The 72089-nt window shown below is 42.6% G+C and overlaps 1 protein-coding gene across 1 annotated transcript; it reads right to left on the minus strand.

Moving 5' to 3' along the window:
* Positions 1 to 31727: 31727 nt before the first annotated feature.
* Positions 31728 to 38401, minus strand: FAM110C (family with sequence similarity 110 member C). Its single transcript, XM_072143475.1, has one exon. The coding sequence runs from the start codon at positions 38288 to 38290 to the stop codon at positions 37433 to 37435; it is 858 nt and encodes a 285-aa protein (XP_071999576.1). The 5' UTR covers positions 38291 to 38401; the 3' UTR covers positions 31728 to 37432.
* Positions 38402 to 72089: the final 33688 nt, after the last annotated feature.

The raw sequence follows: 72089 nt of genomic DNA on the forward strand, positions 1-72089 counted from the left end.
ATTCCCGCCATTGTATATTGTGTTTGAGTATGTGGGAAAAATGGTCATTATTAGTTGTATCCAGTTTTTAGTGCATTGTCTGACCTGAATGTACTCTGCTGCGATTGACTAAGATCGCTCAAGTCCGACAGAGTTCACCTTCTTTTCCTGATGTAAGTAAGTTCTTGATCTTGTGACACAATTTGAAAGTTAAATCCCTTGCTCAGTCCGACGGCACGCTCCCCGATTTCTGTCACATGAAAGCCAGCGAGGCCGCGACACAATCCCCAGTTAAATACCTGTCCGAGCGGCACAAATCCCGAAAACTTCGGAAAAAACGACGAAAGTGCGGCCGCGGGCCCTTAGTAAATAAGCCCCATTGAATAAGCTCAGGAGTCATACATGTGTGCCTATAAATCCCAGCCCCTCATATTACAGTGATAGTTGTACAAGACGTCTATAAACGCATTACTGCATCTCTGGCTCTATATTTTCTTCTTCATTTATCCTTATTACTAAAAACAGGAACCAATCCCAGCAAGTACAAGGAAAAAAAATAAGGATTTCCTCCTCTCCCCTGCTGGAGTCCCATCCTGTAAAAAAAATAGTTATAATAATACAGATCTGTCACAGCTGAGAACGAAGAGGAAAGTAATGGTTAAAACCCATGGAAGAAAGGCTTTTATGTTTAGCGCGTTCCGTTTTTTACAAGCTTCCGATAGACACCTATTTAGACTGTAGGAAAATGCTAATAATTTCTCAGTAACCGACCGGACAACACTTCAAGGGGCAGGTTAAAGGTTAATGACCGAATTCTGGTAAAATTCTGGTGTAGTGAGTAACATTTGTGTCTGAGCGCTGTAAATACTCACTTTACAGGAAACACTTATTGTATCTTCCAAGCCATTGGAAATATAGCAACGTGGAGTTGTGAAGTTTTATTGTTAAAAGGCTGGAGGAAGCGTTACTGGCAGAGAGACAGGGGACGTCACTAAGCTAAACATAGGAGGGAGGAAAAACACAAGAGCAAGTCTAAGCCACTCTGGTGGAAAAATTACATTTCCATTGTCGTTATTCTAAGTCTTCAAAAGGTTCTTCTATTTAAAACTTAAATCTGTGCAGAACTTGTGTATGCCTTTCCATTGGAAACATAGCTATCTGTGCTGCAAACCAGTGTCGGACTGGCCCACCAGAGAATCGGAGAATCCTCCGGTGGGTCCAGGTTATAAACCAACAGTGAACTCCAGAGTTTCTAATGAAGACAACCCACATTGAAGGCTAATGGGTTCCACTCCCTAGAGGTTGATGGAGCATGCAATCCAAGAATAATTTTCATCTGATAGGCCCAAGGAACCATAGAACATCACTGATCCAGACTGTCTTCAGTTTCTAGGGTAGGAAATAACTTCTCTTGGGTGGCAATTGCAGCCATTTTTTGTCACCTGGTCACCCAAAACTCCTCCTTATATTTGGCCATACAAATTAGACTTTGGCTGCCCTAGAAAATTATATAATTAGCTTGAGAGCCTAGGGTCTCTACCCGGTAGAAACATGGGGGAGATAAGTTTTATGTCAACATGTCTAATTTAACATGTAAAGTCTGTTGCACGCCCATGTTAAAGGTTCACCACAAAAAAGTTGGTGAACTCTATCGGGGCAGTGCAGGGGGCGCCAGAATCAATTAATCTGGCGCACGCTGCACTATACACAGACAGACCTCATTTACTGCAGTTTGCATGACTCTTGGTAAATGTGCCCCAATGTGTATGGCAACCCTCACTTCCATATTCGTCTCATTGCTTGATGAACAAGGGACGGGTCATCCTAATTTGTTCCAAAATTGAAGTTTTTGGTAGGAGACAGAAAAAATGACTTCACATGTTAACATTTCTGATACCTATCACAACCCAAAGTAACAGAGCATGGGTAGAAATGGCTACATAGATAAATCTATTGATATTGCTCTCAGTATGGGGTGTTGAACCTTATGAGTTGTTGAAGGTGGAAGTGGGACTCATTTTAGTCTGAAGTATGAAGCTCACACTACTCCTTCTAAGAGAAGGTGCAATGACATGCAGATAAGACCACTCGCCTTAGTTATCTACTATTGTGTGTATGAAGGCAGAACAGACTATATCTCATGTTGTCAGACATATCACAATATAGAACCACATTGTATAGGCCTGACATTAATTGTAAAATGGCCAGAACAGGTTTCCAGGCTCTGCCTGCAGAAATCTATGTCACTGGTGACTTACGCTCCAGGCAGGATCTCATAAATAGTAGATGATTTCAGTCATTTATTGCCAATAAGATTTATATATAATGGATGTGAATACAAGCCACACAGTTTATGAAGGGGTTGTATCAGGACAGGCATCAGTGTTATACCTTAGCATGTCTTCTGTGTGGTAGTCCAGTTTTGTGACATCCTCACCTCAACATCTGCTAGAAATTTTCCATAGGTCATTCTGTCTTCTCATTCCGGAAAAAGCCAAGTGCATCTGCTGCCATTAAGATCCAGGCAATCTGCAGGGGTCACAGTGGACAGGCATCCATCAATCAGACATGGATGCTATATCTTCTATAGTATACCGTCTGACATATATATAAATCCATGGCGTAGCCCCAAAGTAGTGTGAGAAAGCATGGCCATGTGGGGTCTGCTCATCTATACTCCCAACCTGTCCTGGTATCTGCTCTTTCCACCCAACCTCTTTTATTACAAGCTGTAAACTATTATATTAAAAATGCTAACAATAAACACTAACATGCAAATAGGGGCAATACAAATATCAGTAAGAAGAAGTTAAAGAGGACCTGTCAGCCTAAATTATGTTCCCACGGCACAGAGTGGGTAGCACTTCTGCCTTGCAGCACTGGTGTCCTGGGTTCAAATCCCACCCAGGTCAACATCTGCAAAGAGTTTGTATGTTCTCTCCGTGTCTGTGTGGGTTTCCTCTGGGTCCTCCGGTTTCCTCCCACACTCCAAAACATACTGATAAGGTTGTTTAGATTGTGAGCCCCATGGGGACACGGACTGATCTGACATGCTTTGTGCAGCGCTGCGTAATCTGTGTGCGCTATATATATAAATAAAGAAGAAGAACATAATCACCTAATCCACTCCCTACCCCTTTCTATTGATGTTAAATTTACCCTCCTGTCTTCATGAAAAGATTAGGAAAATGTACCTTGATTTTCTGACCTTTTACTAAATAAGTGGTTGGATCCACAGACCTGTGTGCCTGTGGTCGGGTATATTCATAAAGGGGGGCTCCTCTATGTATTGCAGCCATACCCCTCGGGTTCCAGGTCTTGCGCTTTTGCACTGGATGCAGTCTGCGCACTCCCTCATCTGCCTGGCTGCGCTCACGGGGGAACTACTGCACATGCGCCACACAGAAGACACAGGCATACAGTGCGCAGGCGCAAGAACTGGAACCCAGGGGGTGGTAGCTGCAATATATAGAGGAGTGCCAGCACGCCCCCTTATGAATATACCAAACCACATTTGGTGAGAGGTCAGAAAATCAAGGTACATTTTCCTAATCTTTTCCAGAAGACAGGAGGATAAATTTAGCATCAATAGAAATGGGCTGGGAGTGGATTAGGTGACTATGTTTGAATGGGGGCATAATTTGGGCTGACAGGTCCTCTTTAATTGCTTAAGGTGATGCAGCGTTTTACCTCATGGATTCCTTTCTTAGAGGGATTTCTCTTTTTCCATTTTTAGATTTTCTTCTCTGCAAATAAGACAACAACAATAGTATAGACATTGTGAAACATGACTGGCGGAGCGATCAGATACGTCCTGCACGCCGATATAAAAAACACAGGAGAAATATGTGGTCTACCAACGAGTCAGGTCTTGTAAGACTCCTTATCTGTCCTCATCTCCGATGAACATGTCATACCTTTCTCCTACAAAGAGACTTGTTATTTTATTACTGGCTGTTCCCACTTGTCCTCAGTCTATGAATAACCATAATAATATATACAAATGCATGAAACATCTGCAACAAATTCTTCTGTGCACCCTAGTATAAATCCTACAGAAAATATGTGGTCTCCTATATAGAACTGCCCTTGTACTACAGGACTCTAAAATGCTGCATTAAAGGAAACCTACCATTAAATACCATCATGATAAGCCATGGACACTTACTCATAGATCCAACAACGTGACTGTGGTAATCTTCTTATATTTGTTATACATTCCCTCCTTCCTTCTAAAATCAACTTGTAAAATTATGCTAAGGAGCCAAATAGGTTCGTGGGGGTGTTACAAGTGCCCCACCATGCTGCAGCTTCAAAGGCTGTTACACTGTATAGGAGCACTTCCCCCTTCACACTTGTTGAGATTACAGCAGGCAGAGGGGGGAGGAGGAGTGCTGAGGGAGGAGAGGAAGACATTGTAATAGCCTTTGAATCTAAACCACAGAGGAACATTGCTAATACACCCAGGAGCTCTTCAGGCTCATTAGCATAATATTACAATTAGATTTTAGAAGGACAGAGGCCATGGATAACAAATATAAGAAGATAACCACAGTCAAGGTGTCTGGATCTATGAGTAAGTGTCCCCAGGTTATCATGATGGATTTGATGGATGATGAGCCCGGGTGGCCCGGGGATGTGATGGCATCAGCATCACTTATAAAATGGGTTTTCTACTGCTACATTATAATTGTGACTATAAACTTTAATGATACTGAGAGTCTATTAACTCTTACATCTGCCATATGAGGAAATCAACCATCAAAACCCCTCCTGATAAACCAGGGGCACTTACCCATAGACCAAGATGCCCGCAAGGTACAAAATCGGATGAGAGAATAGTTGTGAATCGAGTAAAAGTCATGGTAGTCAGAAGCATCAAACAAAGAAGCAACATGAGCCAGAAGAATTCAACTGAGCCCCAAGAATGGATTGAGAGAGTTCTGACAATGGTAGGGTAAGAGTTATTATGAATTGAGATTTAAATGGGTTGTCCCATGTTAAAAAGATGACTACTGTGGAACCCACCGACCATGAAAACTGGGTCAATGCTCAATGGCACCCCCTGGGATAGTTGAGTACAGGCAGTCCCCGGGTTACATACAAGATAGGGTCTGTAGGTTTGTTCTTAAGTTGAGTTTGTAAGTAAGTCGGAACTGTATACTTTATTATTGTAACCCCGGTCCAAATTTTTTTGGTCTCTGTGACAATTGGATTTTAAAAATGTTGGGTTGTCATAAGGATTAAGAATAAATCTTAATTGCAGACACCTCTGATAACTGTTACAGGTGTTTATTGTAGCCTAAGGCTAAAGTACAGTAAATTACTAAAATCCAGAGGTCCGTTTGTAACTAGGGGTCGTAAGTCAGGTGTTCTTAAGTAGGGGACCGCCTGTACTGTGCTTGGTTGTCCTATAAACAGTAAATGGGCCAGTGCAACCAGTCATTCAATAGGCCTAATGTGGCATCCAACTAGATAGCGCATAGGCGATAACTCTTAAACATGGGCAAACTCCATTTAATTTGGAGGTAAGTTGGTTGTACACATCAGACAGTACAGCTGACAACTACTCCAACCCCCACAATACACAGTAAGGTTTTGAAGGAAGAATTGAGAAAAGATCACTGGCTTATACCTCTGGCGGCACATGTCTCCACGAAACAACAAAATCAGGCATGATGAAGAGTTGATCAGCAGAATTGGTAATTGCTCAAAGTCAACATTAATAATAATTCCTATATTTATATAACGCGCACAGATTACGCAGTGCTACACAGAGCTTGAAAGAGTCCCTGTCCCAAATGGGGCTCACAATCTAATCAACCTATCAGTATGTTTTTCAGAGGGTGGGAGGCAAACACGGAGAGAACATACAAACTCTTTGTAGATGTTGACATGGGACTTGAACCCAGAAACCCAGCGTTACAAGGCTAAAATGCTAACCACTGTGTCGCCCTATTGAATGCATTAGGGCTCATTTACTAAGGGTCCGAATCGGGCACTTTCGTCGGGTTTCCAGGCGTTTTCTGATTTGCGGCGAGTTGCCCCAGGATTTTGGCGCACACAATCGGATTTTGGCGCATCGGCGCCGGCTTTCACGCGACAGAGATTGGGTCCCATGGCCATCAGACAACCGGACGGACTCGGAAAAACCACAGAATTTCAGAAACGTTTTGTGTCACAAGATCAAGCACTTACATGCACCAGGACGAAGAAGGTGAACTCCGGCGGACCTCGGCGCAGCAGCGACACCTGGTGGATATCAGGCGCACGACCTTAGTGAATCCCAGCAGACCAGAATCAGTGTCGGGAACGCGACTGGACCAGGTAAGTAAATGAGCCCCATTGTTTTCCGACATGGTAAGAATATTTTAGGATGTACCATTCAGGGAAGTCCGATGCTGTTCCGACTGGTAGAGACATGTGGTCACATATCCAGCACTGGGCATTGGTCACACCAACTGGACATCTTAGAAATGTATATGTCTCCAAAGCTGTAGGATCACACTATGGGACTCATCCGAAATAGGTAAACTTTTTATTACTGTAAGGCTGAATAAGGTAATAAAAGAAGGTGTATAGCAATAGAGAAGTGATAAGAGGGGCGCTGCTCCAGTGTCAAGCAGACAATCTGCAGGGCGCATGCTATAACTTGTAAAACTCCAGGTAGAAAACAAACCTGCAGGAACACAAGCCGAGCACATCGACCTGCTGAGCAAACATTGGGTAATCTGTCAGCGGGGGGCCTGGACACGTCTGTTTGTTTCACATGTGAGGCTTGTATTATTTTTGTGGGAGTGGGCCGGATCGTATGTCACCACGCACACTAAGTGCACTTTATTGTTGGCACTGGGTACAATGCCTGTGGGGTGCAGAGGTGTGACTCCAGCTTTTGCAGGTGAAAGCATCTGGGAAGCCATGTTTAACAGGCAATTAACCGCAATTTCTCCTCCGAGCTAATATTATGACAGGTGCATTATGTATGGTGAGAATTTAATGATAGATACAGCCTCGCCAGTTGTCACTATAATCTGTAATTATGGGGGAAGCTGCAGGAGATACGTTACACCAATATGGTGGACGCCTGGATGGTACAGGAATGCATTTAATGGACTTTTGTAAAAAAAAAAAAAAAAAAAAAAAGCTAATAAATACTATATTGATGATATTGGAAAGAGTCACTTAAGAGAATAACCTGTGAAATATGCACTGCTATCTAAGGGATAGGAGGCAAGTGTCTACTCATTGATGGTGTAATTGGGGGCCTGCAAGTAACCTTAAGTCTTCCGCTACATGAAGTATCCCTTTGCTGACTCCCAGTGCTCCGTTGAGCACTCGGGTCGACTTATACTCGAGTATATACGGTAAGTACAAACTCAAGTATAAGTCGACCCGAGTATAAGCTGAGGTCCCCAATTTTGCCACAAATAACTGGGAAAACTTATTGACTTGTGTATAAGCCTAGGGTGGGAAATGCATTGGTCACAACCTCCCCCAGTTATGAAAAGCCCCATGCAGCCAGCCCCACCAATGATGAAATACCCCATGCAGCCCCCACATGCTGGTGATGAATGCAGATGGATGGAAACAGTTCTCCCTGGGGCACTCCGTATGTATATGTATGTGTGGATCCCAGGTAGATGGTATAGGGTAGGCCTGTGATGTTATGTAGCTTTCAGGGATGTGAAACATCAACTTACGGTTCATTTATTCCAGAACATCAACCTAACAGTCTAACTGGTCTGGGTCCCAGGTAGTAGGTGTAGGTATCTTCAGGCTGGGGAGGGTAGAATCAGCTTCTAGCATTGGTTCTATGTAAGTTCTGTAAGGATCAGGAACGGGCCTGGTATCTGCAGGCCGTGTGTCTGGACAGCAGGTCAAAGACACATCTGCTCATCACTCCATCTTAGAAGAACTCTCTGGAACTTTCCAGCCACCAGGCAATTGATATAAACTTATCCCAACCAAGGACCTTTTTACAGGTGTAATTAACATTAATAAACATATATCCTATCGGTCAATATATACACATTTTCTTCCCAGGCAGATGTAATGCAGCTGCAATACCAAATATAGACAGTAGAGGGCGCACAGAGGTGATCAGGCTCTATGGGACACATGCAATCCAATAGGAGTAATACAGGCGGTCCCCTTCTTAAGAACGCCGGACTTACAGACGACCTCTAGTTAAAGACGGACCCCTCTGCCCACTGTGACCTCTGGTGAAGCTCTCTGAATGCTTTTCTATAGCCTCAGACTGCAATGATCAGCTGTAAGGTGCCTGTAATGAAGCTTTATTGATAATGCTTGGTCCAATTACAGCAAGGAATTTTGAAACTACAATTGTCACTGGGGCAAAAAAAAGAAATTTGTCTGGATCTACAATTTTAAAATATACAGTTTCGACTTGCATACAAATTTAACTTAAGAACAAACCTATGGAACCTATCTTGTATGTAACTGCATGTACTTAGTAATGAATCTTCATTGGGCAGGCAATTACATTATAACAAGTGGTGCACCTGTGTGACATCATGTGACCATGAACTGGTTTCAATCCACAGCAAGCAAACAATGAAGCTTCCCTTAGACCAAGAAGAATTGGTACAAAAAGTAAAAAATTTTTGCTTAATTTTTTATTAATACTTATTTGCTGAATTGGGACAACCCCTTTATGCATATGCCCTGGGTACAATATTACACCCATAGCTATGCCCCTAGTTCATGTTACCACTAATGCTCCAAGAAAGGGTTACATTGTTTTAAAAGTCAGATATTTGGACAAACTTATTAAAAGTGATGAAAACACAATTTTTAGTACAGCAATTATTAGTACATATATATATAAAACCACAATGCATCACACAAGAGTTTAATCTACTTAACTAAAGTTCAAGGACCTGAAAGAACTTTTAATTCATTCCGGTCATACAAAGGAAATTTTAATATTCTGCCAATACAAACAATTGCTGAAAGCGAGTATTCATCCAGGAGGTTACCAGTATAAGCTATGCAGCCGTGACTGTCTCTGACTGTAGCCCCGGGCGCTGTCTGGAAGGGCAGCTTTATGGACTCTACACAGACGGGTCTCAAGATACACTGTAAATGGTTATTATTTTAGATATGGCCTTATACAATGAAGCCCATTAAAGCCCCAGTACAGTTATATCATAAGACCTTATGTATGGTCATTCTTTACAGTATTACATTTGGTCAGAATGTGGAAGGTAACAGTAAGGTGGAAGGTGTCAGAAAGTCCTGGGGGGAAACTTTTCTGCATCTTATAAAGAAACACAGGATATTATTAGTGACCACATCAGCAGACAGGTGATGAAAACATGATTGCTCATAGGACAGGGTTACGTATATTGTCTCCTGTACTGTAGATAAAAAGTGACATCATCTCCTCTACAGTATAACGGGACATGAAGACTGGAAAGTGATTCAGCTACAGCAATAATACTGTCATCCAAATACACAAAATATCACAACTGACAATGCAAAATCATCTCCTTATGACATGACTGTATTGAGCGGGTCTCCATTGCTCTGCCACAGCCTTAGGCCCGTTCCACACTTGCGAGTGTGATGCGATGAACTCGCATCACACTCGCAACGCAAGCTGCCGGGAACGCACGGCCCGAACGCACACCGGGAGTGAACTGACATGCTGAGTTCAATCCCGTGGTGCAGCGTTCGGGCCGTGCGTTCCCGGCAGCTTGCGTTGCGAGTGTGATGCGAGTTCATCGCATCACAATCGCAAGTGTGGAACGGGCCTTACACAATGTTTATGCAGGAAGCTTCAGGCTCCCTGCTCTGCCCCATAGTCATCCACTGCATTACAGTTTTATGCTGGTAATTGTTATTTATGGGGAAAAAAAACATTTTCTGACAATGGGGAATTTGGGGAATTAACGGGTAAAAGGGCATATATGTTAGGCTTTATCCGAAACATATAATACACATATAATAATGTATATATATATAATATATATACAGTTACTTAAGTACAGTTATTATATGATGATATAATATAACACCTTTACCTACAACGCAAAGTACATACATGTTGAATAGCTTATATGTCACATGGTGTATGAACCCAATCCAGGATGTGCAAAGCTAAACAGCCCGTTGATTATAGTTAAAGGGGTTGCCCACATCCAGCAAATAATTGATATGGTTTGTGTAATGAAAAGTTATCCGATATGCCAATATACTGTCTGTATCAATTCCTTGCGCTTCTCTAGATCTCTGCTTGCTGTCCTTCTATAGGAAGCTTCTATATTCCAGTGATTAGAAATCTGTTTATGGTGATGTGATGGACATGCAGGTGCACGAGCTGTTCCCATCACAGACAGCAATGGGAGTTGAGTGATAATAATAGCTTGTACACCTGCATGTCCATCACATCACCCTACAGAGCCTGGGCAATAAACGACAGCAAGCAGAGATCTAGAAAACCGTGAGGAATTGATACAAAAAACTTTTCATTACACAAACAATATGAAATATTTGATACACAAATCTAAAGAGGCAATTGCACTATAAGTGCAAACACGAGAGTCATGGAGAAGAGGGCAGTATACTGCCTGAAGTGCCTTCCCAGATGTGCGTTTCAACTGCAGATGGCCTTTGCCAAGAAACATGTCTGCCATCCTTAAAGCCACCATATCAGATCAAGGACAAGTTTTTCCAGTGGGAAGGTTATCATGTAGTATGTCATAGAAGACCAGAATTGTCCCAGAAATTGATTGTTACAATCAGATTTGTAATATCTCTTCTGGTTCAAAAGTTGTTACCACACAGATTCTCCGTAGCTTTCCATTCCGGCTTATAATGATTGGATTCATTGGGGCACATTTACTTACATTCCCACGCGAGTTCACAGAAAGTCCATTGTCCGACTATAATGCACCGTGCGGCAATTCACTAAGATTGTGCGCCCGATATCCTGCATGTGTTGTTTCCCATCTCAGGTCCGACAGAGTTCACCATCTTTTTAGTGATGCATCTAAGTGCTTGGGTTTGCAACACAATTTGAAAGTTAAATTCCGCACTCAGTCCGAATCAGTCCGATGGCACGCCCCCCAATTTGTGTCACATGGAAGCCAGCGCAGCTGCGCTAAAAAACGACCAGTGCGCAAAAATCCCAACACAGACACCTGATACCTGTCCAAGCCGTGCAATCCGGGAAAATGTCCGACGAAATGAGCTCCAATACCTTCAGTGCTGTGTGCAGGACTATGGACAACACATCAAAAATCAACATCACTGTTTCGGTTCTGTATTGATGAACCACAAGAGATATTGCAAATCTGATTGAGACAATTGTGGTCTTCTTTGATATGGTACATGACCTCCTTCCCATTGGATATACTTGACCTTGATCCAATATGGCGGCTTACAAGATGGCTGCCATGTTCCATACATATATAATCTAAAATCTAAAAGGGCTCCCTGATCCATTACAAATCTGATTGTAACACTCAGTTTCTGGGACAATTCTGGTCTTCTTTGACATGCTATATTACAACCATCCAATTTTCCTTTGTTTTTGAAATAAATAGCTTTTTCTGGGATATTTAGATTGAGTATCATTAGAAAAATATGAACAACCCATTTAAAGGGTTTGTGTTGCTTAAAATAGAATCTATTCTGGCAGACAGACTCCTCCTGACATGAAATCTCTATCATCTCCCTATCTTTATATCACCTAGGTAAACACACTCTAAAGAGACAGGATTCCTCAGATCCCACCATGCTTTGCAGCGCATGTCATGGTACACTCTTCTGAATTACGTAACCGCTGGGAGAAGAAATGTGCAGGTGTTGTCAAACCCTGTGTACTCCATCTATCACACCTGAAGACTTGTTATACTAACACTAACATGATCAATGGAGGTGGAATCAATACATACACAATACAACCCGGGGGTGACATTGCGTGCCTTTATCAAGGTGCCCGTGCCAGCACTAGGAATGTGCCTTTCATATCGCCCGGAGCATGGGGCTGATGAAAAACATGTGACGGGACATCCAAAAAGTCATACACACTAAATCCCTTTTGTGCCCAGTCAGGTGCGGAATTTACAAAAGGGAAATATTCCGAGCAGATTCCAGACATTTCTCCAAGCTTCAAAGCATCAGGTAAGACGGGAAAATACAATCCTCCCTGACCTATCCTTATAAGCCTCTAACCAAGAGCTTATGAGACCGTTCATCACCGCTATATGATCAGACAAGGATCTACTACCTATTACACTATACATTCCTGTCTTGTTTTACCTAGAAATCTGCAATCACTACTTTGGCTACAAGGACCATTGTTATTGCTCTATTGACTGCATTGGCCTGGTGGGGAATTATTACTTCAGGTTTTTAACTTTGCAGTTAAACTTCGCTCTATTTCACACCAGCCCCATAGCATCTATATAATACAAGCCTGCAAAAGAGCAAGTACTGTAGGTGGCTCTATTGTGGGCCCCACTCAAAGATGGTACAGAGAGGAGGCAGACATGCAATTGTGACTAGGAAGGCTTTAAAGGGTTGGTCACTTAATACATAAGTTGCCCATGTGTCTTTTATCCCTGAATGTTCATCAAGTGATTCAACAGTCCTGTTGCGGTTCTGAGTGCAGACTCTACTTGCTTATTTCTTTACATCTCTGAGCTCTGCTGAATAGGAGGAGCTGAAGCAAGAGAGTACATATACATGCAGAGACATGTCTAATTAAAGAGATTTATCAAAAACTGGACAACCCCATTAAAGGGAACCTGACACCAGATTTTACCCCATTAAATTACTACCACCCCACAGGTAGGGTATAAAATGTCCTTTCTAGGATTCCCTCTTTTTCCCTTTAAATAAAAATCACTTCCAAATCCCATGCAAATAAGCCAAGAAGAGTCTAAAGGGTGAGAGTAACCACATGCGGCCCTATCTTTAGTTCTACAGTACCGGGAAACATGCTTTGGGCTCATATTTTACATCACAGCAGGCTTATGGTTCTGTGAGACACAGTTGGAAATATGAATGTGAAAAATGAGATTCTTATCTTTAAAGGGACACCAGCATGGTTCTAGAACTGAAAATAGAGGTATTTAAAATATTGTTTCCAAGCGGCCTTTAAGCTTGACTCATCTCATCAAATATGACTGTATGAAAGATGTTGCATATAGATGGAATTGTTTTTTTTTTAACAACTTCCCAATGCATATATTGGAATATTAAACACTAATACTAGGAAGTACAATAATAACCTATCATACAACTTTGTAAATGGAAAAAAAAGTTATGGCTTTTGCAGGGCCGGATTAAGGTTGGTAAATCTAGTGGAGGCCCCCACTGAATATAGCCCAGAGAGGGTACACATTTAGCATCCATGTAATAAGAAGGCTCTCCCCTTAGTCCTCATGTACACAGTTTAAAGGGGGGCAGTGATCACGGATACACAATTTTAAGCTGGATCACGGTCCTCATAGACGTCAAAGGGACCCTGTCACAGCAAGGTGAGCATACACTGGGGCTCATTTACTAAGGGTCCCATGGCCGCATTTTCATCGAGTTTCCCGACTTTTCGGGGATCGGGGGACAAGGATTTAAAAGGGAAAGGGGATTGTGTCGCACACGATCGGATTGTATCACAATCGCGTTGGCTTTCATGCGACAAATCGGGGGGCGGGCCGCTGGACGATCCGACGGATTCGGTACAAGAGGAAGATTTAACATTTAAATTTGTGTCACAAGTCATGCACTTACTTACACCGGGAAGAAGAAGGTGAACTCCGACGGACCTGATCAGGGATGCGACACATGCAGGAAATCGGGCGCATGATCTTCTGTGCATTCCGGCGGACATTCTGGATCGGGGTACACGCAGGCCAGGATAAGTAAATATGCCCCAATGTCTCACCGTGGCCAAGCACAGAAAAATATAGAACATGTCCTATATTTCACCTTATTACGGTGCCAGCTGCTCGTGTTTCTATGGAGAGTTGGAGGTGTGAGGCCTTTATTCAGCGTTTTTATGTACAAGCATGTAGTATTGTCTTGGAAATAGTCTTTGAAGAAGAGCATTTGGGAAGAACAAACAACGACTCCTTTAGAAATGGCAGAGATCTCTATAAGGATTATTCTCTGTGACCAGTAGACAAGTTATATAGCCTGTGGGATGATAGATTACGTTATCATCTGTTAAATAGTGATTATCTGATAGGTCACACAAAAGGACCCGTTATCCACAAATCAGTAACTGAGGATAATATAACCTATGCCCTCAACTAATGGCGCCCATATACCTGGACAGCTATTCCTCACAACACCCTATCCCTATATCTACGTTTACAGAGCTCAGCCGAGTGTTCATGTGTTCCGAATGAGACGAGTGGTGTCTCTGCCATACCCCAGACCACTATGGTATCAGCTTATATCCCTCAAGAGTAAAGGATAAGGTAGAAAAATGTAAAATTGAATATGTCAATCTGTCCTTCACCCGACAAAGAGGAAGTTAGCCCCTGTTGGCCGGAGGTTTTGTGGTGGATCCTTGCATCATTTATAACTATGATACTTGGAGTCCTGTTATTGAAATCCGGTCACCACATAGTCCAGGATACACTAAGTGAGCACGTTTGTGTGTTTTTGTCCTTTGTATGTTTTAGTTCTAGTGACTGGAGTCACTGGTGACATGTACAGCAGCTGCAGATATGAAGAGATTTTCCCAGAGCCTCATGTTGGCTATAGATATGATCTCACGATTTTACAGAACCTTCAGATTCTAGCAGAACCAATGAGTGTCTAATATACATGGAGAACTAGTTCTTCATGCACCTTAATGCTAACATCAAAGAAAAGAAAGGAAGCATCAGCCATGTTGGGCTTCAGCATGGCCGATACCTGTTCTCGGGGAAAATAAGTTCCCATGTCCCTATATGTCTGAGCCAAGTATGTATGTGGAGGATGGTGTCAGGAGAGATAGTTGTCAGCTGTACAAGTTATCTAATGTGTGTAGCCAGGTCATAAACCCTTGATAGCTGCATTCGATTGTCTCCACCACTGACATGTCCACTTGGCCAACAGTTTATCTCTTTGAGAACAAAAGGATCCAATTGCTTGATCCTTATCTCTTAGGAAAGCAGTCAGGAGGCTCCTATTTACTTTACGTGGTCACCCCGGCCATTCACATTAATATCAGCCAATAAAAAACAAGTTGTTCATCTCTATGGAGCTGACGGCAATCTCCGTCAGCTCCATAGAGATGAATGGGGCTGCCCGGCCATGTGCATTCGGCTGCTCCGCTCATCTCCTTGAGCGATGAGGGGTCCGACTGGGGTACATGGGACACATTGGACCCTCCGATCTTGTTATCTGTGGGGGTTTTATCACTGAGACCCCCATCATTCAGTCCTGTGGATAGGGCTTAACTTGTTTTGTGGGGAAACCCCTTTAAGGAGTCCATAAACTAATAAGAAATCGACCCTTTTAGCCTCCCAATTGGGTTGTCTTCTGCTGGATCTCGTTGTTCCAGTACTTGTCTAGAGCCTTGGCCCACCGGAGGATCCTGTGGTCTTATGTTGGGCCAGTCCCCCACTGAAGCTGTAAATATTGCTTGTGAGTGGAGCCCAGGGAGTAATATTATATAAGATCTCTACACACTCCATTCATTTCTTATTGAATAATCCAACACAATGATTATATTATGATTAGATTTGTTGCAGGTAGCTTCCTATTATGGAATATTGATTCTGGTAAGAAGGTATTTTCATCTTTCCTTGTTTAGGGTTGTTTGTAATAGCTAAGTGCTGTATAAGTATAACTTGTAGAGCTCTACCCACTCACATTATCATCGCTCAGCAATGATAAGTAGGTTGTGAGACTGGAGAAAAGAAAACACTGACTTGACAGGCAAATCTCCATGCAGGCACTTTACATATAAATAGGCAATTACTGCTGATAACACTGTAGTGGTCATCCAGAGATTAGCATCTGTATCTGTAAGCAGACACCTATAGATGACTATGGTAATGAGTAGCAGGAGCCATGTTTAGGATATATTGTACCATAGTTGTATGGAAATGGCCAGGCTAAACCATATATGGCTCCTGTAACACTACCCAGCAATCAGCATCAATTCACTATAAAGTAATCTGTTCAAGGGCGGACCCTGTATGAAAATTGTGGACTCCACATAGGTCTCATTTGTTTTAATAGTTTGCCATTTACTGCCTACATAGGGCACCAGAACCAATTTGCTTGGAAAAGGAAGGGAAGTTTTGGTTTAGTTTATGAACTTTTGTAAGACCTTCAAAGGTCCTGGGTGCATATATCTGTAGAGAACAGCACACATGTAAGAGGATTTCAAGGCTGGAGATACTTCTCTTTATTATAGAACAGTATTAACTTTGGTGGGTTTCTAGGTGGCCATGTGTCCCATTTAAAGGAAACCTACCACTTGAAGTGGCAGGTTTAAGATGGAAATACCGGGCACCAGCTCAGGGTGAGCTGGTGCCGGAGCTTATTTTTTGTTAGTGTTTAAAACACTTTTCAAACTTTATAGCCAAAGCTGCTTCGGCGCAGGGAGGTACGTGCTAAGCGCCGAGCGCGTACCTCCCTGCTCCAAAGCAGCTTCGGCTATAAAGTTTAAAAAGTGTTTTAAACCGCGATACAGCAATTTAAAACACTAACAAAAATAAGCTCTGGCACCAGCTCACCCTGAGCTGGTGCTCGGTATTTCCATCTTGAACCTGCCACTTCAAGTGGTAGGTTTCCTTTAAGGAAATCCATCACATGGATGCAGCATTGTATAAAGAGCACACTTACACGCTGGTGTGCATCCCCCTGAAACAGGATTCATTCTTCCTTTATCTTCTAATTACTTAGTTTCGGAGATAATTATCTAAATTATCTAAAATTATGCAAATGAGCCTCAGGGGATTCTGTCTTTGTCAAAGAACCCACTTAGTCTCCGTCTGATGACACCAGCTCTCCATCTGTGGAGGGGTGGGCAGCAATGCCTTACATTATATGTAGATCCTGTTCACACGTCCAGCATCTACATATGAAAATGCAGTTGCATCAAAAAATGGGCCGATAACAACATGATGTTCCGTATCCTTATAAAGAATTTTTTTAAGTACTATAGGTGTCTCAGATGCCAGATCATAGTGTGATGAGCAGTCAGTGGAGATAGGAAGGTGGCCGCTAATAGGTAAATGTATAAGAGCCTGTCAAATGTTCCTCTATTAGAGAGGTAACTTGTTCAGGACTGGCTCCAGACCATGGCATCAAACAGAGTAAACAAGTAGTGTAAGCAAGGTGCCCAATAGTAGTTAAGACTTAGCCTTTAATTATTATTACATAAAAAAGCCACCTATGAATCTGTGGCTAAGGTGAACAAACAAAAGAAACAGAGGAAAAATGTTTTCCTTTAAAAACATAAACCTAGTGACAAAGAGATCATTAAGGACATTAAAGTGTCCTATTCAAAAGTGAAAGTACAACTCAATAGGCATACAAGGGTACAATTAAGCCAAGTATATTACATGTGTAAGCAGGGGATAGTAAGGGAGGTAAAAACAGGTTGGGTCTCACCAGTCTTCATCCAGGGGAGGCAGGAATCCCGGGTATACGGTCCAGAGGTGGCCTAGTTGTCCCTATTAACTCTGGCTCCTGAGCCCCTTCAATTGCTCCCAGCCCTTACAAGGGCGGTCCCATGTCTGCCCCTGTGAGGGCTATTGTGCCCTATAGCTTAAGTAGAAAATAGTATCAAATCCCTACGCGTTTCGTGCAAGGGTTAGATTGCACTCATCAGGGGATAGTAGATCAGATAGAGTACTCCAGCTTGCTGTTTCTGAATGGGCTCTGTATCCTCGCCCTAACTCCAGGCTGTAAAACGGGCTGTGGCTCGTCCAGCATCAGCGAGCGTTCACCTAAGCACTAGGTAGAGAGTATGGCGTCGTATTGATGGTAATTCTGAGAGCATAATCAAGAAACCAACCAGGTTCCCAATAAAGTAGCAGTCTCTTACTGGGACAAATTTTCCAAAGATTCACTCTTAGCTCACCTTCCATATAACTAAAAAGCATCATGGATCTGACCACCTACAGAGTGCTTTTGTTACAAGTGAGATGTGGGGAGAATTATATGTAATTATGTGTAATCAGATACTGGAGCCTCGCTGCACAATGGATGAACTTGGCAGGAAAGTTCATCTATTCCAAATAATAAAAAAAGAGTTATTTAATGATGGTCAATAACTTAGTTAGAGGGAACACTGTTTCCTCATAGTACCAATCATTCTGTGTGGTATGACACAAACCCGCACCAGGGTCATGACTTACAGGGAAAGTGGAAGCAATGCAAGCCCTGTAATAAATAATCTATTACAACTAAACTACAATATAACAAAGGGAGTCACAGGGGAGATACTGGTAATATTTTACATTATATCCACTTTTGTCCAACAATCAGCCACTTTTCATTATACTCAGCCAGTGGGGCTCATGTAATAAGGGTGCTGCAGCCGCGATTCCGTCAGGTTTACCCGAATATTTCCGATTTGCGCCGTTTTGCACCAGGTTTTTGCCGCACGCGATCGGATTGTGGTGCATCTGCGCTGGCTTTCATGCGACAGAAATAGCGGGGCGTGGTCATCGGAAAACCCGATGGATTCGGAAAAACCGCAGAATTTAAAAAACGATTTGTGTCGCGAATCAGCACTTACATGCATCGGGAAGAAGAAGGTGAACTCCGGCGGACCTCGGTGCAGCAGCGACACCTGCTGGATATTGGGGGCGCACGAGCTTAGTGAATGCTGGCAGATCCAAATCCTCGTTGGAGAACGTGCTGCGGGATCGCGACAGGACCAGGTAAGTAAATGTGCCCCAGTATGTAGGTTCCGCTCACACTTGAAGAAACCATAATCCTTCATTCTCATTATGATGCAGACAATTTTCACATAGGATAACTGGGTCAGAAATCTCCATGAAATCTCAACTTAAACCATGCTTTCTATTTGGTTTGGAAGAGGTTCCAGTTTAGCTGGTCAGAATGGGTTCATCTGTATGTCCATGGAGGAGACAGACCTGGAGGCTATTGAAGACAGTTGTCTCCGAGTCATTGTGTCCTCCACTATTACGACTAAGGACAAGTAACTGTCCGAAACACGTCAGATGTGTGAGATATGTGCTCATCACTTTCAATTCAAGATTGGCCCGAAAGGCTTTGAGATAGTTCTGAATGGGTTCATCTGTATGTCCATGTAGAGGAAAGACCTGGAAACCATTGAAGACAGTTGTCTCCATATCTGTGTGTCCTCCACAATACAAACTATGACTAAGAACTAGTAATTGTCGGAAACGTGTTAGAGGACTCTGTGAGCTTTGTGCTTATCATTCTGTGTTCAAGATTGGAGAATGGTTTTGAGATTGTCCAGTATGGGTTTCTCTGTATGTCCATATAGAGGAAAGACCTGGAAGCCATTGAAGATAGTTGTCTCCATGTCTGTGTGTCCTCCCCTATACAAACTAGTACTAAGGGCTAGTAATTATCCAAAACTTGTCAGAGCTTTGTGCTTATCAAATTGTATTCAAGATTGGCCAGAGATGGCTTGTAGATAGTCCAGTATGGCTTTATCTGTATATCCATGGAGGAGACAGACCTGGAGACCATTGAAGACAGTTGTCCCAAAGTCTGTGCGTCCTCCACTAAACAAGCTACGACTAAGAACTAGTAACTGCACAAATTTTTGCTCATTCCTTTTTTTTTACGTTTTTATCTGAATTATTTAGTAAGGTTTGAAGTTTTTATTCTATTTAGGTATGAAAACATCACTCATTTCTTCTCATCTTCTCAAGTCATGAGCCAACCCATCTCTGTGTTTCCGCCATGTTCCTGCCATGCAATACTATGGATCCATGTGCAGCCAAAACAGAAAATGACCCCAAAATATGGGCTTGTATATACAACATTCACATTGCTGGTGTGAGCTGACTTCAGTAAAAAAACATATGATTCCTTCAGGATGTTCCAAGCTCCTTGCCCACTTCCGGGGCCCTATTATTCATAATAAACATAACAGGATTACTAAACTTGTAAAATCCAGTGCCGAGGCTGGAGATATTGCTGCAATTCCTGGCACTGCACACACCTTCATGAGTCAGCCAGTTCTAGCATTGAGGATCTAGTGAACTGTAAGGTGTGAGCGCTGCACGGGAGCACCGCTCTGCTTATAGTGATTCATACAAGTGTTGAAATCATGTTCCGATTCTATTCCGAGCAGCACGTCACTTGCAGAGGTGTAATGAAGGCTCCTGTTGTGACTGCTACAAACATCTGAAGCAATAGTTAAACATGGGAAATGAATGGCCCCAAAGTTTATTCATATAAAGATAAAAAATAAATTTTTATTAGTTGACAGATCACTGGTAAACAGTAAAGATATATCTGGAAACAGTGCCCTACACAATGCTGGGATTACGTGTGGGGTGATTTGGTGGCCAGTAGAGCTTTGTTTGGTTAATGATTTTGTGAGATATGCCACTTAAAGTTCAGGCAGAGCAGGTAACAGAAGACTTCCTGCTCCTACAATTTGTATTTTGAGGCTTTAAAAAAACCTTTCATCAGGAGCCCTCTTTCTGGCTCCTCCACATCCCCATACAGAATAGTGTACACATTGTAAAAAAATTTTTATAGTAAAACTGACTTTTTCTGAAAAAAAAGATAAGTTAGATGGAAGTTTACCTTTCTGTATGCAGAGCGGTGTCCCTAGTCCCATGGGAGTGGCCAATGAGGAGGGGTTTCCCCCCCAACCCCCACCCTCAGGAAAGCACTCCATCATGCATTGATTTTAAAATTTAAAAAAACCCTCCCATGTCCCCCTATCTCCCCCTCCATCACTTTCCACCTCAGGACATCATACATGTCTGCCCAGCTCCTCACTGGCCACTCCCCTGGGACTAGGGACAGAGCCGTGCATGTAGGAAGGTAAACTTTCATCCAATGTATTTTTTTTTTAGGAAAAAGACAGTTTTACTATAAAATCTCCGGCAATGTGTACACTATTCTCTATGGGGACATGGGGGAGCCAGAAAATGGGCTCCTGATGACAGGTTCCCTTTAACTGAAAGGGACACTTACAAGGGTTTACACCAATAAACTAGCAGCAACCAATGGTAAGTTATGAAATCCTTTCTCATAAGATCCTTTCTAGAATTCCCTCCTTTATATCAAATCTCACTTGTTTATCCCCAAACAATTTACTTCAAAGTTATATGCAAATAAAAAGAGAAAAATCACATTTTGCCTGAGATAAGTCACTTTTGGAGGCTGCAGGTAGAGCGTTAAATCAGACACCCCATCTTCAGTTTAGTAGTGCCTAGAATAATAATTTTATCATCAATTTAAAAATAAGAATCTCATCTTTCAAATCTCAATGGTTTTACCCCTGAAATATTGGAAGTTAAAGACAGAGTGGAGCTACAAACAAAGTGGGGGTCATTTACTAAGGGCCCGATTCGCGTTTTCCCGACGTGTTACCCGAATATTTCCGATTTGCGCCGCTTGTACATGAATTGCCCCGGGTTTTTGGCGCACGCGATCGGATTGTGGCGCATCGGGGCCGGCATGCGCGCGACAGAAATCGGGGGGGCGTGGCCGAACGAAAACCCGACGTATTCGGAAAAACCGCCGCATTTAAAAACCGCAAATGTGTCGCTTGGGGAGCGCTCACCTTCACCTTCTATGGGATGGTGCATTCCGGGGCGTTAAGATTATTTTCGGCGCTGCAGCGCCACCTGGTGGACGGCGGAGGAACTACCATCTTAAATCCCAGCCGGACCCGAATCCTGTGCAGAGAACGTGCCGCTGGATCGCGAATGGGCCGGGTAAGTAAATGTGCCCCAGTATCTCCAGGTCCGTTGATAAAAGAACAGTCTATGAGGATGAGGGTGTTGACACAAGAGGTTGTATAATGATCCAGCCTTTCTTTATAAGGGAGCAATATAAAATAATTTAATACATAATTTAATAAATAAAAATTTTGCTGCTTGAACCAGCCGTCAGCCGCATCTTACAAGGTCCAAGGTGAAAAAGACTGCAGAGAAGCCTGGAGCTTGGTAAATATCTGCTGTTTGCCAGATAACAGATGGGAGATAGGACATAGGATGGATAAGTAAAGGGAGAGTTGAAATTTCATGCAGTTAGCAAGTGTGATAGGCTTGCCTAAAGAGATGGGTTTTAACCCCTTAGCGCTTCGCGCCATAGCTGCACTTCAGGGGCTCCTGTGATTAGTGCTCAGCGGCATATGGCTACAGCACGGAGGCTATGATGAGAGAAAGATCCAGAAAGTGCAGTCAGAGAGAGGAAGAAAACCAAGAGAGTGCAGTGTCCTTTAGGCCAATGGAGTGAAGCCTCCTGAGGAGGAGCTGGTGGTCCACAGTATCGAACGCTGCCGATAGATCCAGAAGAATGAGGAGAGAATAGTCACCTTTGGATTTAGCAGTGAGGAGATCAGTGGAGACTTTAGAAAGAGCAGTTTCAGTAGAGAGCATAGAGCGGAAACCAGATTGTAGGAGGTCAACGAGGGAGTTGGCTGAGAGATTACGGGTTAGTCCAGAATAGACCAGGCGTTCCAGGAGTTTGGAGATGAAAGGGAGGTTAGAGACTGGTCTGTAGTTAGTAGCATTGGATGGGTCCAGTGAAGGTTTCTTTAGTAATGGAGTATCGACCTCATGCTTGAAAGAAGAGGGTAAGACACCAGAAGAGAGAGAGGTTGATATTAGTGAGGTGAGGTGAGAAATAGCGCAAGAAGATCCTGTCTTTGAAGTGATCCCGTGGCTCCAGCATCTAGAAATTACTGCCACTTATTCCTGATGTGCACACAGTGAACATTATGAGGCTTATTTACTAAGGGTCTGCGTGTGCTCTTTCGTTGGACTTTCTGACGTTTTCGGGTTTTGCGCGGCTTAGACAGATATTTAACAGGTGTCTGCACTGGGATTGTGTCGCATGTGATCGGATTGTGGTGCAGCAGCACTGGCGACTCAAATCGGGGGCGGGTCGTCGGACGATCAGACGGATTCGGACTGAGCGCGGGATTTAACTTTCAAATTGCGTCACAAGATCAAGCACTTACATGCACCAGGAAGAGGAAGGTGAACTCGGTAAGACGTGAGCGGGGAAGCGACACATGCAGGATATTGGGCGCACAATCCATTACACATGGTCAATGCACTTTGGGTGAACTCCGTCGGACAGGTAAGTAAATGAGCCCCTATCTATTATTAGTGATTAGGCAGCTTCATACTGAATCCACTCCCAAAATTCCATCAACATTTTTAAAAGTAACTAAATATTTCTTTAAAAAAATCAATGTTTGGGACCTGCCGAATTGTCCAAATGTGTCCTGCACTGTCGATCTATTGAATGCAATACACATAAGGAAATGTTTGGCAAAAATCATCACAAATAGTCAGTTATAAAAATGACTCATTACCAACTTGTGCCAACAAACTACTAACAAGGCAAAGAAGAACTGACTAAAACTTCCGGGTCAATTGCTTAATGCATTTGTGATATGGATACGAAATGATGAATGTTACATAATTTGATCCACTGTAGACCAAGAGCAATCACAAGTCCTCAGACCCAAACCTCTTTGTCTCAAAGTCTATATCAGGAAATGAATGGGATAAAACACATATGACGCTGTCTATTTACTACTATATTGCAGCTATGTCTCCACCTTATGAAATGAAAGTAGTCGCTACCCTGTGCACAGCATTGGCAGGGTAATACTCCAAATATATGCCTGTCTATGAAAATCAAACAAAGTCAGGTTAAAAGAAAGTTGCACAGAAAGTCAACATTTTGTATAGTTTCATTGCCAAATTTCTTACATCAGACTTTCCATGGAATTATTGATTTTTGCTGTTTTTCATGTCAACAACTTCTTTCAATACAGTAGGAAGCCTTTTCATTTACCAGTATATTCAATCCATCATTTTAAGGGGTATTCAGCATGTGTCCCCCAAAGCCCAATATTTCCAGGGCCAAGAAGTCATCTGTCCAATGAATATGGTCAAACATCTTCTCAGGCGCCAATGCTAAAAGTACCAATGGCGCCTTTCTAGAGTCAAAATAGTGGACTAAGTTGAGGACTTTTCCTTGTCTATTTTTGATAAATCCCATTTGGTCCGAGCTTAGTCTTGAAAATAAACCATTGACCATGATGAAGGTCAATAAGAATGGCACTCTGTCTTTTGCAATCACCAATGGAACTCGCCCGGGTTGCCCCCTTAATACTTTCTCTAGAGCCCCTGGTTGCTGCCCTGAAAATTGGTACCAAGGTAAAGGGAATTCCAATTGGGAGTCTTGTCCACACTATTTCCCTATAGGCGGATGATATTATTTTGTCTCTAATGGATCCAGAAACATCTCTTAAAAACACCATGGGGATTATCAACTCCTTTGGCAGAGTCTCATCTTTCGTTCTCCCTCTGCATATATGCTAAATATACTGTGATAGTTTACTTTGTTTGTTATTGTCATTTTGTACGTTTGTTATGTAATGATGCAATTCTCCACAATTTTGGTATATTCCACTGCTATTGTAAAATGCACATTGTTTGGCACTTAAAAATTCAATAAAAAAATATTGAAATGAAAGGGGAATTGTAATGTATAGCATTTATTACATATTCAGAGTACAAGTCATAAATACACCATAGATGTGGGTCTCATATCTCAAAAACTGAGGTCTGCCCTGAATTTTAGTCTATGAGAAAACTGATAATGGCAAAGTCTATTTACGTGCCTTTTACTGCTCTGTAGACCTGGATGGAGAAAGGTCGAACATCCCTGGCCCAGCCTGTAGATATGTCATGCATACTATACATAAGAATACCCCTTTAATCCTATAATCATAACTTGAAACCCGTACAAACCATGAAGATGTCTTTACAGATTCTTTTCGTTATTATATCATTTTTATTATCATTATTATTATTATTTGCCAGAATATTCTTTCTGATTTATGTAATTGGAAAACAAACTGTGAGGAAGAAAGAAAACAAATAGCATAAAGCATTTTAACATATAATTATGGCTTAATAGCAAAAGTTGACCCACTCTATGATACAAAGGTCAGGTGTTATATTTTTGTACATAGACAGAAACTTCCTTGTTGATTAAAGTTCATTGTAGTGTGTGACGATTTTGCAAAGGTTGACTTTCCAGTGAAAGGGAACTTGTCATCACATTTTCATCTCCTGTAACGTTATAGATGATGGTAATAGGTTTCTGATGACGCCACTGTATAAAACATCCCACAGGTTGAGAATTTCACTTTTAAAAGTGTATTAAATATAAAGAATTTTCAAACTACAAATTTTTGTGAATTATTTAGAAAGTTATTTATTGGATGAAGAACAATGTAAACTTGTGCAATCCCCAGTGTTTCTGGGAACACACAGTGCTTCTAGCAACCATAAAAGCTGCTAGGGGGCCCGCAGTGTCAGGGGGCCCGTCATTTGTCCTGTCGCACTAAAGAATGGAGCATGTGCACCATAATATACACTCACCGGCCACTTTATTAGGTACACACTTAATTTCTAATCAGCCAATCACATGGCGGCAACTCAGTGCATTTAGGCATGTAGACATGGTCAAGACAATCTCCTGCAGTTCAAACCGAGCATCAGTATGGGGAAGAAAGGTGATTTGAGGCCTTTGAACGTGGCATGGCTGTTGGTGGCAGAAGGGCTGGTCTGAGTATTTCAGAAACTGCTGATCTACTGGGATTTTCACGCACAACCATCTCTAGGGTTTACAGAGAATGGTCCGAAAAAGTAAAAACATCCAGTGAGCTGCAGTTCTGTGGGCGGAAATGCCTTGTTGATGCCAGAGGTCAGAGGAGAATGGGCAGACTGGTTCGAGCTGATAGAAAGGCAACAGTGACTCAAATCGCCACCCGTTACAACCAAGGTAGGCAGAAGAGCATCTCTGAACGCACAGTACGTCGAACTTTGGTACTGAAGATCTGTGGCTTCTGTGCCTGGGCTCTGTGCTTTTCCTTTCACATTAGTTATTCACTGCACCAGAGGATGATGTAATCACTGTTCTACCTGCCAGGCAGAATAATCAATCGCTGCACCAACCACCAGCTGCTGTGTATGAGTGATCCAGCTCAGGTTGATTAGTCCTGTCTTGGCTGTTCAGAAAGCTATGTGTGTAATGTGGATCCAACTTTAACAAGGTCTTGAATGGGCGATAGACTTAGATAAATAAAGGAGAGGTATGGAGGTGCAGCATTATGATAATCTGTGTATGGTAATCTGCGCTAACATGATGTGAAATACATTTAGAAATCCACATGTTAATTCTGCCTTGTGATCGTTATCTTAAAAGTTTTTTCTGAAATATAAGTCAATTTAAGGACCTTATCCCAAGTCCTCTCACAGTTCTCAAGTGGCTCCAGTACTTCCAGTTTCTGGCTTGTGCCCAAACAGAAGTTGTGTGAAGGGTCATGGGATCTGAGTTATATATGTATGTATACATGAGTTATGGAATATCAATTCCGTCTTCAGTTCTGTAATCTGAAGCACCGGAGTTACACAGGAACCGGGAAGCCGAGCGAAGTAAGTCTAAGGCTACATGCACACGACACTGGGCAAGCCATTTAGCCAGACTTGGCTTATGTGAGAGCGGGTATACGCCACTTTCCAAAGGTGTCCCATGTGAAATTAGCAGTGGAAGTCCCACATTGGGAATACATAGACGGAAAGCTTCTATTCACACTGTTAGGGATTTGAAGGCAATTATGGACTCCATTCTTGTGATGGCCACTGGTGGGACCAACAATTAATAATTTATCCCGTCTTCTGTGATTAGAATATATGTAAGATGTTCTATTATTGTGCATTTTATATAATAACCTTAACTGAATAAGCCAATGATTTACTGAGATAAACCAAAAAATGGTGAATATTGAATCCAATAACACAAGACATAAGTATTGGAGGAGCCATTCGCTTTCAGTGTAGGTTGATGCTTGCCTATGGCTTGTCATGTGACAGCACAGCCTATTGACCCTGGAACTAAAGCTGGACATAGACATGGGCTGTCAGCTGATGGACATAACAATTCCTTCAAGAATATTATCACCCTCACAACAATATGAATAGTGTAATGTATGTGCCACCATCATGACATCTGACCCCTATAAAACCCTCGGCTTCCAGAAGACAAACATGTTGTGTGTGTAGCAAATGCAAGTATGTCCAGACCACACTGCTGTCTCCAGACAAATCTCAGATGTCCCTGTACATTCCTCAGTAGACTTTGATGTACAAAGGATGCCCAGTTCTGTGTTGATGACAAACATGTCACAAATGGGAAGCAAAACGGACACAGAAAACAGGCAGCAAATTGTGCAAACGGGGACTGGAATGTGTCTACGGCAAAATAATTACACAATAGTCACACCAATATAAAGAATGAAGTGAGACTAAGCGATGCTCACATATACCGATCAAAAACTGCAATATAGAAAGTGTAGATTTTTGGGTAGAATTTTGGCCAATGAAAATAGGCACCTTAGACAAAGAGATTGGGGGTATTTTTTTTATTATATATGCTGAACATAGCACCCAAATGCAGTGAGGACCCAGTACCAGGGCTGTGAAGGACGGAAAAGGATGAAACAAGCTAATAATTTTAGGGACAGGGGCAGAACCTGGAGTGTGTGATTGCTTCCAGATCCTGGGGACTTAGGTGGCTCTTATCAATATGTACGGTAAAGGGGCCTTGTACTGATTTTGTATTGGGGACTACAAATTTATAGTGATTTCTACGTATAGATTGATTTTCTACTTATAGATATAGATATTCGGACAGAATGTGTACGGCACCGTACAAACTTCATTCATCTTCTCGTTTGACTGCAATATAGTGGCTAAAGCTTTATATCTATTATACCTTATAACTAGTATAATAGTATCCAAAGGGCACGTGAAAATGTCCTGATCTGGCCTCTCATTCCAAGTAAAGTTCATTTTTACTGTCATTTACAAGCATCAAACAAAAAAATATAATAACAAAAATCTACAGAATAAATAATCCACAACAATAAAGGATAGTTTCTTGGTTTTCTTACTGCAGTATATGTCCAGCCTCAAATCTGCTGCATTTTAGTCCTGTGTGTCCTTGATCTACCATCAAAATCGACCAATGATAAATCAGGGACACTTACTCATAGATCCAGGCGCTGTGACTGCGGTAATCTTCTTATATTTCTTATCCATGGCCTCCGTCCTTTTTGAACCAACTCTTAAAATCATGCTAATGAGCTAGAAGGGCCCTGGGGATATTACAAAGAGCCCCTCCGTGCTAATGGCATAGGAGCTCCCCTCACGTGCTGATTACAATAGAAGAAGACTGCCAGGGCAGTCGACTCATACGTGTGGCCATGGGGAAGGAGCCCATAGAAGTAAATGGGGTAGTGTGCAAGCCGTGGCATGTGCTTGAGGCCTTACTTCGGATTTTACCTCTGGTCCAGTGTGGTGCATCCTGTCCATTATTGCTATACAGAGGCTCAGTGGTGACATCATCTAGGTAGTGTGCACCCACTACAGCCGGGTGCTATGACCCGTATTAGTCTATAGTGGGCATACGCTGTCTACGTGACATTACACTCTGGGGCAGATTTACTTACACAGTCCTGTCGCAATCCAGCGGCGGGTTCTCCGGCGCTGATTCGGGTCTTGCTGGGTCTTCACTAAGGTAGTGTACCCGATGTCCACCAGGTGTCGCTGCTGCGCTGAAGTCCGTCGGAGTTCACGGAAGTTCACTGTTCTATTGTGGGTGCAGGTAAGCGCGTGTCAAGCAACACTTTTTTAAAAAAAAATACGGCGCATGCCGGCACCGATGCGCCACAATCTGATCGCGTGCGCCAAAAACCCGGGGCAATTCAGGGAAAATCGGCGCAAAACTGTAATATTCGGGTAACCCGACGGAAAAAACGCGATTCGGGCCCTTAGTAAATGACCTCCTCTGTGTTTACCAGAGTAGAGGCTGGCGGGGACAGGTATGGGCTGAACTGGACCTATTGTAAACCTGGGCCCATAAAATAAATATTACAATTCCCACCTGGACACCCCCTTTAAGATCTCATGCACATGCAGAGCCATATGCACAGAACCTTTTGACAACAAATGGAGCCCATAGCACAGAACTATACACCGTGTTCTTCACTGCTGTAGGAAATCTACCATCAAAATCCATCCTGATAATCCAGGGGCACCTACTCATAGATCCGGGCACCGTGACTGTGGTAATATTCTTATATTTGTTATCCATGGCCTCTTTCCTTCTAAAATCAACTTTAACTCCTCTGTCCTGCAGCTTCACAAACTGTTAGACTGTGCAGTAGCACTTCCCCTCTCCCACTGTATGAGATTACAGCTGGCAGAGGAAGGCTGGGGGATGGTGAAACAGTGTAACAGCCTGTGAATCTAAAGCACGATGGGGCTCTGCTAACGATCCCCTGGAGCCCTTCTGGCTCATTGGCATAATTTTACAAGCTGATTTTAGAAGGAAGGAGGCCATGGATAACACATATAAGAAGATACAATCATTGAGCCTGGATCAATGAGTAAGTGTCCCTGGTTTATCATCCTTGATTTTGGCTGATTCAGACTGCCTGTAGCTTGTACAGAGTTGTAACACGCTGCTGAGTACATGAGCCCTTAGGGCAGGGGTGGGCAACCTTGTTGATGTTGATGTCTCCAGCTTTGACAAATATTCGTTGCTTCCATATATTATAAACAGGAGTGAAGACCCCACATATTTACAGCATATTAACATCACAGAAGAGCTTATTCATTGAGGCAGAGAAGAGAGGATGGGATTGTCAATTTGAGCAAAAGAGCAACCCAGTAGGGTCCTAACAGACACCCTAAAGCTGGCCATACACAAGATATATCTGCCTTCCATAAAGTCTGATTGTGATCACTTATTGCTTTCATACTACTTAGGCCTTGGAAGACTTTGCTTGATAGGACACAAGAGAGTTTTGTGTAAAATCTGACATTTTGTACTATTTTGGACTTTGTCCAAATGCCAAAAATAGTCATTGGCCTCATGTGTTAAAGTTGTTTGCGCTAAAAATCAATAGTAGATTACAGATCAAGGTGGAAGGTCCGGTTGGCCATTTCTCATTTTAACATGTAATTCACAATGTCAACTGTAAAACGCAAGTCATTTAGAAAACTGAAATCTGTTCCTCTGCTTCAGGAACAGGCAAATATCTTTTCCATGATGGTAAAGGAATCTAAGCCTCCAGTGCTACCCTAAAGAAGGCAGCTCCCTGTAGATCAATGCCCGACTTTCAAGAACCCTAATAACAAGGCTTGGAATAATAGCCAAATCAGTTTAACAGAAGGAACAGACACCAAAATTGTGGACAACCATGTGTAGGGAATTGGTTTCGTTAGGTGAGAGGCCATAGACCTGGGTCAGGAAGCAGAAAATAATTCCCAGTGCGTCTTAGTTCAGCTTCACATGATCAGTCAAACTCGTTGCGTGTGTTTGCTATAATGACCATCCAGAACGCTGAGCAATGGAGCTGAACCCAGCTTGTCAGATCAGTGCTAGTGCTCAGTATTTGGGCCGTTCATATCAGAAAACTTGCCGACCTTAAAGGCCATACATATTCCGCTGAGAATTCTAGGAGCATGCCAATAATTTCACCAGTCTTCCTCAATGTCACATCACAGGTCTTCCTCAATGTCAGGCCTTGATCTATAGGGAGTATCCTTTTTTAAACCCTTCATGACGCGACCCGAAAAGGCTTTAAAGAGGACCAGTCACCCATAAAAAAAAACACTAGGAGCTGTTTACTAAAGTAAACAGCTCCTAGCGCTATCTCAGATGCAGCAATGTTATACTGCTAGGTTTATCAGAGCCCTCTGATAACGACACTGCCACGCTGTACAATAGGAACGCTCAAAGCGAGGAGGCAGCCGGGTTTTATCCAGGGTCGGCTCCAGGTTTCAGTAGGCCTCTGGGTGAGAGAGCCTCAGTGGGCCCCTTTGCAGTGAACTCATGTGGCAGCATTAAACATTCAGAAATTTAAACCGTCCCCTGTTCCCTAAAATACTTCCTAGTTTATCATACCAGCCCCCTCATGGTTATTCAATACAAGTCCCCCTCATCTCCCATGGATTCCTTATGTACAGCCTTATGTGGGCCCCCCAGCAGCTCTAGGCCCTGGCGCCAGCCCAGGTATGCCCAGTGCTGTCGCTGGCCCCGGTTTTATCATACACCGGTGCACAGAGTGTGTTAAATCTCCCCCATATTGTCTAATCAGAGCTGACAATATCATACTTTAGGGACACAACACCCACTCGCTCGACTACATTCAACGTTTCTACAAGTAATAAGAAAGGGCCATATGACCTCAGGCAAAGTTTTTTTTTCAGATTATTTTCACCCATTTTTAGTCGACAGTGAAAATAAAGAAAAATGTACATACCGTTACATAGAAAATAACTTAAGTAGAAAGCACAAAAAAAAGTCACCAAATACTGTAACATTATAACAATTTTATTATAGTATAGATCTTATAGACATTGAACAATCTGCACACAAAGATACAGAACATAGAAATGCAATCCCTATATACACTTCTATTTACAGGACCGAAATAAAAACTGTACAAAACAAACATATTGCACAAAAGCTTTTTTTTCTGAAAAATACAAAAAAAAAAAAAAAAAAAAAAAAGTACCTTGGCCTCTGTGCATGGTTGAACAATAAAACTTTGAACGTGAAACTTTTACAGCATTGTCCACGACTGAAGCCACTGAGTCACTTTGGTCAGACTGCTCGCAATAGTGTCAGGTTAACATATAACAAGCCCTGGAGTAAAGATTATCTCAAAGCAGTGAGGGAACGTTCCAGAAATTGACATTTATATACATAGCTTAAATTCCACTTTCCAGTGTCACTACTTACACGTACAAGTTATTCACATATAGGCAAGCGGGAAGAGATGGTCCGATAACAATGTACTGTGTAGACGTAGCAGAGCCGAGTGTGTCTCATTATCGCATATAGTGACAAATTCAGCTCTGCTACACCAACCAGTCTGCAGCTTGGAAGACTGCAAAGTTTGGCAGCATTAGTGTCTATGATCGCAACATGACGAGTCACATCAGCCATGAAATAATAGCCATGATATACATATATACACCGCAGTGTTTGCATATAAAGAACGGACAGCTCTACATATCGTGCAAATCTCATTACCTGGTTCACTTGGTGCAATAATATTAAAATATACAAAATTAACAGTCCCCTTGGCCCATACAATGAGGTTTAGCAGGTTTTTCTGGAATATTGTATGTATGGGATCTTGTTATCTGGAATGCTAGAATTATTATAGTTCATGCATCTTATAAATGTACAGACATGTCACACCATGGGAAGTAGCTGTCACACACAGATGTGGGAATGACAAATATGGTTATCAAGACATCCTCAGGTCCTTAGACCCCCACTGTGGTAGCGGCACCGATGTCACAGCAGGGACCCCAAGTATAACAGGAAGGGACAGCAAACAAAATATCAAGTGGTCAGTATTATCAGGGTCACCAGATTACCCCATACATGCTCCATTAGGGTTTGTTTGGGTAAAAACTAAATGTTTGGAAAAAGAAGTATATGCTGTCACAACACATTTAGTTGATATGGTTACAGCACACTAAATAAACTTTAGAGGGCTTGTACAAAACGATTTAAGCTATCCCCTATGCACAGTGTAGTTTATAACAAGCTGAACGGTGAAGGTCCGAGTAGTTTACTAGAGTTGGAGCCCCAGCAATCCTGAGAACGAGGGTCAAGCTGGCCGAGCATCCGTCCTGCTACTCCATTCAGGGAGTGCCAGATTGGCAAGCACAGCGCTGGGGTATCTCCAGCACTCACACAGATAGTGAATAATAGTGAAGGAGATAGCAACACGCATATTCTGCAATGTCTGAGACACCTAAAGAATATACCGTAATGGGCTTACAGCTCCATCAATTAGTGGGAACAAGACCCCATTCTCTGGATTGCTGGGGGGCTATTCTCATGATCATGGGAGTCTCAGCGGCATGACCTTAACAAATCAGATTGTTGTCCCTTAGCCTGTGTGTAGGGGATTACTTGCTTAGTTACTACGACCACTTTAAGGCCAGAGATGGGTTTGCTGCAGATTGTATGCTGGGGGCATTTTGCAGCCATGTTAAAAAACTTCCAAAAACAGACGTTTCTCCAAGGCTGGGCAGGATATCAATATTTCTATTGAAAAGGTTGTAATCTGTATCTCAATCCGTGAAGAAATCCCATTCACTATGCTTAGAACGTATAGGGGTTAGACGCTGGTGATTGCAGAGCAGGTACTCTACAGTGATTTCACCCTCTGTATCCCTAGTGTGAGGGGGGCATGAAATTTTAAAAAATTTCTACTTCTAGAAACCAGCACTTTACCTTTCCATGAGCTTCATCTCATATAAAATGATAAACTTTCAAAACCTGATGCAACATTTGGACAACTTTTGGCGTTATTTCTAGAATAGTCATGTCTCCATATCACATTATATGGCATAGGAATTCACCATGTTTGGCTAGAAACTAGAAAAAGAAGTAAAGATAGCACCAGACTACTGATCCCAATCACAAAGAAGCCACAATTGCACATAAATGTAACCTGACTACAAGCCAAACAATGTTTTTACAAAATGTAAAAGTAAACTACTCCTTAGTGTAATTCTCTGCATAGTTCGCCCCACGAGGAAGTCAAAAAATGGTTAAAAAATTTTTTTTTTTTAAAAAGTTCTCTCCTTCTTTGTCCATCTCTGCACCCACATCACTGCTGCAACAGACAAGTCTCTACAATCTTCTATCTAATTTACAGCACCCCGGGGCGGTGGCAACTAGAGACAGTAGCCCTGGGTCATAGGGAGTAGGTGACATTAGCATTAAAGACGGGATCAATTAGCAGCTTTAATCCTCTCTCTGTGGGATCCATTTGTATTAATAAAACTCCATGAAATGTACACACAACACTGCTCCTTACAAGTTAATTCACCAATTACTTAGGAAATTCTGGTTTCATGAACTGGATGATAGATATACTGTGTAGGACACCATATAGCATATGCTGCAGTGCTATACATTGAAACATCCACAACATGTCCGGCTCTGCTACATCAGTATCTGTAGAACACATATCATGGTGTCATCTTATTACATATTATTCCCTATAAAAAAATAAACAGAGTTAATTACTATAATTATCAGGTCACATCCACAATATTAGGGTCACCAGGTCACCTGTGAGAATTGACACACATATGGGCAACACATGTTATACACGTGTAGTGCTCCAGATTTACACATAATTACTACAGTAAGAGTTAAAGGGGGTATCTACATGTGCTGGATAGATATAATAGGGGTAAAATCGAAATTGGTGTTTTAGTACATGAATACAAGTAACTCGGGCCTAAAAGTGAAAGGAAATCTAGCTCTGCCCAGAGCAACCAATGACAGCACAGCTTTCATGTTTAATTCTGCTTTTAAAGAATCCAAGCTCCGTTGTGATTGGTTGGTATGCTACTAATTGATTTTACCCAAATTAAGAGGTGCTGAAGGAATTTTTTTGTGGAATGGTCACACAATGCCTTTTGATAACTTTTTTTTGCAGTATTAAGCCTTATTCATATCTCTGTTCATCAGAGACGCACCAAATTTGGAACTTTTGTGACAATGAGCCAACCCTCTCCACTTTTTACATCAGACAACTTACAACCAATTTTGGAGATTTACAAAGTGGGATTTGTTAAAATAGTGTAAATTAAGGCGCAAAACCGCTCTGGTTGGCCATAGTAATGGCAAAAACAGAATGAGTTGTGCCAATTACCCACTATAACAAATCTGATGTGCAAAAGACATCAATACAGCTCCTAAGATACATAAAACCTTGAGTAAGTTGATAAATCTGCTGCACTGACACAGAGTGTAAAACCAGAACAGCGCCACTCTTGTCCATGGGACATATCTGGTATTGCTGGTCAGGCCGATTATAAAGAATATGGGTAGATTTAGTTGGCTGTGTGTGGTCTTGATCAAACAGACTATATGAAGCCCACTATGGGTTGTACTCAGGTGATGCTGCGAGTACAAGACAGTAAACCCAAGATGTGGATCTGGACTGGAACTTTTTGCATCAAAAAGCATAATAATTTCATGATTTTGCAAGTTTGGTTAGACAAGCCATTGTCTGTCCCATTTAGGCCACATTCACACGCTGCATTTGCATTGCATTTCTACCCGATTGCTTGCGATAGGGAATGAGCATCACACGTTTTCCATTGTTTATCGGCAAGACACATGTTGCTCATTCCCAAACTCAAGTGTTTAGGTCTAAACCCATATGTACGTTGGAAAATCTCCTTCTTAAAAGTTGTTAAATGTGATTCAAACTCAGCGTGTGAACGCAGCCAAATTATTTCCCTGATACACACCTATCCATTTGCATAAGCCCAGTACAGACACAATTACCGCTAATGAGTGCAAAATCGTTTCCATAATTGACCTGCGTCCCCGACATAGAAAGTCTCACATTGAAGTCTACACCTCCAGGTGACATGTGAGCTCTAAGTACCTCTGCTTATCCAAGCTGAATCACTCAACACAGCGCACACCCCCCACCCGGGAGCCAAATGGTGGAGCCGCAGGCAAGTCGTCACCTAAAATCTGCATTCCATTCAAAAAACCCAAAAAGGGCGTATAATAGATTGGGTTACTTTACATCCCTCATTTACACGTCTTCCCAGTTTGTCACCTGTGTACAAGATCAACAGTATAGAACTAGACTATACAAAAAGTGTTGTTGCTCATCACAAGCTATTACAACACTGATATTCCAATTAAAACTATGAACGCCATGATCTGATTGGTCGCTATTCTACATGTCTCATTGCATCTGTGGCTCCTGGCACATAACAGAGGGCAAGTGTGATCCTATGACCTGGATTTGGCACTAACCCATAAACAAATGGATTTAATTGGGTGACGGATGTGACTCATATAGACACAGTGTGAAAAAAGCAACATATAGCAAGGTATCTTCTAGATATCATACACATGGATTGTAAATATACACTGCCCACGTGGTGAACCCTCAAATAACGCAATGTACCCCTTAACCAACAAGATATTGTAAGACTGAATGCATTAAGGACCAGATTGGGAAATATTCTGGATTATCGGGCATGTACAAATCATGAAGAGAGATAATCGCTATGTAAATGTATAGCATTCTGTAAAGATCACGATTTGTGTACTATCTGTTGCCAAATTAAAGGATAAACCAAAATGACACGGCAGTGCCTATAATAATATGAAATGGAATCTGACAAAAGTGAAGGTTATTGGTTCCTGTTTATGTAACAAAATAATAAATTAACAATAACAAAAATATAACATGATCATATGTTACAAACAGCAGAAAATGTTGTACCTGGGGGTGAGCATAGAACATCCTATATCCTATAGCATAGCGTTACATACTACATCAGCCATAGATTCAGAATTTTACATCAGATACATTTCCCTCCTTAAATCTTACAAATCCCCTAAATAAGCAATAGTCTGGGACCCATTCACAGAACACCGACCACTATAAACGGCAGCATGTACTATGACCATAGCTTTAGTGCAACCCCAGTGATGAGTTCCTATCATAATATTATGGTCTATTATCTGACCTCTAGTACTGGAGAGGTTGTATATTATCACACATACATCTCTCTGCTATACCGTGTAATGGAAGCTTACAGGGGCCTTGCCGTGATGTAGCAGGACTGAGTCTGCCATTCAGTATATGGATGTTAGGATTGGTCCTCCATAGGACTGCAGTAATTCCAGTGTTATATACGCTCCGCAGCTCAGCTCTGCTACATCTGTGATCAGAACATGCACAGGGATACATTGTAACATAAACAAAGCAACATGGAATACGTAGTAGTCACATCCGGCTACCAGACATTTCTAGAAGCCAGCAGCCAGGCTTGGCATCTCTGGGGCACACACTATACATGGATTGCAGGCAACAATCCCACAGCAGCAAAACCTTCCAATCCTACAAGATTATAACATAGAATCCCAATGTTCGTGAGGCTGGCATGTAATAAATGGTGGCAGTAATGATGAGCGGTGCCAGTCGCTGTCCAGCAGCTACACGGTGCCATCAATACTCTCAGCACCCTTTTCCTTGGCACATGGGCTGCTGTGTTCTAAGCAACCAGTAGGTACAGGTGTCCAGCGTGTAGGTGGTATGACTCTGCAGGCACAGTACTGAAGAGCTTGGTTGGGGCAGTGCCATCCTATTGTCCATACTCCTGGTGGAAAGTCAGGGTAAGTCAGGCGATGCCCCCCGAGTCTCCTTGGCCTTCTTACAACTGTACAGCCACTTGATGATCCTGGCGTTGCGTTCGATGACCGACGTGTTGCAGTTGTTGCCGGGGAGGTGCCCACTTAAGGGTTCGTCGTCCTGTTGCCCGCCATTGCTGCCCTCTGCCCCGCTACGGCGGCTGAAGCCACTGTCTGATGTGGCTACGCTGGCACTGCGGAGGCGGTGCCCAGCGCCAATGTCCAGGGGATCCTCGGGGGCGGAGCAGAAGCGGTCCTTGCCCAGCTCCTCCACCACCTCGGGCTCCAGGCCGCAGTACTTGAAGAAGGTGTCAAAGTCTGAGAAGGAGCGGGAATACCTGGAGCTGATGTCGGATTGGGAACGGTGGAGACCTGTTGACCTCTCCTTCCTGGGACTAGGGGGCGGTAGGGGCTTCTCCTTGACACTGCCCAGGAAGAGCCTCCTGACCAGCCCGCTCCTGGCCTCCTCCGCTGCCTCCCCGCGGTTCTTGTGTCTGTAGATGAGCAGGGAGTCCGGCCGCACCAGCCTCCTGCTGCCCCTCCGCACGGGGGCGCCCTCGGCCTCCTTGCTGCTGCCCCCGGAGCTGCTGGCAGTGCTGCTCTCGGAGCCGGAGCTGCCCCCGGTGCCCGCCACCTTCTGGCTCTTCACGTACTTGGCCTTGTCCGCTGCCAGCCGCTCCACGGCGCTAAGGGTGCTCCGGGCGGGGGTGCCGGTCTCCATCTGCCGCCGCAGGTAGTCGGGTCCCCGGGTGAGCAGCCGTATGGGCAGCACCGGGCTGTGGTGCTGCAGCTGGGAGATGGGCTGCATCCTCACCGCGCTCATCACCTCTGTGGGCATAGCAGCTGCTGGGTCACTACTCTGCACGGACACTGCTCAGGTCTGTCTACTGCTGCGGAGCCCGGAGCTGCACAAGTATTGCTCCCGGCTCCACCAATCAGCGAGCGCACAGCAGCCAGGGGCGGGCCCGGCACTGGCACACTTCTCCCGCATTGGGGGGTCACGGCCCCGCCCCCTGTGCTGTCTCCAGGAGTGCGCGGCGCCCCGTGTGGCCGCACGAGTCCCGACAGCAGCGGATCCGGGTCATCACCTGTCATGTACCGGAGCAAGAGCGCTCCATTCATCTTCAAAGGGGTGTACTCCTGCTCCCCCTCCAAAATATTCCATGATAGATGGATGCAACGTAAAGATTTTGCAGTGTGTGAACGAACCGCTGAAGGGACACCTGTAAAAGTGATATATGTATGGAAAACTACATTCAGTTTTGTACAAATTTTTATTTATTTATTATTATTGAAATGTTCAATAAATGTGCTTCCCCTGCAAACATAGAAAAACACAGAAAAAACATGATTTTCATACTTCTTCATACTTTTAACAGCACTGACTTTACTTAAGATCTTATTTGCTACAAATTAGGATAACTTCACACTACCGCTCCTTACCTTCCTTAAAAAAGTGAATTATGGAAGTTTAACATATCAGTTAAAAATCCCATAGACTTAAATGTAAACGGAGGAAAAGTACTGCAGCCTCCGCCATGTTTTTTCAGTCCAAAAAACGCATTTATAACTAATACCTGCCTAAATGGAACATAGCGGACGACATAATCAAATTTACATAGATGTAATTCGCATCAAAACTGCATCTGAGACGAGTTCATACTAACGCTGTTTAGCTGTTGGCGCACAATGTAAATTTCGAGTGTGACACAAGTCCATGTGTCATCCGTTTTTTATCTGTTTTTGTGTATTTTGCGTTTCTGGCAAATGCTGTCTCTATCTCATCCCAACCTCTTGAAGGGTCACGTCGTGATTGTGTTACCTGTAAACCAGTATGCTAATATAGACGACACATGGATGACACCCATGTGGCATCCATATTTTTCACATTCCCATAGACTTCTAGGGAGCAGCTGGAAACAAGGGTCACCTGCCTGGATCTACGAGTTGCCCCTGGTTTATCATATTTCATTTGCAATGTATTATGCAGTGGCGTAACAACCGCTATGTGGGACCCCCCATGTTAATGGGGCCGGAGGCATGAGTGTACCCCTCATTAGTGCCAGGAGCAGGCCCAGTAGGCGACTATGCTAAGCAGCGACATTGGGGGATGGGATGATCACAGCATATCCGCAGGATAAGGGCTCTATCAGATGAACACGCTCGGTCCATCAATAAAGGACCAGCATGCTGCTATTTTGCGGGGAAGCAGGGACTCCTTGCATCCTATATCACTATGATGCTCCCATCCGTGGCTTGTAGAACATCCATAGATGTCTGTAAGAGACCTATCAGGGCAGTCATCCAGAAGTTCATAAAAGTAACCCAAGAAGACTTGTTCCTAATCTGCCCGGGGCATTAAGTGGACTCATCCTGACACATCTGTTATAATAAATAACTGTATTCTCCAGTAATAATTGTTCACTGCCTCATTCCTATAAAATTTCTCCTAAAAATCTATGGAAAAATTGACAACTGGGTTCTAGAAGATGGGAGGTCACTGGAAATTTCTCAGACAAACAGAGGAAAAAGAAAATATAGATTTATAAGAAAATTCTTATGATGTGAGGAATAAAATTATTCACTGAAACATAGAAGTGAGATCTTGACTTTGAAGGTGTGTTCCTATTGTGGACCTTTATGGCATACCCACAGTCTATTCTATACATGCCTGTGTGATGCAGATCCTCTCTGGGACACATGCCCTTGGGCCACACTTTTAGATGCAGGGAGGTGGCTGCACATATGCGCATCTTTCTTATTCTTCTTTGGGAGTTGGACAAGAAAGTGTTTCCAGTTGTTTTTATGACTCCCATAGCATCAAAAAATGACACCCATTGGCTGGAATTTATTAATTTGGGTGCAGGGTGGCGTAGGAAGCGTGTTATAATTTTCAGTGGGATGTAAGTTTGTGGCACAAGGGATTCATGATTTGGCACACAAACAAATTTACAACAATTTACAACTGTCTCCCCATTCACAAAGGTGAAATAGAACTCCCTAGACCGGCTTTTAGCTGCTCTAATTGTGCGGCAAAAAAGTGCCACAAAACAAGTCGGAAAAATCGAAGCGCCGGAAAAGTGTCGGATTTACTAGTGGTGTCACAATTTTGTGCCCGAATAAAAAAATAACAGTTGTGAGTGTCCGAAAACCAACAATATTCTGCTGCTGACTCTTCATAATCAAGGTGCAAGAGGCGCAGCAGGGAGAAAAAAAATTCTGCTAGTTTTCCATTTAAATGTCGATAATAAATGTCCCCTTGTTACATATGATAGTTTCTACTTTTATTTTAGTAAACTCTAATACAATTAACCCTAAATGTATAGGAGGAGGAAGAGGGGGTAACTTGAAGGCCAAGCCATGTGTCTTTGAAATGTAAATTTGGTTGTGATTGAAGCCATCCGCTGCAGCTAGCCGTCTGTGCCTCTTTACAGTTTGCCCTTGTAAGGTGTAACATGGTCTCACAGAGGTGTAAACCCATGGTGGGAACTGTGTAATACAGTGTAAATTGTCCTGATTATATTGTCACCTCTATCTGGGATATACATTTAGCAGGTGGCATGTTGGTTCATGTCTACAGGGCCATATACAGTGTACATAGTGGATATGCTCAACATCGCAACTTGATGATGAGAGTACCAGAGATACCCACGCGCTGTGCTCAGTAACTCTACCCCTCTCATAGTAAATGGAGCGAGAGGATACATGGCCAACCGACCATCTACCAACTACCCTCCCTGTTCTTGTGATAAGTGGGGATCCAACTGCTGGTAATTTCCAACACTCACTGGGATTCACTAAGGTCGTGCACCCTATATCCACCAGGTGTCGCTGCTGTGCCAAAGTCCGCTGGAGTTCACCTTCTTCATCCCGGTGTATGTGAGTGCTATTCTTGCGACACAATTTTTTAAAAAAATTCCATGGTTTTTCCGAATCCTTCGGGTTTTCTGACGGCCCCCCGACTTCTGTCGCGTGAAAGCCGTCACGGAGCGCCACAATCCGATCGCTTGCGATCTCAGGCAAATCAGAAATCCTCGGGAAACCCGACGAAAGTGCGGCCGCGGAGCCCTTAGTAAATGAGCTCCTGTATGTCCGTATTTGTCGTCAGTTGATATGTCACACAATCATGTGAGGCATTGAGGAGGTGGGACAAGCTGGAGACAGCAATTACAAGCCTCAGATTTTTTTTGTGCAAAAATGGATGACATACAGATCATAGGGCAACACGGTGGCTTAGTGGTTAGAATTACAGACTTGCAGCGCTGGGGTCCTGGTTTCAAGTCCCAGGTCAAAATCTGCAAAGAGTTTGCACATTCTCTCCATGTTTGTGTGGCTTTCTGGTTTCCTCCCACACTCCAAAACATATTGGTAGGTTGATTAGATTGTGAGCCCCATGAGGACAGGGACAGATTTGGCAAGCTTTGTGCAGCGCTGCGTAATTTGTGTGTGCGCTATATAAATAAAGGTATATTATATTATTATTATATTACATGGACCATTTGTGGACATGCGGCTCAGAAACCGTTGTTTGCAGCTCGAAAACAGCGCACAATCAGCCTTCACATCACATTCACACGAATCTAATGGGAACCCGCCGCAAAATTTACTGCTTGATATCGGTCCCCTTAGACGCCTATGATGCTCGGTCACTATGTGGTGAGCACACTTTGCTTCACCGCATTGTGCACAGCGAAATATAGGATATGTCCTATAATTTGCTGTTAAATGGCATCGACTCTGCATTGCTCTATGGAGAGGGGAGGTGTGAGCAGTGCAATGTGCATCCTCACCCCTGACGTGAGAATGTACCCTAAAATTATGGTTTGTAAACACAAATGTTAACGGCGATGCAGTTAGGCAAATCTCCTCTGCTGTGTCAACGCAGCCTTCCCCACTGCTCTAGAACTTGATTTCTAAACGCTGCCTTATTGGAGTTTTTATGCCGCAGCCGGAAACGTGGCGAAATGTCCAATTCCATCGGACAGAATCAGCCGGATTACTTTGTAAGAACCTGAGTTATTAGGGAAATATCTTGTGTATATACAGGTTAGGACATTTACTCAGAGTTCAGTGGTGAAATAGTTTCCTTTCTTCTCACATGTGTGATGGCTCTTTCCCATGCGCTGTGTCAGGACAGAGATCAGGAGGATTAACAAATGCCACAGTTTGCTGTCAGGTTTAATTGTACATGGAGCGCTGACCTTTAGCAATACAAACAGCAAACATATGGGGCGGACCTACACCTCTTCCTTTGTGTTCAACATATGTCAACCACAATTTGCTGCAGCGCGGGGCAATTTCTAACAAAATTTTGTGAAATGAGAGACTTAGCAGATGAACATCAAAGTTAAAATGACTGAGATGAAAATTCTCTGATGTAGTGAAGGAATCCAAGAAATGATTGTAGTCACTGAGTGCTGGCCGTAGTGCGTTATAATAGGTGCCTGGACCTCGCTAGACCTCGCACAATGGGCAAGATGTATCACAGTTGAGGCACACTAGTTCCTAAATGAGGCAGATTGTTGCGTCTGAATTATCACAAGTTACATTTATCTGTGATAAGTTGAGTTTATGCCTCTTATTAATCACTTGTGAGTCTTAGGATGATTTTGCGGCTGCACTTTAGGTGCAATTTAGGCGTAATGTTAGATTCGGGCACTTACGTGTGATCCTCCACTTTGCTTCTCTCCCACATCCCAGCATGAAAATGACCCTCACAGCAGAGCCCAGGTGTGTGACAAGATCCACATAGTGATCCTCCTCGGCAGGATGGGATCTGATTCTCCTGGAGGGGATCCCCCAGTGCTGATCTTCTGCTGCCCCCCTGTAATTCTGGCCAGTGTCCTCCTCAGACACCAGTGTGATCATCCTGCTACACAGGGACACTTTTCTGTCCTGTCTGCAGCTCACACTCACTTCTCTTCTGTCCTGCTACATGGGGTCACTTCTCTGTACTGTCTCTCTCCCACACACTTCTGTTCTCTCCTGCTCTGAGTTGCTGCTTTTGCAGATTGTTTGTAAATAGAAGCTCTTGAACTGTAAACTGAGGCTGCACATAGTGTCTGGCTGAGCTCTGCTGCTGGGAATACAAAACAAAAAACTGCTGGGAAAACAAAAAAGTCGCCAATAATGAATTAGTAGGCGAAGTTGGGTTGGGTTGAAGGGATAAGTGAGGAAAACTTTTTTTTTTTAATGTGCTGCTAGTTTGGTGTTTAGTCGCAAAACTAGCGCAAAAATAGTGCAACAATATGAAAAGGCACAACAGGTCAACTACCTTTTTTTATGCTTTCCTTATCATAATGGAAGAAATATTGAAGTGTGATGGAAGTGTGCACCAAAAACTCAAACTCACACTTCTTTATATCACGGACATGTGTGGTCTGTATTCTTCGCTGACAACATATGATCCTGCTGAAAAACTAGACCTGTCTCATCCATGGATCAAACTACTTTGTTTTTAAATACAATGCCCCCCCTTGACTTTAATAGCAGTGACTGCTCTACACAAAGGACCTACAGCAAATAAAGTTGACACTGGGGAGGGACACTCTGTAAAGATTCTTTGAAATAAATGGATGCGCTGATTTTGAGCAGCGTGGACAAAACGAACATGACTACGTTTTTTTGCTTTATTTTATTCTATATTTTTTTTACATTTATTTATTTACGCTAATTTATGTTATTACTTTTTATATTGTATTCTTCTTTTTTATTGCTATTATATTTTATTGTTTTATGATTCTATTCTGTTTATTTAGGAAATTTTACTGTTCTGCTTCATCGTCTTTTGGGCAGAAAAGATAAAGGTTACATGAAGAGCCTTGTTCTGCAGTTCATTATTTGCTGTCCTAGCAGGGGGTACAACTTTGTGCTCAACTTTTTGTTATGGGACTCTTCTAACATTTTGGGACTCTACTATAATCCCATCAGTCTGTCGCGTACAATTTGTGATGTAATGTAGCTTGTATAAATTGACTGTTACTTCTATCACTAGACATTACAGGCCCATAAATGATGAGTGAATAATATAATTTAAGTACAGATAACGCCCTTCCCCCACCCACGCTCTGCTCTGTGTCACCTGACTGCAGTGTATACAGCACATGTGTAATGCTCAAACAATGACCTCTCATCCGTTGACCTTTCCCCCTTGTATCTGGTTTTACCAAATTAAAATCTTGTGTCTTCTCCTCCAAAATATATCTAAACATCATATAATTTTTTCCTGACTCTGTCTTTGTCTAATCAGGGTTTTACTTTTCAACGGATAGTACATTGTGCTTATACACAGTTAAGAAAGTTTACCCTGAATTTCTAGGCTCACGCCACTTCATGTCATTAGGCATCTTGAAAGTCATGCTTGATGTTAAGGGGGCGGCAAAAGAAATGTTGTTTTCCTTGTCCCATCTTGGAAACTTATTTCCATATTTCCCAGAATCGCCGTTTTGAACATCAACAGCTGTAAGGGTGCTGTCACACATAGAGCTTTGGCTTAATTTGTGTTTGGCTGGGACCTCACCGATCAACAAGTTAACACTGTCAGCAGTTCTCACCATGCAAAGCTACAGGCAGTGTGAGGTATTGGTCCTTGAGGTCTGTGTAATCATACCAATTTTGTGTGTTGTTAGTAGCAGCAGGACTGTGAAAAATGTTGATTTATGTTTAAGGATTGTAGCTGACTGCGCTGGTGTGTGAGATCTCTTCACAGAACACATCACAGCCCTTGTGAACAAGTCACTGCTGTAGAGGGCTTCTGTTTGAACACTGAAAAAGTTACCAAGGTGGGAGGCTTTGTGCTGTGTTCAGTGAAGTTAGATCACACAGCAATGCACCAAGTGCTCCAAGTCCAGCTACAATCCTGGAATATAATTTTTTTAATCCTGTTGCTACTACTAAAAACCCACAGACAGATGGATCCCTCTAAGGAAATATTCTCATTTTAGATATTTATGATATATCTAAAGGAACATCTTGTGTATTGGAATTAACAGATTTTTTTTATACTTAGATAAGATAAGCTACCACAGTGGTGTTAGGTAGTGGGTAATGAGTATGCATGTGTGTAGGGGGCAGAGGGAATAGCTGTAAAAAAAAAGTGTTTGTCCACTATCAAATATAATGGACAACTTTATCATTCCGTCTTTTTGGAGACACTTCTACTTGCCTTAACCCCTTACCGACATGTGATGTAATAGTACGTCAATCGCCGGGTACATGGAGAGGGCTCATCATATTGCAGCAAAGGCTTACTGGTAACACCGGCGATTGGTGTTAACCCGATCCGGCTTAAAAAAAAATGTGAGGATCGTCGCTCCCTGTGACATCATCGGGGAGCGGCAATTGGTCACCATGACAGCCTGACAGCCTGAACCTGAGCACATTGTAATTAATGAGGAGGAAAATCCCCATTTACTGCCATACTGTAGTATGGCAGTATATGATAGGATCGATCAGACAACCTAGGGTTAAAGTACCCTAGGGAGTCTGAAAAATAGTAAAAATAAAAAAAGTTAAAAAAAAAATTTATAATAAAAAAAATAAAATTTTAAATCGCCCCCCTTTCCCTAGAACTGATATAAATAAACAGTAAAAATGATAAACACAATGGGGCAGATTTACTTACCCAGCCCATTCGCGATCCAGCGGCGCGTTATCTGCGCTGGATTCGGGTCCAGCCGGGATTTATTAAGGTAGTTCCTCCGACGTCCACCAGGTGGCGCTGCTGCGCTGAAGAGCATCGGAACGCACTGGAATACACCGAGCCGGGCTGAGTGAAGGTAAGTACAATTTTCGCGACACATTTTTTTTTTTTAAATGCGGCGTTTTTTCCCGAATCTGTTGGATTTTCTTCCGGCCACGTCCCCCGATTTCCGTCGCGTGCATGCCGGCGCCGACGCGCCACAATCCGATCGCATGCGCCAAAATCCCGGGGCAATTCAGGGAAAATCGCCGCAAAACGGAAATATTCGGGTAACACGTCAGGAAAACGCGAATCGGGCCCTTAGTAAATGACCCCCATTAGGTATCACCGCATGTGAAAATGCCCGCTATATCAAAATATAATAAAGTTTCTTCACTGTGTTTAACAGAAAATAGCACCCAAAGTCGAAAATGGCACTTTTTTGCCATTTTAAAAAATATATAAAAAAGTTATTAGCGCCAGAAGATGGCAAAATAGATTTTTTAAGTTTTTAACTTTTGTATGAAAACATTATAAAACCTATACAAATTTGGTATCCCCTTAATCGTATCGACCCAAAGAATAAAGTAGACCTGTCATTTGGGGTGTTGAGTGAAATCCGTAAAATGCAAATGCGTTTTTTCACCAATCTCACTGCATAAAAAGTTATACATTTTTGCAGGTGGGGAGTGAAAAATGAAAACGCAAAAACGAAAAAAGACTGTGACGGGAAGGGGTTAAAAAACTGCATCCACAACTACGTCTGTGTTTTGTACCTAGTGTACATAGAACTAGTGAGTGTGAAGTTTTTCATATCATTTGGTTATTATCTATGATCTGTTTTAGGCCCATGCGCTGGGGTTGAGGTCACTGAGTGTCCTGTATCCATCATCAGGCTGATGTAGTAATATATTGTGTATCAGAGCCGTGTGATGACGTCTGTGTATGACCACATTGTATTGCACTGGTATGTGGACATCTTGCGCTTGTTTTGTTCCTCTGCGGTCAGCAGATTATAGAGGGCAGCCTGTGTTCCCCCGGAATGGGTGCTGATGTATGACACAGTTTGGCTTGGCACTCTCCCTGCACTATTAGCTCACCACAACCTTCATAGATATAAACTGGTGCTGAAAAGTAAGATGAAAGCCTGTGTGAGAGGACCGTAGGACGGACGCACCATATGTTTCCTTTCTACGTCAGCTGCAGCCACTTTGAAGATACGCATTGAGTGAGGTCAATCATCATCATCATCCATGGGGCAACAAAACGGAAAATGGATCATTTGGAATAACACAGTAACACATAGTGAGGCTTTGATGGCTGTTTATGTAAAGTGTCTGGATGTAATATACTAATAATGGACCCTGACAGGTAAATGAATAGGACTCTGTACTACTGTGGGAATATGGCTTTAAAGGGTTTCTCCGGGAGAACATAAATAAAAGTCAATTAACACATCTCAATGTGATCTCGGGCCTTATATTGTGTCCATCACAATGATAGACCCCCAAGCACAAATCCTGAAGACCCTGATATATAGCAGGGCTCAAGCCCCCAAAAATAGAGAATCTTGGATCACTCATAAGGAGGAATCTATCAAGACTGGTGCATTGTGCTCCAGCCAGGGCAGGCACCAACACTGGCATACCCGGGAAAGTGCCATGCCCAGAGATTCTGGGGGGGGGGCACATAAGGCTGTACATAATAAATCAATGGGGGTGAGGGGGCTTTATATAAAATAGTTATGAGTGGGCTGTTTGGGATGATCAACTAGGGCATATTTCATATTTTCAATTTAGGCACCATTTTTAAAGGCACCACGTGAGTTCACTGCAAAGAGGCCTACTGAGGCTCTGTCACCCAGGGGCCTACTGACACCTGGAGCTGACCCTGGCTTCAGCCACTTAGTCCAGCGCGCAATTTTGGATGCTACGCCAGGCCCTGCCTGATTTTCAGCTACCCCACCCTATGCCCTGAAACTTTGCGTGCACTTGTGTGAGGAAGGGCATGGGGGGTAGTTGCAGTCCCTTACTGTGTGCAAGGCATAATAAATCCCCCCATAGACTTAGGCCTAATGCACACAATCGTTTTTTTTTTTTACATCCAAAAATAGCCAGTGCAATTTTTTTGGCATCTAAAAAACTGCCCATTGAACTTAATGGGGAATACGGCTATCTATATTAATTGTGTGGTAAATTTCACTGGGAGGTTAGGGGTTAATGAATTGGTGCAGGACCAACAAGGTTCTAAACTGTCTCCACATTCATGGAGATGAAACAGAACTTGATAGACCAGCTTTTAGTTTGTCTGTTTTGGTGCCAACAAAGTGTTGGGAATCTAGAAGCACAAGAAAAGTGTTCGGATTCCTAAGCTGCGCCCAAATTGAGCGACCAAAATAAAGACGTGGGTGTCGGAAATGAAGCAATATTGTGGCTTTGACGTATTGGCGCCCCCACATAGAGGTTTATAATATGAGGCTGTGTTTCTCTTATGATGTAACGGGGGCTGCTTTGTCACCTGAATACTGTCACAATAAGGGTAAAGGTACAGATTTATGTGTGATGAAAAAACAGGATCTGGTTGGACGTGATCAATTTGACAATGTGGTGCTACGGGGGGCATTTATTATCTACTTCCAAGCGGAAAACTGGCAGGATGGTTTCCCCTTGCTGTATCTCTTGCACCTTATTTATGAAGTGTCGGTGCCATAATATTGGTGCTTTTCTGACTCTCACAAATTTGGCGCCGCTTGTGAATCCGACACTTTTCCAGCACTTCTAGTTTTCCGGGGCAATTTTTGGTGCACAATTAGAGCAGCTAAAAGCCGGTCTATGGAGTATTATTTCCCCTTCATGAATGGGGAGACAGTTCTAAACCTTTTTGTTTGTGCGCCAAATCGTTAATCCCATGTGCCACAAATTTACATCCCACTGAAAATTATATTCCTGTGCCCAAATTGTTAAATGCCTGCCTATGTGTTTCGTTGAAGGACTGTCCCCTTCATCAGGTCCGATGTACAGTAATAATACACTGGTTTCAATTCAAGATACAGGCAGCCCCCGGGTTATCTACAAGATAGATTCCATAGGTTTGTTGTTATGTTGAATTTGTATGTAAGTTGAAACCGTTTATTTTATAATTGTAGCTCCAGTCAAAAAATTTTTTGTACCAGTGACAATTGGAGTTTCAAAATTTTTTGCTGTTATTGGACCAATGATTATCAGACACTTTACAGCTGATCATTGCAGTCATCATGAATTATTATAGTGATTTATATATATACTTTACTAGCATTAGATATATATACTCCGCCCCCTATGTTATATAATATGCTCCCTTTATTAGACATATATACAATGCCACCCTCTATTAGATTTTTCATGTGACCCCCAATTCAAGCTGTACATTAGTGTATAGTAAAGCAGAGAGCTTCACCAGAGGTCACAGTGGGCAGAGGGGTCCTCCTTTAATTAGGGGTCGTCTGTTAGTCAGGTGTTCTTAAAGGAAACCTACCACTTGTAGTGGCAGGTTTCTGATGGAAATACCGGGCACCAGCTCAGGGTGGTGCCGGAGCTTATCTTAGTTAGTGTTTTAAACCGCGGTATCGCGGTTTAAAACACTTTTTAAACTTTATAGCCGGCGCAGGCAGGTACGCGCTCGGCGCTTACCGTGCGCGCGGCTACATAGGAAGTGAATGAGAGCCGCGCGTACCTGCCTGCGCCGGCTATACAGTTTAAAAAGTGTTTTAAACCGCGATACCGCGGTTTAAAACACTAACTAAAATAAGCTCCGGCACCAGCTCACCCTGAACTGGTGCCCGGTATTGCCATCGGAAACCTGCCACTACAAGTGGTAGGGTTTCCTTTAAGTAGGGGACTGCCTGTAATATGAAACTAAAAGGATGGCACTCACAATCTTCCAACCATTGTCATTCATCTTTATTTCAAAGTATATTACTTACATAGAGGAGCAAAAGCATAGTAGGGAAGGAAGGACATGTGGGTTTTCAGCCCATAAAGATTTTCCATGTTTTTATTTATCCCTGCAATTTTGTCTATTATTACAAGCTATTATATATTTTTAAGTGTTATTTTTTATTTTATTTTATTTTAGATTTGTTTCCTTCCTTCAGTCTTCTGTATTATTTTGTTTACATAAATGTTGTTACAGAGAGTTTGAAAACATTAAACGGAGTAGCGGTAGTCTTATTATATTTTATTAATTATTATTACCATTATTATTTTATTATAATTTGACCTAATTTAGGGTTTGGCAGTGAAGCTTCTTTATGTCATATCCACCTTTCCTTCTTCACAGTGAATGAATAATTTAGGGTTTGTGCAATTGTATTAATTGTGAGCTATGTTGTCTTATGCCCCAGGGATGTTAAGGTGACTCACTGAAGCATTCACATGGAAAGCGGTAAAATGTTGGTAATATTCCCAAGAACTCTTTTTTTTTTTGTACAATCCCCAACACAGAGTCTGAATGCTAGGATCACCAGTGATTAGCCGTTCAATTTTCCTGCAGCGCCACCAATGTTCATTTTAAGTATTACCCATCTTCCTTTCAAATTGGACAGGGATGGTAAAAAAAGAGTACAGGCGGTCCCCTACTTAAGAATACTCGACTTACATACAACCCCTAGTTACAAACAGACCTCTGGATATTGGCAATTTATTGTACTTTAGTCCTAGGCTTCAATAATCAGCTGTAACAGTTATCACAGGTGTCTGTAATGAAGCTTTAGTGTTAATCCTGATTCTTATGACAACCCAACATTTTTCAAATCCAATTGTCACAGAGAGCAAAAAAGTTCTGGCTGGGAATACAATTATAAAATATACAGTTCCGACTTACATACAAATTCAACTTAAGAACAAACCTTCAGACCCTATCTTGTATGTAACCCGGGGACTGCCTGTACATACTCAACCTGCTTTGTCTCCCAGTTCCCATGTTGCTCCGATTCTTCCAACTTTCAGCACTTCTCCCGACCAGAAGATTTTTTGAGGTCACAGGATCTCACTTCAGCCATTAAGTGTCTCCCATGGTCAACAAAAGTGGCGTGATCTGATAAGGCCACTAATTTGCCAAAGTGAGTCCTGAAACCCAGGATCCTCTCTTGCCATAAACGCGAATTGCCAGGACACCAAGGGAAGCGGGAATCAGAGAAGGGTGAATGTGCTTTTTATTCTTCCAACCCCTCCAAGGGTTTTTCTTGATTCCTTTTTTAAAAGAAGTATTTAAGATGCTCCATTATTCTCATAAAAACACTTCTATTACCTGATTTATAATAACAATAATTCCTTTATTTATACAGCGCACCCAGATTATGCAGCGCTGCACAGAGCTTGCCAGATTGGTCCTCATGGGGCTCACAATCTAATCAACCTACCAGTATGTTTTGGAGTGTGGGAGGAAACCAGAGGACCCAAAGGAAACCCACACAAACACGGAGAGAACATATAAACTCTTTGTAAACGTTGACCCTGGGACTTGAACCCAAGTCCCCAGCGCTGCAAGGCTGTAATGCTAACCACTAAGCCACTGTACTACAACAAAAAGCAACACAACACAAGCTAAATATCCATTTCAGAGCTCAGTGATAACATTTTGAAAGGTAATTTACCACCTTTATAACCCAGTGTTACATAACGTGACATGATGTATCATATCCTGCATCATACATCACTGGAGATAAAGGAATCTGCATGGGCACGTTTAATGTCGTTTCAGGGAACATTAAGAAATATATTGGTTTTTTTTTTCTCAGAACAATTATATGTTCCCTCATATTCATTATAACAGGAAACTCCGGATATACAATACTTATTATTCCTCTAACTTTAGTTACACATCTGCCAAAAATAGTGTTCTATTCATTATTGCAGGGCAGAGAGAGACAAGTACAGTGTCCATCAATTTTAAAAACTTCTACTGCCCTCAAAAAGGTCCACAGCTAATCTAGAAATGCACCATTAAACTTTACATGTCAGAAGGTGTAGGATCTAGTTTGTGAGATTCTTATATAAAGTAAACTGGAATCTCTAATAACCTGGCATCATCTTCCCAAGCATATTATGAAAAATATAGATAAATGCAGGCCGGATACAGCTGATGTTAGCATAGGCATAACTTAAAGCTCTTGAACCCGGAATCTGTTACAACCCCTTTAATGAGGACCTTTCACTATTAACTCCAGTTGTTTACATTCTTATAAAGGTGCCACCAATGGAATTGTTTGTCCGGCCCGAAACGTATACAGACGTACAGCATATAAACACAAATACAGTATATACACACCATACACACATATAGTGTATACGTATGACAGATATACACACATATAGGCGATATGTGCAGCATAATGTATAAAATGGTGCACATCATCCGCTCTTTAGTGTCAGGCCAGATGTTGGGGCCCCCTGACAATGTGGGCACCATAGCGGCTATTATGGCTGCTACCACTGTAGTTACACCCCTGCTAAGTACGAAATTGTTCTCAAAAGGGGACTGGGAGTAAGCCACTGCCACACACCTATGAAGATGGCTTATCTCTCCAGAACAAATGAATTAGGCACAAAGTATAACATGTCTGACCTTCAGGCAAGAGTTTAGAGTTTAGAGGCCGTCATTGAAATGAGATGGTGGCAGTATCAAACTTGATAGCCTACATACTGCCCTGTAGAGATAATAAAGCATGGGACCTCTGGCCACGGAATGCTCTTTCAGCTCTTGGCAAACATTCATACAAGAACCTTACAGGACCTTTGAAGGTCCTCCAATGGTCCTCAAACTATAGTAGTTATAGCCAGCAGAAGGGACCAACCCTACTTCTTTCACCAGTTTGGTTCTGGTACCCAATGTAGGAAGTAAATGCCAAACAATTAAAGTAAATTAGATGAGGTCAATAATTTTCGAACATCCCAAGGCCCATGGCAGTCTTAGGGCTCATTTCAGATGGCCATTATGGGGGCGGTGATCTGGTTGCATGATTTCCAACCAGATCACGGCCCCCATAGACTTCTATGGCTCACAATGTCTCACCATCACCAAGCCGGATGGCCACTCGTCGGTCTATGTATGATGGAGGGGTGAAGAGCGTTCACTCCTCCGCCCGGCCCAGTGCTCCGATCCGGGTGAGCACCAGGTTGTCTAAATGCACCCTTAATCTGCCTCCAACTGGAAAGTATGGATGGCATACACCTAAGGCTTTATTCACATGACTATAACATAAAAGTAAGTAAAAAGTAAGACAAATCTAGATTCTTAGTATATGAAGCCTGTTTTTCCATGGAGGAGACAGACCAGGAAGATGTTGGAGACAAACACATTCATTGACAGATAATTTGTCAGTAAGTGTTTATGTCCTCCATCTAGAACAGGACATTCATCTTAAATCTATGAACGACAGAACATTTTTCTACCAGCACTTAATATATCATTTTTGTGAGATGAACTAGAGATGTGAAGAAGCAGAAGCATCGTACACCTGCGCTGTGTTACTTAGCAACACTCATGGAAACAGCTGCTTCGGATCATCTTTGCAATCAGATCAATGCAGAGAACTGATTAGAAGATGCAGCCTCCTTCTTAAAGGGGATATTTTTGTAAAAAAAAATGTGGACTTTCCATTTTGTTACATAGTGTCCCTGACAATAAGCCCATCACAGGTTCCCGGGCCTAATTTACAGTATTGATGACCTATCCTATGTGGGGATCCAAAATCTACCACCCTCTATGATCAACTATGTAAAGAGGCCAGAATTTTGGAAAACTGCTGCTCCTTCCTAATTTTTATATCACGCACAATGTTGTACATTGTATATTTGGAATTGCAGCTCATCCTCATTCATTTGAATAAAGATTTTCTGTACAAATTAATCAAAACAGTCAATTTCAAGCGACAAGACCATTCATCATTCAAAATTAACAATTGTTTTAGCCAGTCATCATCTGGAAGAAAGTCAGCCGTGTTAAAAATTCGGAAATTCACAATAATATATTCCTGAAGAGCCTCACCTTAAAGTAGTTATACCAAGTTTTCAAATGATCCCTTATCCATGGGAGATAAAAATACTGATCGAGAGGGTCTGACTGGTGGGACCCTCATCATCTTGGGAATGGAACCCCCAGAATTCCAGAGAACGGATGTCCCATTCTTTCTAATGGGTCTATTCAATAAGATGGGAGTGTTGGGAACTGCCAAGCACAGGGCTTGCCTATCTCCGGCAATTGCTCCGGTGTTCCGGAGATTGATGAATTACCGAAACGCTGGAGACTTCCGCAGTGGGAACCTCACCAATCAGCTAGTTATCCCGCCATCCTGTGTATAGGGAATAACTTACAAATTTAGTAAAATCCCTTTACATAATTTTAGTCCTTCACCCAATCATTCAATGTCTGGCCATTTTTCTTCTCTCGAATATGTATAGTCGCCTTTATAGCGTCACCTCCATCATTGAAAGGTATAAGCAAACACAGTTATCTGCAAAAAGATAAAACCAGCCTTTTCTCCAACTTCCTAACTCAATATAGAGAGATATGGCAGAGGCAGAGATTACTAGTAATACCACTAACTTCAAGGAAGGGAGAAGGGTGGAAATCCTTATGCAAACTCTACTGGCGACATTCAGCAAGCAGGTTTATCAGCATTTCCCCATGGTATGGTGTAAACATCCTGTCAGAAAAGCTTTTCATGCATATACATGGATATGTATCTGTAACTAGAAGCTGAAAACTTTAAGTGACCTTCAAAGAGAAAACTAAATTGAATTATTCTTATGCATAGTCAACATACCTGGTGTCCTCCATTCACCTTCCCATCAGGTCTCTTCCGAAATGGCCATTGACTTCTTCAGGAAATACACCTTCTATGGAGTGAAAATATAGGGGGCATGTTTGTGCCTTACACATATCATCCGTGGACAAGTTAGTGGCCATTTTAAAAAGAACCCAATGTAGGAGCCAAATAGAGCAAGGGAAGCATAAGGAGCAAAATGTAGGATACAGTGGGGCTCATTTACTAAGGGTCCGCGGAATATCCGACGATTTCAGATGTGCGCCACATTTAGAACGGCTTTTTGTTGCATGCAATCGGATTTTAGTGCATTGGTGCCGGCTTTCACGCAACAAAAACCGGGGAGCGGGCGGTTGGACGATCCAACGAATTCGGACAATGCGCAGGATTTAACATGTCAAATTTTGTCGCAAGACATGCACTCACATACACCGGGAAGAAGAAGGTGATCTCCAGCGGACCTCAGCGGGGAAGCGACACATGCAGGATCTTGGGCGCACGATCTTGTTGAATTATCCTTGTCGGACAGTCCGGATCGGGGGTCGCAACAGGACCAGGTAAGTAAATGTGTCCCAATATATGTTATCTATGAATGCATAAAGTGCGGCCAAATACATTTTTTGGGTGGAGGGTGACTTTAGGAGGAATTGGAACTCCTAATTGTTTTATGCAGGGGCCCACTATTTGATTCTACTGTTATTAGGGACACTCTTTTTTATAGCACTACAGTACATGGGGGTTGCAATGTTAGGGGTAGAAGCAGGATGACACTGTTAGAGGATCAAGATCTGGGGGACAGTTGGAAAGTGAAGAATATAAGGGGGGCCTTATTTATCATGTGTCGGCGCAACAATATTTGTCCTTTTCTGATTCAATGCTGCAATGAAGGTGGAGACAGTTCTAACCCTTTTTGGTTGTGCACTAATTCATTATCCCCTTCAGCCACAATCTATCATCCCAGTGTAAATTATAGCACGATTCATGCGCCAAAGACATGGACCCTGCGTCAAAGTTGCAAAAATTAACTACATTCCCGCTGGAGTTCACTGAAAGTGTATTATCTGACGATAATTCACTAAGATTGTGCGCCCGATATCCTGCATGTGTCCGATATCCCTGCTCAGGTCTGACAGAGTTCACCATCTTTTTAGTGGTCCATCTAAGTGCTTAGGCTTGTGACACAATTTAAAAGTTAAAACCTGCGCTCAGTCCGAATCAGTCAACCGTCTGGCGGCATTACCCTAATTTGTGTTGAATAGAAGCCAGTGCAGCTGCACCAAAAAAGGGTCGCGCAGATGCTTCCTAAACACCTGTGCAAACCATGCAATCCCCGAAAAAGGTGCACAGTCCGACGAAAGCGAGCAGCGCGACCCTTAGTAAATGAGCCCCATTGTGGAGCATTTATTATTGACTGTCAGACAGAAAACTGGTGTTTTCTTGTTTTCCACCTTGCTGCATCTGTTGCACCTTATTTATGAAGTATCAGCGCCACAATACTTGTCCTTTTCCGACACTCATGCCTTTCCTTTTTGTGGGAGCACAATTTGGGCGCAGCTTATAAATCCTGACACTTTTCCACCACTTCTAATTTCATGATCTTGTTTTTGGCGCAATTTTTGATACACCCTTAGAACTGTCAAAATCTAATTAAATTGATAAGTGCCCCTCATTGTGGTCTGGGTCTAATGGAGAAGATAAGGAACACCTGCAGTCCCTGGATGCGATAGCTATAACTTTCTTCTGTATTTTTGCAGCTGAATATGATAAGTACTGTTTTTTGGCATAAGCGCCGGTGGGCAGTGTATATAGGTAAGAATTCGGTACATATACATTGGGGCTTGGGACCCAAATCTTTTAAGACTCTAGAAAATCCTCTGCTACAATAAGATTTTTTTTAAAATATCCTCCAGGTGAATTACAAATTTCCCCAACATTCCTTCCACGCAGGTATTCCACACATTTCTATTCACCAGGAGTCTCTTGGAGTATTGCCAAATATGTCCTCAATATTTCTTAAGAAATTCGAGTTGACTGATAAGCTACAAGCAGGATGCATCAAGACATCCAATCATTAGACCGTTATAGTATGTACACAGGGAACAAGCAATAGAAGCACCAGAAAATTCCTGAGAAATGGCAGCTGTGAATATTATTACCAGAGAAATCTATGACATGCGCCTTCCCTGTCCTCTGACATGCCTGGAGCTGCATTGGTGTCACTATGGAACCACCTAATGTGTTTGCTAAACTTTTCTTTATGATGGCACAAGAACAATGGACTGTAGACGGCAGGGTCTATAGAACTGACATTCTTACACCCAGGCAAAGTCATTATACACTGACAGGTGATTTACTGATATAAGAAAGTTCTAACAAACTCTATTTCATGTGCCTTGGACCTCTCTGACACAGTGGTGGAACTTTGTAACTTAAAAAGTGGTAACGGAAAATGTTGCATCTTTCTTCCAAATGCAGCGCCACACCTGTCCACTGGTTAAATATGGTATTACAGCTTCTGCCCACTCACTTTAGTATTGCTTTGCGAGCGGGACAAACGTTTAAATCTTCTGGGAGAAACCGATCAAGTTGTTTGCAATGCTTTAAAGGGGAGTATATTTAAGACAAGATTCTTAAATATACTCAGGATAACAAAACAACTCTAAATCAATGTTAGCATTTCACAGATATAAATCAGTCTCTATCAGTCCTGGTATTTACAATTTTAGTTTCCCCTGGATACGACCGTAAATCTTCTGACTATGGTCGGATTCTTCTTGTGAATAGATTCTCTTGTCTGCACACTGCAATGCTCTCTGCCTCCTGCCCCTCCCCTGCATTATAAGACCAGCTCAGACACAGGCACTTCGTGTCAGCAAGCAGCAGTGTGCAAAGACTTACTCTTTATAGCAGAGCTGACTGTTTGTGTTATAGGTGAGTTAGCAGAACTGAGGGTGTCATTGTGTTTTATATCCATCTCATTACGCCCATCAAACCTGTAGTGCAAAGATGCCTTTCTGCCTTCTCTAAGCATTTGTATTACAATATAATTGTGTGTTATAACTTACCTTGCACCGTGACAGAATCCTCTGTGTAGTCCTAGGGATTGGGCTTTGGTTTGGCTGCATTTTAAAAAACAACATGTGACTTGTCTATGCTCCAGACCCTTCAGCTCTCAGCCCCCACATTTGTTCTCCTTCCCAGGGACAGAGCTCACCGCGTGGTGAGATGACATCAGTGGGGGAGGGAGGAGCTGTACAGGAGCACAAAGGTGGGGGCTGAGAGCTGAGGAGTGAGCAGCACAGACAAGTCACATGTTGTTTTTTGAAATGCCTCCAAACCAAAGCCCAACCCCTGTGACTACACAGAGGATTGTGGCAGGATGCAAGAGTAAGTTATAACACACAATTATATTGTAATGCAAATGCTTAGAGAAAGAAGAAAGACATATTTGTAATGCAGCTGTAATGGGCTCCTGCAATTTGTCTTTAGTGAAAATGATGTTCCTGGTGACAGGTTTACTTCAATTTGTAGATTCTGCATTTTTCAGAATCCAAATCCAATCTGTATAATTTCTTCTTCGCTTCGGACGAATCTTATAAATTGGCGCCTAGAGTTTAGAGAAGCAACATGGATTTGGTCCAAATAGATGCAGAACTAAAATGAATCTTGTAAAAAGTTTAATGAAGCTTCAGCAAATCCAATTGTGCATGTTTCACCCACTTTCTTTTTTTTTATATAAATCTTTTTATTGTTTTATAACAGTATATAACATCACATATATACAAGCTGTTGTCTCGGTATGTGGTGTTCCCGAGATAATAGATTTATTCAAAATACAGTGTTGAATGGAAAGTACAGCTTGGTAAGGCTAGAGATGAAGCTACACAAAGTGATAGCGTTCTAACAATAACGTTAACTAAGTACACATAATTTTCTTTTTCTAATTCTGATTGTACAATTATGCAATTATAAAGATCTCTCTTGTTCGCTTACCCATCCGAATAGTCTCGCACATAGATGTCTACTGGTTGTTTGATAATTGGTGACCATGTCATGGTAATGGAGTTTCTTATTTCCCTCGCTCTTTTACCCAGATTTCTTATATTTGGCATTAGCCTATTATGTGATCCTGTGGAGTGTTGGAGTTTCTGAATGTCCGCCAAGGTTTCACCCACTTTCAAATTGGAAAAGGCCGGGTTTGCTTCTAAAAATAGGGAAAATCCCTGCAAATTTGGAACTTTTTGCAACAATGTTGTATGACAGTATCTCAGCTTGTCCCTACTCAAATTATAGGGGGGTTTGAGGAACCTGTTTTGAAACAAGCTGAATGAGGGAGCTAACTATTCCCCTATCCAAAGAATCTTTTCTGAGTTTCCTACCAGATGAATATAATGGGTTACCAGAAGGGAAAAAAAATCCATGGAACACTTAAAGGAAACCTACCATGAGGAATCTACAAGCAGAAGTAGACCTGATGGTAGATTCCTCCTGCCTGCCTCTGCCCTATTGTGTAATGTAATAATCCTAGAACCTAACCGAACTTGTAAAAACTTTATTGTAGTAATATGTAAATTAACTGTAGAGGCTACTGGGGCGTGTACTAGCCAGGCCACACACTGGGAGATAAGACTAGTAGACGCCCCAGTAGCCTCTGCAGTTAATTTACATATTACTAAAATGTAGTTTATAACAAGTTAGGTTAAGTTCCAGGATTATTACATTACAGATTAGGGCAGAAGCAGGCAGTCGTAATCTACCATCAGATCCTCTTCTGATAGTAGAATTCTTATGGTAGGTTTCCTTTGAAGCCCCTGAGCTTAAACTGTAAGCTAGTGGCCATGTGTTATTTTTTTAATTATGTGGGTTATTAATCCTACTGCCCTACCAATAATCTTAAACTAATTTGGAGTCGAAATTGGACTTCTCATGACTGGATGAAGAATAATCCAAATTTTCCTAGCTCTGCCTTCTAACCTTTCAATATTACAAATACTTGCCCTGTCAGCATTCTTGAAGTGTTTTTGCTCTGTGAATGGAGAAAAGTTACAATAGTTCCTTTTTTTAGCTCTGAGTACTGATTGATGACAGAATTATATTCTTGCTGGTTCATTGCTATCTGTCCATAGAGGGGAAGGAAGGTGGATTTAGGGGTTGGAGGGGATCACATTGAGTAAACCAGTCTCTTCTATTCTGAATATCTCCTTGCTTCTTGTTCTCAGAGAACTTCTTAGACGCACTTCTAAGAACCTAAAAACACTAAATGGGTCAGTGAAGCTGAAAAATACAAAAGCCATTAGAGATGTAAGCAGCGGGCGGCCTGCCCCCTACTGCCGCTCTAGCTGTCCTCTGCCCATTTATGTGTGACCTTTACCGATTCTATTGGTCGCTAAAGCTTCATCTTATGGAGTCTTACAGCAAATGTCACTTGTTCTGCTCTGCTCACAGACCTATACACTTACCAGGATGCTCGACTTGACGTGTCCGGCTTCTTACATCAGACCTAATAAACTTGCGTACATTCCATTTACTGACAATGGCTCTTTGTGCTGCAATCACATATTTCTAGCGTAATTGATATTTTCAACATAATACTTCATCTTGGTACTGAGCAGATAAGAGAGGAAGCCAGGAAATAATGAGATGGAATCTGAAGTAATAGAAGTCTACCTGGTCTGTGTATAAATATCAGCTCTAACACAGAGGCAGCATAAAGGGATTCACAATGCTATGTAAGTTATATTATATAATGATGTGAAATACTAATGGATTTTTGGAAGATATTTTTGCACTGATCTCATATGGTGTTGGCTGCACTCATACATTTACAACATGGTGGTTAGATCCCACCATCCCAGCAGGAATAGCTTGAAACGGTATCTCTTGGATTCCTAGTGGTGAACCTCTTCTAAAAAAATTTATATATACATGTGCAACAACCCTGCCGATGCATAGGGAGGTAGTTGTTGCAAATAGCGGCCTCTCCATCTTAGGAGCCACCTAGGGAACCTGATCACCTCGCTAGGAGGTCTCCAGAAGTGGAAACTTATAAATTGCAGTTTGAAGCCACTGCCTGGTAAGGCAAGAGTTAATATTTAATTTGTTATTAACCAATAATATCTTTTGTACCATTGTAAAGCAAGCTGGAAACTGGTTGGATGGTGCTCTCACCTGACCAGGGAAGTATAAAAATCTGTGGTGGGCGGGAGGACATGGTCTTGGATTTTAGTCAGCAGAGTGAGAAGCAGGCCCAGTGTGCAGCTCCTGCAGATCTACCCTCCAGACACACGACCAGGAAGTAAAAGTGCCTAAGGCCAATGCCTGACACCCTTAGGGCAAGTGCGGAGACTTAGGTCCTTAGTAGAGGTCCACCATCCAGACTCTGCTGCATCTTTACCGTCCAAGCCCAAAGCTACTACCAGGCTGCGACCAACTCCTCCTGCGGACCAGCTATCTCCTACCAGCTTTCCAGCCTGCTCAATACTGCTGCTAAAGTTTGGCTGTTGCCTACAGTTTGAAGTTAAATAAAGAACTGTAAGTTGATTTGCACAACTTGCCTCCGTTTGATCCCTGGATACGGCTGATTACCATCACAGGCTACCCATCCATCACCCAGGGACTCATCCTATATACACCTTAGGGGCCTTAGGGGTTGCCACAGGGGGAAACCTATTGCATCAGCCTCTCCCTCCTTATTTCTTGCACACACCACCTACTGGAAACCTGCCAGGCTGTAGGCCTGTCAGCCGGTCCCCATACCAAGCAGGGTGCCCAAGCCACTAGCCAACCACTTCAGTATTCTGGGTACTGGCTGTCTACAGCCACCAAAGAAAGGCTAGGCCCCAGTGGGGGATGTTGCACATTCATATTTCCTTAAAATAATGTATGCATTGGCCATTACATTTCAGCAACTTTACAGTGCTTGATACGTCCTCCCAGATTTTGGTTTCCTATCCATGGGCTATGTGAAAACCTAGTACTAGTCTGTATTGTATTGGGCCTCCTGTTGCTTAAAAAAACATAAAAACATTGAATCTGAGTAACAGGCCAATGGGAAGTGTCCTCAAAATTGTCACAGATAACACGCAACACGCACAAATGTGATTACACAGACAGTGGCATTACTTGAATCTACAGGGCCCCAGTGCAAAGTGTGTGCCAGGCCCCCTGACTATAATGTATGTTATATACTACTAGTCTTCTCATATGGGAAAGTGATACCATAAGGGCCCCTAAGCCTCCTGGGCCTGGTTGCGACCGCAGCCTCTGCACCCCCTCAAGTTACGCCCCTGTCCACAGAGCATACACACATGTGAATAGCAAATCTGTCTGGTCATACAGTATCTTCCCCTTTAAGGGAGGCTATAATGGTCATATAAGTTGCCTTTATCAGATCCATCTTAGATGTGGCTGTTCAAAACTTGACAGAAGAGGGAACTCAAGGACTTCACTGGGAATTTCTTGATTTTCGATGGCAGCTTGCTTCAAGCATTGCACTTGCATAACACAATCTCAACATATTCAGGAGTTCACAGATGACAGCTTGGTGTGACAGCATAATGTATCCTTCACAATGGGGACTTCTATAAACCGTTTCGCAATTAACTTGCCTTGTTCTTTACAAGAAAGCTGAGAAGGAAACATAAATCTTCAGTACAGAAGAGGTCTTAAAACTACAAATGCTCCTCTCCTTGTGTAATTACACAAAATAACCCGGCAATTATCTACAAGACGTGGTCGGAGCTGATCAGTCTTCACCCACGTAGATATTATTATACAGTCAAATCTGCTACAGTAAGTGTGGGCATGATGGCGAGAAAGGTTTACTGTGTGGGAAAAAGAGGGACATTTTTATTATTAAGGAATTTGGAGTTATGTCTGTTAAGGGGGCCCTATTACACATTTAAGAGTCTGTAGCCCCCAGCTCTGCCATAGCTTTAAATTGTAATGGCATCTTATGGGCGTAGATACAATTTAAAGCACATGTGGATTGTTCTGATCTTTAACCTGCTTCTCCCCCGATTGCTCAAACTTGCTGTTTTATTCAACAGATCCAGAACGCTCAGCTAATTGTCCCCTGGCAAATACATAGAGATATGAAGTGATCCGTAATGTACAGAGTATAACAGGAACCACATGCATCAAAGGATTCACTCTGTGACGGACAATGGCAAAATGGGAACTTCCATTGTAAATCTGAATGGATGAATCATAATGGAGTTTTAATGGTTTTACTACCAAAATTGTGTTTGACTACTGGCACCCCCATCAGGCATATGAACAGGAGTTCGAATAGAGAGGCAGTCCAGTATAGTCAAAATCTATGATGTTACAGTATGTTAGCGATAGAGATAATGAAAGCCCAGTGCTCGGAATGGTACAGCAGAACTCCACCAATGGGGCATTTATAGCCTATCCTCTAGATATCCAACAAGTTCTGATGACGGAAATCCCCTTTAAAGGAAACCTACCACTTGTAGTGGCAGGTTTCCGATGGCAATACCGAGCACCAGCTCAGGGTGAGCTGGTGCCGGAGCTTATTTTAGTTAGTGTTTTAAACCGCGGTACCGCGGTTTAAAACACTTTTTAAACTTTATAGCCGGCGCAGGCAGGTACGCGCTCGGCGCTTACCATGCGCGCGGCTCTCATTCACTTCCTATGTAGCCGCGCGCACGGTAAGCGCCGAGCGCGTACCTGCCTGCGCCGGCTATAAAGTTTAAAAAGTGTTTTAAACCGCGATACCGCGGTTTAAAACACTAACTAAAATGAGCTCCGGCACCAGCTCACCCTGAGCTGGTGCCCGGTATTGCCATCGGAAACCTGCCACTTCAAGTGGTAGGTTTCCTTTAAGTGACTAGTAACACAGTGGAATTATCTATGGGGCACATTTACTAAGGTTCCGTCAGACGCATTTCCATCGGGTTTCCCGAATTTTTCCGTTTTGCTCTGAATTGCCCCGGGCTTTGGACGCACACGAATTGGATAGTGCCGCATTGTCACCAGCTTTCATGCGACACAAATAGGGGGCGTGGCTGTCGGACAACCCGACTGATTCAGACAAACCGCGGAATTTAAAAATCAAATTGTGTAGCAAGATCAGCACTCACATGCACCGGGAAAAAGAAGGTGAATTCCGGCGGACCTCAGCGGGGAAGCGACACATGCAGGATATTGGACACACAATCTTAGTGAATCACGGCAGTTCCCAATCATTATAGGACATTCCGGATCGGTGGCGTCAACAGGACAGGTAAGTAAATGTGCCCCTATGTCTATACAGTGTTTCATCACAATAAATTGGCTTCCCACAGTTCCGTTGCTTGGAATTCTTCATGGGGGTCTCAGATTATTACCTATTGAAAGGTTGACACCACAGGCTGCTTCTGATAAAGATGCCCACATCACTTGACTATCAGCAAAGTTTTCTTTTGTGTTAGGATACAGGGATAGAATGTTTTTCGCTTGATGTATGATTGTATACTGTACTGGACCACGCAATGGGGGAGGTCTATCTTGTAAAATAATCCAGAGTGACGAGTTGTCACACTCAGGGAGAGGCCTCACCGGTGCAGCTGTTGCAAGCAACACCTGATCCCCTATTAAGCAGTTACAAATAACTGCAGGTTTAGACAACACAATGGGGCACATTTACTTACCCGGCCCATTCGCGATCCAGCGGCGCATTCTCTGCACAGGATTCGGGTCCGGCCGGGATTTGTGAAGGTAGTTCCTCCGCCGTCCACCAGGTGGCGCTGCTGCGCTGAAAATCATCTCAACGCGCCGGAATGCACCACCTCGGACCAGGTGAAGGTAAGCGCTTCCCGAGCGACACTTTTTCGGTTTTTAAATGCGGCGGTTTTTCCGAATACCTCGGGTTTTCGTTCGGCCACGCCCCCGATTTCCGTCGCACGCATGTCGGCGCCGATGCGCCACAATCCGATCGCGTGCGCCAAAAACCCGGGGCAATTCAGGTACAATCGGCGCAAATCGGAAATATTCGGGTAACACGTCGGGAAAACGCGAATCGGGCCCTTAGTAAATGACCCCCAATCTGTTACAATGGCCTAAATTTATCAGAACTAGTGCAGCCTGTACTACATGTAGTTTGCCTGTGCAGTGTACAGGGGGCGCCAGATTCATCAAAACTGGTGCAGGCTCTTCATGAATCTGGCGCCCCCTGCACTGCTCGGGAAGTGGGCACCATTTTATTTGGTGCACTTTGTTCATGCTGCAGAACTGTGGCGCACATCAGTAATCTATGTGGTGCCCGGTCCGATTCAGCAATATCGCCCTTTGGTGCACATATTTTTCTGTCTTGTCGGACACAATGCAGCCGTGACACAAAACTGGCGCAGAAACTTTATAAATACATGTACAAGAAGTTTACACATTCTTGGCAGTGCAAGGTCAGACAGAAAACTGGTACAAACGCTTAAATAAATGTGGGCCTTCATTTTAAATGTTTTTTTTTTTTTTTAAATAAACAACATGAAAATTAGCAGCAAAAGTAAATTTTTAAGATCTTCATCCAAAACACTGATGGTCCATCATAGATGTAGGGCAGCGGTGGCGAACCTATGGCACTGGTGGCAGAGGCGGCACTCCGAGCTCTTTCTGTGGGCACCCGGGCCATCGCCCTAGCACACCAGACAGGACTCAAAGAATCTTCCTGCAGTTCCAAACAACTTAGAATATGCTGCTTTCAGTCATATTTTGATACTTACTTCGGTACTTGGGACTGTAGGAAGAGAGAGAATGAGTAGACAGGTCCGATTTATCTTTGTAGGACCTCCTGCTGGCCCCACGATTCTCTGTGTACAGGGGGTCACTGGAAAGAAGCTAAAATTATGAAAAATTTCCATCTTTCTACTGTGTTGATGTCCTCAGGAGACAAATATAAAGTTGTTGAACAGGGAGCAATATGTTACTGCTTTAATTTTTGGTTGGCCCCTCACGATAAATAAGGGGGGTTTTGGGTTCAGTTTGGGCACTCGGCCGCTTAAAGGTTCGCCATCACTGATGTAGGGTAACAATGTTTAAATGCCGTCCATAAACTGTAGATCACTGATTAACAATGATTTCTCATTACCCCCGCCCCATCCCCCTAAAACGGCATGCTCACAGGACACTCAATGCTTAGCCGAGCGTGTATGTGTTTTTAATGGGCAGAGGGGAATAAGCTATTAGCTGATACTATATCACCATGGGATCGGACATGCTAAATTTCAACATGCCTGATCCTTCTCCTATCATCATCATTTACAATATATAGTTAGATTGTCCATCTGACAGACCAGGGCAATGACAATTTTATTTATTTACATTCCATGCCTAATAATGACATATATTACCGTTCATCCTGATCTCTCTGGTTCGTGAACTAAAATGCACATAAAACAAAATCCACACAGGATGTTATTACAACACTATTTTTCTATAGTACAAAGAAAGGGTTAACACGTTATTTCTTATGTTTATTGTGAATGTCATTTTTCGCTGGAATCTATTCCAGCACTTTGATCTATGTGGAGGCTTTACCTGGCTCATAACAAAAATGTGTTTGACCTAATATGAACATAAGTTCCCCTGAGGCTGCAGATAGTCTGACATGTGGGAGCATGTACCATGTGCGGATGGTGTCCACAGGCTGAGGAGGTAACGTGACTTCCCTGCCTGCACCTTCTGGTTCTCTAATATCCTCTGCATATGGCGGTCGTGGGAAAGAGGAGATCCTGCCAGAAGGAGCTGGTGCCCTTTCATCTCTGTACTGTCTGATCTCCTCCAAAGAACAACCCAAGTGTACGGAAATGTGCGTGAGATGCTCTTACCGCCATATCATTACTGTACAAGTAACTAGTAAGGGCTCTGAATAGTATATAGAGGATCCTCTCCTAAAACTTGACAACCGTCTATTCAATAAGACAGAAACATAATTTATATTAGAGATGGACCTACCCCTCTGTACCATGTAAAGGGTCCATTCACATGTACAGGCAGTCCCCGGGTTACATACAAGATAGGGTCTGTAGGTTTGTTCTTAAGTTGAATTTGTATGTAAGTCGGAACTGTATATTTTATCATTGTAATCCCAGCCAGAACTTTTTTGGTCTCTGTGACAATTGGATTTTAAAAATGTTGGGTTGTCGTAAGAATCAGGATTAACACTAAATCTTCATTACAGACACCTGTGATAACTGTTATAGCTGATTATTGTAGCCGAGGACTAAAGTACAATAAATTACCAATATCCAGTGGTCCGTTTGTAACTAGGGGTCGTATGTAAGTCAGGTGTTCTTAAGTAGGGGACCGGCTGTATTGGATATGATGATGATGATGAGTGATGTTGTTTGTAGACACTTTTGGTGCCCTTCAAAAGCTGAAATGAGTTATAGTACAGTAATGAATCGGACTGTGTTTGTTATCAGCAGATTTACATGTGACAATTAACATCCAATGATTTATAGGGTCATATAGGGACAACAGGGATAATTGAAAACTTGGAACAACCTCTTTAAACCTATCCAATAAAACCCACAGCAGAAACCAGCCATTTATGATTTGTCTCTGCTAAAGTCGGAATCATTGCAGAATGTCTGCAGCGAATATTCCACTGGGATTCGGGCCCCAGCAAAATATGTCACAGATTCTGCAAAAAAGACTTGAGGGTTATTAGCTCCATACTGCTAATCCTTGTGCCATTCTGATGGACATTCATAGCACATGCACAGCTAAAATCCAAGTGTTAGCCTTTGATTTCTGCCGTCCACTAATTAGATTGTGTAAACCAGGGGATGTCTATACATGGCCCAGCTTCATATTTCTTGTATAATTAACTTGCATAATAAGGCGCTACTGTAGGTCCGGAGAATAGGAGAGTATGGCAAGACTTTCAGGGCCGGTATGAGGGGACGGCAAACTGGGCATTTGCTCAGAGCCGCTATCATAAAGGGGCCCCCTGCATTTAGATGTTGTCCTTGTTGCCATGTTGTCCCTTAGAAACGAGATAGCTTTCTTGGATACGACCACTTCACATTTTGGCAGCGGTGGCCAGACATGAGCTCTGACCACCTGGATTCAGCGATCATTACCACAGGACGACAGTGGGACATGCAGTAACTCCTGGACATTTCATATACAAAAAATTTTTGTTACTTTGTGAAATCACTCCAGCAGAGGTGGCCGTATCCAAGGACACAGACTTGTTTCTAATGGACCATATGGCAACATTTATGAGAGATTATCTTCACACAGTTTTTTTTTAATAAGATCTAATTGAAGAAATGTATATAGATGTCAGATTAATAAAATTGAATGTAAATGCCTAGACGAGAATACCCCTTTAAGTTTGTGGCAGATCTGTCTAAGAGCTCACATCATAGATCCATATTTGGAGACTTCTGAGATGTAGGTTGGCCCTTCCATGGCAATATCTATAGATGGGCCTTTAGCTTCACTGCCAATGACTCCTTGTCTAATGATGATATTAAGTAGAATCTACAGCTTGATCCATGTAAGGCTACATACATGTAATGGGCTGCACACCAGGGGATGTTTTGGGTTGGTTGGAGATGGGAGGGGTGAGTCCTCCATAGAGAGGAGGCTACCCAGCTCAGTCACAGTGCCGTGAAAGATAATATACTCAACACACCGTGACCTGGAGTAATAGACCTCAATGGTGGGCGATATCTGGCCCCAAAATGGGCATCCAGATCATGACCACTGCACGTGTGCATTAGGCCTAATAGGACCTATGGGACCCTCTAAGAGCAATACGGGGGTAGCTGTAATAAGTCTTGAATAAAATATTAGCCCAAAAATTGCTGCCCTGCTGATCTCCTGATTGGATATGGCTGATCACTGGAGGTTTATATGTATGTGTATAGGAATGATGACGTCCCCTCTTCTCCCCCCTCCCTCTCATTACGGTATTATATCTATTACAGATCGGACGGATATTTTGGCCTTAGTCACAGAGATGTCAGGACGTCACAGGTGTGAGGAGGACATGACAGGTCTGTATGGGAAATCCTACAACCATCATCCAGTGACCGTCGCCTGGCTATAATATGGATCTTACACATGATGTAATATAGATGGAGGTTTCACAATCTTTTGTTCATCCAAGAAAGATTCTCTATCAGTCATTTAGATGCCGACATTTAGGATCACTATAAGGATTACATCTGAGCTTGTGACTTCTCCTATAGTGGAAAACCTAAATACCATAGGTGACCGCAGAGAAGGAACTTAAAGCTGCCAGATCCCAGTAAGAAATCTATAATGTACAGGTCTTCATAAGGGAAGGAAACTGCATATAAACCCCCTAAGGCTCATTGGCCATGGAAAGGAAATCTACCATCGCAATCAAGCATGAAACCAGGGGCTCTTATTCTTAGATCCAGGCACTGTGACTGTGGTAATCTGCTTATATTTGTTATCAATGGTCTCCTTCCTTCTAAATTCAACTTTTACAATTATGCTAATGAGCCTATAGAACTCTTGGGTTGTTACCAGAGACTCTCTGTGCTGCAGCCTCACAGACTACTACACTGCCTTCCCCACCTCCTTCTCCCCCAGCACTTCCCTCCTGGGGAGGACACTGGGTAATGGTCTGTGAAGTTACAGCACAGAGGGACACTGGTAATACCCCCCAGATCGCTTCTGGCTCATCAGCAGAATGATAAAGGTTGATTTTAGAAGGAAGGAGGCCATGGATATCACATATGTGTATGAGTAATTGATCCTGGTTTATCAGGATGGAATTTTATGGCAGATTTAATATTAGGATCTCACTAATTAATTCAGTTTTTCTATGAAAAAAGTCCTAAAATCTCTTGTGTCACAAATTAGCATCAAAAACTGCACCTCCTCTCATCACATGTCAAATCTGAACAGCAAGTAGACAAGTGGACGGGGTCTTAAAAAAAAAAAAAGATCAGATAAATGTATTTTATAGTAAAATGGCGCCAATTTTTTTTGTAACAAATCAACAATTCAGTTATCAAAATTTAGCAGGTTTTATAACCAAATTTTTTCCCATGTTCGTGGCTGTCTCTCCTTGTCAGAGCTGGTGAATGTGAAGCTGAGATCTTACTATACATAGAGTCTCTTGGTGATATCTATCTATATGGCCATGTAATATAACTGTAGCAGCCAATCACAGCTCAGTTTACATTCATACAGAGCAGCTAATAAAATGAAAGCAGCGCTGTGATTGGTTACTATGGGTAACACTACTTTACTACAAACAGCTCATGTATAACTGCATTATGTATAACAATGGGACATAGTTTTGGCATATGTCGGGCTAATTTGGACCTATGGATGTATATGGCAGGCATGAGGTCACCACCTGGACACTATTATACAAATGTCTTTGGGTTTAGGCAGAAATATTTTGGCTGTCCTATCAGAAGTTGATATACTGATATATGAGTAACTCTCGGAATAGAAGAGAGTCAAAAGGGTTAAATTTGCCATATTTAATATACATTTATCATGTCTCCATCATTTATTATACAAGATGGCCGCTCCCTGTACTGGGTTGCCATGGAATCAGAATCCTCCCCAATCAACTGAGTTCTTAACATGATGTCATACCCGCTGTGATGTCATCACTGCTATAAAACTCCCGCTCTGTACCCATAATTCTCTGAGGGTTGTATAGTAGAGGAGTGGAGAGTGAAGAGGAGATTTTGTTGCTGTTTTACAGACAAATGATGGAAAGATTTTTTGTAAGTAGACTTTATTTACTAACGGATATCAGGATTATTGTTAGTGGTGAAATTTAGACATCAGGAAATAGACGGTCGGATTGTAATGTAGATGAGGGGAATCCTGGGCGGTGTCGTAGTTGGGCTACTTAGGTCCACCAGATAACATTATTCTGGAGGACCCTCTTCACATTCAACTCAAAAACCCTTCCAGCTTCCAAATTTAGTTGTCTTCTGCTGTATCTTTGTAATCCAGTATAAGGTTGGAGCCTGGGCCCACCGGAGGATCCTCCGATCCTCTGGTGGGACAGTCAGACACGGATCCTGGGGAATATCTGCTCTCATTTTTTGGTTTCTGTTCTACATTTGGGACATTATTGATAGTGCTGTGTGTCCAGAGGAGCAGGAAGAAGATTTACGCTCAGACCCCTGTCCCTAGAGGACTTGATATAAAACATGGTGACATTATGTCCAGGTCCTGATGTACCCTCCACCCATTCCTGGTTATACTGATGTTCTAGATCTGTCATTAGGGTGACATTGAGGTGTCTGGGAGGGTGAGGGGAAGATCTAAACCCTGTATCTACTGTGCACTAGTTATAATATGTCACCCCCAGACTCATTCTTACACTCCTTTTGCTGATAACAGTTTAAAATTATAAACTTTATGTGAAGAAATTGCAAAAATTGTATAATTTACTCTAAAATAAAGATGGCGGATGTGTGTACTGGTTACCATAGCAATAGAATCTTTCTCCATTTACTTTCTCTATCACTGCTGTATACAGCCTGGTATTACTCATAATGCTCTGAGAGATAGACTATGTGATATTGAAGATGTTCTAGAGCCGTCTACTACATCTTTACTCATTTCTGGTTATATCAATGTCCTCCTATACTCCACTAGTGGTCTCCACCATCTCCGCTCCTGAAGGTCTATGGTTACTTTGCATGATTCCTTCTGGAGACGTCTCCATCATGTGGAACCACAAATAATTTCACTGACCCAAAATTCTGTTCTTCTCTCTCCCCTATAGGATAATCTTACTGGGCGCACCCATGTCCAAGTTCTGACCCGCAGGGTACTGGAACCGGAGGCTGAACACGCATGGATTAATTCATACGAGGACGGGGTAAATAATTCTAGAGACGTCATCAGCCATCACCACATTATACATAACATGTGATATTGGGGTTATCTGGGGTTCACCTCCTCAATAAGATGTCATTGATCTGCAAGTAATGTTTCTATTGTTATGTCCCACAGCCAGGTCCTTCTCCTGCCTTGTATAACTTTGCTGCTACTACTGATGATGAACCAGGAGAGCTGATGCCGGAGTCACCTGAGCCCTGCTGGATTGTTAGATCGGTAAGGAGGCCATTACTATACAATCATTTAGTGTGTGGTGTCCGCTGTGTGTGCTTTGGTGCTTTTCCATAGTAA

The sequence above is a fragment of the Engystomops pustulosus genome, chromosome 3, assembly GCF_040894005.1.
Source record: "Engystomops pustulosus chromosome 3, aEngPut4.maternal, whole genome shotgun sequence".
Lineage (NCBI taxonomy): Eukaryota > Metazoa > Chordata > Amphibia > Anura > Leptodactylidae > Engystomops > Engystomops pustulosus.

Bases quoted from the DNA above. Each gene is read 5' to 3' on its own strand.
- FAM110C (XM_072143475.1), bottom strand. From the start codon at position 38,290: ATGCCCACAGAGGTGATGAGCGCGGTGAGGATGCAGCCCATCTCCCAG.